The sequence below is a fragment of the Beta vulgaris genome, chromosome 7 (assembly GCF_026745355.1).
Source record: "Beta vulgaris subsp. vulgaris cultivar EL10 chromosome 7, EL10.2, whole genome shotgun sequence".
Lineage (NCBI taxonomy): Eukaryota > Viridiplantae > Streptophyta > Magnoliopsida > Caryophyllales > Amaranthaceae > Beta > Beta vulgaris.
Window position 1 is genome coordinate 18,848,144 of NC_079208.1, and position 72,089 is coordinate 18,920,232.

Here is a 72,089-nt window from a genome sequence, read left to right on the forward strand (position 1 = left end):
TGCTTCATCGTCTACATCGCTAGCGCACTCATGTAGCCAAAAGCACGGTTGAGTAAGGCCTTGCACCACCTCGATCTCCGTAATGAGTGGAGACTTTGCCGTAGAAACATTTACTTTCTCCACTTGGGCACGTCGGCCTTCCTGAGGTGAAGCTACCTTCTTTCCCTTCCTGTCGGCCTTCCCCGAACCCTAGTAATTAGTTAAATTAAAAGGTTATTACAAACAATCATATAAAGGAACTATAAAAGAAAACTATGTATATAACTTATGTTAATCATTGTACCTGATCTGATAACACCAATGCACGCGGCCATAAAACATAACTGCCAAGGGCATCAGTCATAGTGTACACCAACTTCTGCATTCGGCAGCGAAAGAGGTAAACCTTCGAAACCGGGCACGATGTCTGAAACGCTGACCACATAGTGAATATCAGCGACTGGCTGGTTGTGCAATCGTACTCGGTCCCTAGGGGGCTGTGCAGAGCCATAAGCAACGACAATGAATGACCATCTCCTTGAACTGATAGCTCACATGGTGTCTCTTCCTTTTAAAAAAAACTCTATTCATAGTTAGTCTATGAAACAACATATTTAAGAACAATAGTTGTGATATTAAATGATTACCGTGAACTCCGGATATGGATGAGGCTGCGTAGGAACACTACCCTGCAAGAAAGCACCAAAAGTCGGTAAGCCCATCTGCGCCAAAATGGCGTTGAAATTCTGAGTCATCTCCGCTATGAGCTCCTCTCGAATTTGGGCTTTCATAGCCTCCACATCTATGGAAGCTGCTGAATTGACACTGGAGGCACTGGATTTTGACGTAGAGGTGTATTGATCACCATACACCTTTCTCACCCCGAGGCGGACAACTCCTTTTCCTTCAAGCCAATCTGCATAAGGATAAGAGAGAAATACTCGTGAGCGCACAAGTTATATTATTATGTATACCTTATCAAAAAATTATAATATGTACTTACAATGGCATTAGCTATCTGTTTTGTTCCGGGATCAGGTATAACTCTATGTCCCTTTGCATCAACCCCATGCATGGAACACCACCAATCGAGCACTCTATCTGGTTGCCGAGGCTGTGCAACTGTCGTCGTAGAGCTAGTGCCCGATGCCGTGGTCGACGCAATCGTGGGGTAATGGCTATACATCCAAGATTCTCTCGCCTGACCATACGACTGAGAACCCAGATGGTGATAGTACTTCCTAGCTTTTGCATTCGCGCTATTTTTCTCACGAGATGCCTGAAACACACAAATATAAACAAAGGTTAGATATGGTGTTATACAATAATATTGGATCTAAAAGTATTAAATCTTAGCTAGTAAAATATTCTTACAACAGCTTCCGGGGTTGTTTTTTGTGCAACAAATGCCTGCCACTCCTCAGGTGTGATATGCCTCCATATCTGATATGGAAACTTGGAGGGCGCCTCAAATGATGTGTCCTGTGAAGCCTCAGAAGAAGAATGTGTTGCTCTCCCGTAGATTTTCTTCTTCTTTGTACCCCCGACTTTTCTCCGCTTCGTGATCCACCCCGACACTAGCTTGGCCTTGAAGTCTCGGAACCTCTGGGCAACCGCGGATAGAAACACATTCTTCTTGGCTTCATCATTTGCAATATGGAATTGGCTTCTTGACTTTTCTCCGTCGTTTCTTAGGATCCTCAAGTACATGTATCCCTTCCGTGTGATCTACACGCATATAGTTCTCCGACATATTCACATCATCTTCCACACTAATTTGAGGATAGGTAAAAGGGGGAGGTCCTCAAATGCATCATATTCTTCCTCATTATCAACATCACCAATACCGAGGATACTCCTTTTACCAGGTACAACAATTGACCACTTATGATCAGCAGGATCAGTTACAAAAAATACTTGCTTGACTTGTGATGCAATTACAAATGGCTCCTCAGTTTCACGTAGACGACTAAGGTCAAAAGAGTGAATCCGCAAAGGATCATCGTTTCTTACACAACGTCGATTATTGTCAACCCACTTGCAACACAAGAGGCAAATATTAAAAGTACAGTAGTCCAGCTCCCATATTTCTTGTATTCGCCCATAAAGTTGCTTTCAGCATGTACATGCGACTTATCTTTCGAGCTTGCATATTGTGTAGACGACGCCACAAGTGAAACACCACTATTTTGTTGCGATCTTGACTTCAGATCTTGACGTTCAGTCCAAAACGTATACCCATTAATATCATAACCCTCATAAGAGCGTACAATTCACGAGGACCAAATGCTAACCACTTGACTGTTTCAGGAACACTTTCATCCAAATCATTAGTACTCGTTTATGAAACCAATCAAGAAAGTCTTGTTATGCATTTGCGTCAATGCCCTCACTCCTTTTCCAGGATTGCTAACACGTAATTCCTCCATATGTTCACTTAAATAAGGATGGACATCTGGTACGTGATGCAATACAAATAAGTGAGCTTGTTTACGCTTTTCTACGGAAGGTGTGATCAATTTTGAACCAATTGTACCCTTGCCCTCAAGTCTGCCCTCGTGTCGGGATGTCGGAAGTCCAACAGGATCAACACTAGCAAAATACTCAGCCACAAAATTACTGATCTCTTCACCCACAATCCCTTGAATTATACTACCTTCTGGTTGTGCAGGATTCCGAACTTTATCCTTCAAAGTTCCCATATATCTCTCAAAAGGATAGCACCACCTCAAAAACACTGGACCACACAGCTTAATTTCTCGAACTAGATGGACAATGAGATGGACCATAATGTCAAAGAATGCGGGGGGGAAATACATCTCAAATTTGCATAGAGTTTCAACTACTCTGGCTGCAAGGAATCGAGGGTCGACGGGTCTAGGACTTTGCTGCAGATTGAATGAAAAAATGAACACAGTTCTGTAATGGTGTGCCTCACATGCTTTGGAAGTATCCCACGAATTGCAATCGGTAAGAATACTTGCATCATGACATGACAATCGTGCGATTTCATACTCGATAACTTCAACTCACCATTTAAGGTAACAAAGCGCTTCATATTCGATGAGTAGCCAGTAGGGACCTTAATGCCATACAATGACTCGCAAAAAATCCGTTTCTCTCGCACGCGACATCGTGTAGCAAGCTGGTGGCAAATAATTCTTCTCCGAATCCTCCACCTTTTTACTTTTCTGAGTTTCATCATCAACCCTTTCCTCCCTCCTTTTCTTCTTCCTTCCGTCCCTTTTCTGAGCCCACAACTCTGGTCGAATCCCCTCTTTTTCCAAGTAAAGTCGTGACGCCTTAACATCTTTTGTCTTGCCCGGAATATTCATAAGTGTCGCGATAATAGCTTCACAAACATTCTTCTCTATGTGCATGACATCCAAACAATGTCTGACCTTTAGATCTTTCCAATATGGGAGTTTCCAAAAAATGGACTGTTTTTTCCATAATCCTGTAGGTCATCAACCTCACTAGCAGGTTTACCAAAGACTGTTTCAATGCCCTTCACCTGATTATAAACTTCAGTACCAGTTAATGGTCTATGAGCAACTTCTTCTTCAACCGTCCCATCGAATGCCTTCTTCTTAAACCGATAGGGATGGTCGCGGCTGAGGAGCCTTCGTGTGCGCATATACACATGTTTGCAGCCCTTAAGGTGTGTAGATTTCATGTCATCTAAACAAATCGGGCAAGGTTGTTTTCCTTTAGTCTTATACCCAGATAAGTTCCCATAAGCTGGATAATCGTTCATAGTACAAAAAAGCATGGCACGCAGAGTGAACATCTCATTAGCATACGCATCAAATACTAACACTCCTTCGTTCCACATCTTCTGTAAATCTTCAACAAGCGGCTGAAGGTATACATCTATGTCATTTCCAGGTTGTTTGGGCCCCGATATAAGAAGCGACAACATCATGTACTTGCGTTTCATGCACAACCAAGGAGGCAAGTTGTAAACCACTAAAACTACTGGCCATGTACTATGCTGCGAGCTGAGATTGCCAAAAGGGTTCATGCCATCCGTACATAATCCAAGCCTCAGATTCCTATCCTCATTACCAAATGACTTATGCACCCTGTTGATAGTTTTCCACTCAGGCGAATCAGCCGGATGCTTGAGCAGACCGTCTTTCTTCCTACGATCTGCATGCCACCTCAAAAGGGTTCATGCCATCCGTACATAATCCAAGCCTCAGATTCTTATCCTCATTACCAAATGACTTATGCACCCTGTTGATAGTTTTCCACTCAGGCGCATCAACCGGATGCTTGAGCAGACCGTCTTTCTTCCTACGATCTGCATGCCACCTCAAAAGGGTTCATGCCATCCGTACATAATCCAAGCCTCAGATTCTTATCCTCATTACCAAATGACTTATGCACCCTATTGATAGTTTTCCACTCAGGGGAATTAGCCGGATGCTTGAGTAGACCGTCTTTCTTCCTACGATCTGCATGCCACCTCAAATTCTTCGCATCTCCTTTAATTAAGAACATGCGCTTAAATCTAGGTATTATGGGTAGATACCACAACACCTTGGCTGGTGGTCCTTCACTACGTCCAGCTCCTTCACGCTTGTACCTCGACAATCCACAACGTGGACACTCATGTAAATGGTCATACTCATTACGATAAAGCACACAATCGTTAGGACAAGCATGTATCCGCTCGTACTCTAAACCCAAAGGACACATCAGCTTCTTCGCATAATAGTACGACTTTGGCAGTTCATTTCCATCAGGGAGCATCTCAACTAAAACTTCCAACAACGATGTGAAATAGAGTCCGTCCAACCAGCGTTCGACTTAATGTTGAACAGTGTTACCACCGCGGAAAGTTTGGTGTACTTTGTACAACCTGGATACAACGACTTTTCAGCAGCCTGAGACATAGACTCAAAAAATACGAGGTCGTCTACATGACTGATCTTCAACCTCGAGTATCATCTCGTCTACCCGATCCCTATCGTCATCTCCAAATTCATCATCCAAATTCTCATTCCCTAACTCATCATCATCCTTCTTTTTTTCTTCACATACATCATTCTTTACTCCAGAGCTTCCCATATACCTCCCCTGCTCACCATGCCAAACCCATACGTGGTATTGAGGCCTAAACCCACGGCGAAAGACATGCTCCCTAACCACATGTATACTAATAACCTTGCTCACATTTCTACAATCCAAACAAGGATAATAAAAGTCGACTGCTCCAGAGAATGTTTGATATTCTAATGCACTTCTACAGAATTTCGAGACCCCATTCACAAACTCAATCGATTCACGACTACCATACATCCAAGTAAGATCCATCTCATTCAAGAAGACCACCTCTAATAATTAAACACAACATTCATTATAATGCATCAATCATTATTAAAGTACACACACTCACATATTCAAATCACACACGTATACAGCAAGCTAAGATAGTGACATGTTCAATTGTATGCATGCAATCAAAGGTCCTTATCACTCCAACCTAACCCATCCTTGGACGTCTAATCTCACTAGTGAATATATGCCAACTTTTCAATTCTAAGGAAAATCCGGCAGCATTTCCCTACAGTTCTCCAAGTACACAATGTAGATAATTGCTTATCTACATATGTACCTAGAGAACAATGTAGAGAAACGATAAGCCAAGATTTTCCTCATAATTGAAAAGAAGACACACATTCACCACCTAAGTGAGATCAAACGTCCAAGAACAGTCCCAAACCGAGGATATGAGTAAGTCTTGAATGGGTATCTAGGAATATATGATGATGATTCAAACAACTTGTAGATTTCATATATAGCTAAATCACATTGCGTTTTCATACAATCTCATATCAACAAATTATAATATACATTATAAAAAAATACATATATACATCAATAAATTATCAACTTTGTCTACATGTTAAACTATCTAGCTACCTCTTAACACCAACGACGATCAATGAAGAGAAAAGAGATACTTGGGACTTTATTTGCCTTCCTTAGCCTCTTCTTCCTACAATTGACAAAACCCACATTGCACATTAATCATTTAATTCATATAAGAAAAACAAAAATAACTTAAAAACAAAATTAATTCATACCTAATTAACCACTCAAATGGTGGAGAAGAAATGAGAAGAGAAGAGATGAGAAGAGAAGAGAAGGGTAGTGGTGATGGTGGAGAAGAGAAGAGAAGAGAAGGGTTGCACGGGGTGGGTGGCGCGCAAGGTGGTCGCGCAAACCCACTGTACTCGAAATTGTGGTGGGTGACAGTGGTGCAGTGGTGGTGCACTCGAAAAAAGTCGCGCAATGTTGTGGTGGTGGTAGTGGTGCACTCGAAAAAAGTCACCAATGTGGTAGTGGTGGTGGTGGTGGTGCACTAGAATGAGGTCGAAAAAAATGGTAGTGCACTCGAAATTTTTTCGCTCGTATAAACTCTAAGTGAAAGAAAGAGGGAACGTGTTGTGGATACTGTACATGCGCGCACTAAATTCACTCAAAAAAAAAAAATTAAACGAAGGGCTGCGCTAGTAAAAAAAAGCGCAGCCCTAAATTACAGAAGGGCTGCGCTTTTTTAAAAAGCACAGCCTTACTAAGTGAGGGGCTGTGCTTTTTTAAATAAGTGTAGCCCTTCTGTTGTGTAGGGTTGCACTTTTTTAAAAAGGCACATCCCTTCACTAGTTGGGCTGCGCTTTTCCTAAAAGCACAACCCTTCCTGTTATTTCCCCTAGTGTTAGTAGGAACTAATACTAATAATCAACAAGAAACATATACCAAAGTCAATTAAGGAGGTCACAAATCCCCTAATTGGTATATGAACCTAAAACCGATCTAGGTAAGGAGTTAAGATATACAAGGGTGTATAGGCATCATTGAAGGATTAATTGGAGAAGTATTTTATTTACTTGCGTCTTTAGAAAAATCAAGTGAACTGTCCACAGAACAAAACTATGCTTAGCCTGACAAACATAAGCAAATTCATCGATAGGACATGGCAAAGGTGCAGACGCCACTAAATCTTGAAGAACTTTGACTCGACGAAGATCATTCATGAAACGAACATTATGTACGTACTATCACAAATATTGCATGCGAAAAACTATCAATTTCAAAGTATAACCATCACCCCCTCCCGAAAAAATCAAAAGTATTACCACTTCCAGTAAACAACCGAAACCTGGAACAATAGCCATCCGTAATGGAGTACATTCCTAGTGGATAATTTCCCCATGATCTTGGATCTAGTCCTAGTGGTTGCATTGAAAAACCATTTTTATAAGTAAAGAGATCATGTGCCACACATAGCATTAATCTTGTCTCTATGATTCAATGAACCAACAATACAAGAATGTATCCGGAAATCTAGTATAATGAGAAAATTATATAGATATTAATTCTTTAATTGTATATAAATTGGAAAAACATAACCAATTTACGTCATTCAAACCCTAAAATTTCATCCAACCACCTATTTTCCTTGATTCGAATTCATGGATGTTAACAAATTTAACATACTACAAATTTTAAAGAAGACAAATATGCCTAAAGTAAGTCCGATTGCAGCTTCAATTGGTTCACAATAATCATGGCAAATAGTTCAATTACAATGAATATATACAAAAAAAACATGGAATCCAATAAAAGAAATATGGTAATTCAATTACCCTAACTAACAAGTAAAAGTTCGAGATGAATCAATACTTACCGGAATGATGTTCGATGGCGATGACATGGCGTGATAGTGATAGGCAATCGTGTGGTGGTGATAGAACAAAGTTGCTTGGAATAGGGACGAAATTGGCACAAAGATGAGAAAAATGGGGAAGGAAATGACCGGTGAATCCAAAGCACTGGTGAAGGTAGCCGGTGAATGAATTTTGGGTAGGTTTGCGCACAAAATTCAGGCGGTTCCTCATTGTTCTATCGAGACCTGGGACGAAGAAGGAGATCTAGAGATGTGAAGATAAGAAATGGAATCAGTGATTTTTAGAAGGATTTTTTAACTACAATAATACAAACTTTTGCCCGTTTTCTCGCAATAATACAAACTTTTGATTATTTTTTAATAATACAAACTTTACATTAAAATTCCTCCAGTAGGTCAAGTTGACTTGTAACCTGTAAAATAAGTCAAAAAAATTAACAAAACGATCTTTCTTATTTCTCCCTCCTCCCCCAACCCCCACCCACCTAAACCACATCAACTTCTTACCTCATACAACAAGTTAATAACCGGTATTGTCCTACTGGAGGAATTTCGATCAAAAAATTATATTATTAAAAAAAATCAAAAGTTTGTATTATTACGAGAGAACGAGCAAAAGTTTGTATTATTCTTGTTAAAAAGTCCTTTTTAGAATAAAGTATGAATGTTTTTTCTTTTACCTTTTTTTCTTCTTAATACAAAAGTTATTAATGCAGTTATTAATGACAACTAATATTATCATGGAAGGAATTATTTTTCCAAACAACACATAAAGTGAAAATAACCACTTAATATGGATAAGGGGTTTATTTGATATTGTAAATTTTTGAGAAAGTAGTGCAAAAGACCACCTTTCTAAAAAGCAGGTGTTTTTATCATATCATAAGAGATCTCTTTTCTAACATATTTGGTGTTTTTTACAACATAATCTATGTCATCAATGTTGTCTCTTATAAGTGATTCCTTTGCACATATTTGTAGCAGTGCAGGATACAGTATCGGGCTTTAGAAGCTGCAACCATACTTTTATCTCGAAGGTTGTTACAACAATTTTTAGTAGATGCTTCCACAATGGTTGAAGCTGAAAGGTTCTCTTTTCTTCGACAAAACCAACAGAGTCTTAAAGCCGCGAATGTGAAGAATTCAAGAGGGGTTGTCGAAAGAGGAGAAACAAAAGGATCTTTAACTGGAAGTCATAGATGGTATGGTTATTCGGATTTATTGATAACATTCACATGTAATCCTAAGTGGCCAGAGATCACTAGATCTGTAAAGAAGAGAGGCCTCGGGCCAGAGGATATGTTGGACATCGTGTCTGTCGAGTTTTTACGATGAAACTAGACCATCTGGTCAAATATTTGAAAGAGCGCAAAATAATTGGTAGTGTTAGGGATGGTATGTAACACATTGTCCTTACTTTTATTATTATTATTATTATTATTATTATTATTATTATTATTATTATTATTATTATTATTATTATTATTATTATTATTATTATTATTATTATTATTATTATTCTTATTATTATTATTATTATTATTATTATTATTATTATTATTATTATTATATCATCATCATCATCATCATCATCATCATCATCATCATCATCATCATCATCATCATCATCATCATCATCATCATCAAATTACCTTTGTGTTGTTATAGTTATGTATTGTCTATTTGTCTATAATATGATTATGAAAAACTAATATGTTGTATTTTGAATTTTCAGTGGCATATATAGTAGAATTCCAAAAGCGTGGTTTGTCACCTGCGCATATTTTGTTGTTCAAATATCAAGAAGACAAGTACCCCGTAGCCTCAAATATTGATAAGATTATTTCTGCCGAGTTGCCTGATGAACGTGAAGATCCAAAACTATATCAAGCCGTCAGTGACTTTAGGATGCATGGTCCATGTGGTGCAAACACAAATGCACCATGTATGATTGACAAACAATGCAGTAAGCATATTCCGAAGTGATTTATTGATTCGACTAAAGTGGATGATGAAGGATATCTAGTTTATAGGCGAAGAGATAATTGATCTAGAGTTGAGAAGAGTGGAGTTCGTCTTGACAATAGGTATGTTGTTCCATATAATGCTGAATTGCAACGTAAATATCGAGCACATATCAACTAAATACTTGTTCAAATATATAAACAAGGGGTATGATAGGGTTACTACTACGGCTTATCAAGATCAACATAAAGAAGGTGAAGGGAAAGAAATCGATGAGATAAAGATGTGCTACGATTGCCGATACATTTCGGCATGCGAAGTAACTTGAAGGATTTGGGGATTTAACATCCATTATCGAACTCCTGTTGTTGAGAGGCTAAGTTTCCATCTACCAGGAGATCAAACTGTTTTGTGTAATGACCATGCTGATGTAGAATCTATACTAGACAGGCGTCATATCGACGATACGAAATTCCTATCTTGGATGCAATATAATAAATAAAAAAAAGAAGCCAGAGCCCTTAGTTATGTGGAGTTTCCTACAAGATTTGTTCGGAAGCAGGCTCAAAGAGAGTGGACACCAAGAAATAAAGGTTTTGCAATAGATTGAATCTACCACGTCTCACTAGGATCTTGTGAGAAGTTCTATCTTAGAACGTTGCTCAATTTTGTAAAAGGCGTGACGTGCTCTAAAGACATTAGTGCAGTTGATGGTGTAGTTTATCCTACATTCAAGGAAGCTCAACTGCTATGCAAGGGGATTACTTGATGATGATAAGGAATATGTTGATGCAATAATGGAAGCAGGTTTTAGAGAATCATGACACTACCTAAGAAATTTGTTCTCCATGTTACTATTATCCAGGTTTACGTTGAAGCCTGAGGACGTTTGGCATAAGACATGGAGGTTACTACATGATGACATTATGTACAAGCATCGTGGTATTCAGAAAAATAAAGGTAAACAACTACGAACACATTATTAATAGTTACTATGATATTCTAAACCAATGTGCAAACTTAATATAAGTTACCGTTGTATAATTTGAATTTCTGTTTTCACAGATCTACAGTTAACAGACGATGAATTTAAAGCTTTTGCATTCGCTAAGATTGAAACCATGCTTCAAAGTAATGGTAGCAGCTTGTGTAGATTCAGTGAGATGCCTTTTCCATATGAACTAATCATTTTTGAAGTACAAAACAAGCTCATAGCAGATGAACTTTTATGACATATAGGAAATGCCCTTGGAACACGACAAATTGTATAAAGGTCTAACTAATGAGAAGTCCATGATTTATCAGAAGTAATGGATGTTGTGTCGAGTCAAGAAGGAGGTGTATTTTTCGTTTATGGCTACAGAAGGACCGGAAAAACATATGTTTGGAAACATTATGTGCTGCAATAAGGAAGATCGTCGAAAATTGTATTTCCTATAGCTTCGAGTGGAATTTCTTCTCTCCTCCTTCCACGAGGAAAAACAACGCATTCGAGATTTGGTATCATCCATTTCAATGTAACTGAGAATTCTACATGTGACGGCATTCGCCTAGGGTCGGATTTGGCTGATCTTCTTATTAAGATAAAACTTATTATATGGGATGAATCACCCATGATGTATAAGTATTATTTTGAAGCACTTGATAGAAGTTTGAGGGACATAGGTCTGTTGATAGGGATGACTTGCATCGACCTTTTGGAGGCAAAGTTATGGTATTTGGTGATGATCTCAGGCAGATATTACCAGTTGTACCAAAGGAAACTAGGCAAGGTATCGTGTTCACTACCGTTAATTTGTCTTACTTGTGCGATTCCTGTAAGGTCTTAACACTTGCTCGCAATATGAGACTACAATCAAGTTTTTCGAAATCCTATATTGATGACTACGAGAATTCTCAGAGTGGATATGAAGCGTAGGAGACGGAAAGGTTGGAGTTCCTAATGATGGTGAAGTCGTAATTGAGGTTACAAAAGATATCTTTATAGATCCTGGTATCGATCCAATTTCAGCAATTGTTGATAGTAGTTATCCAAACCTACATGAGCATATGTGCCAAGCTAAATACTTCAAGGAAAGAACTATTTTGGCACCAACAAATGAGATAGTGGAGATAGTCAATGATCATGTTCTATTTACCATCCCTGGAGAAGAGAAAGTGTATTTAAGTTTAGATGCTATAACCAAAGAAGAGGGTAACTTTGGAGTACATGAAATATACTCCACTGAATTCCTCAATACAAAAAGATGGTGTAGTCTCCCGAATCATAGCATACGATTAAAGGTTGATGCGCTAAGTTATGCTTCTAAGGAATATTGATCAAACATCTAGATTATGTAATGACATGAGGTTAGTTAGCCATCATTAGGAAATCATGTTTTTCAAGCTACTGTTCTTTCCGGAAGCAATGTTGGAGAAAAAGTATTTATCACAAGGATGATACTGACCCCGTCTAATTTCACCAAATTTCCTATCAGATTTCAGAGACGCCAGTTTCCTTTAATAGTTTGTTTTGCTATATGACTATAAATAAAAGTCAAGGACAATCTCTGTCCATGTAGGCATGTATCTCCCAAGACTTATATTCAGCCATGGACAATTTTATGTTGTTGTTTCCAGAGTTACAAGCAAAAAATGTCTTAAGATCCTTCCGTTTGATAAAGAACACGATATGAGTACAAGTAGAACAAATGTAGTTTATAAGGCAGTGTTTGCAAACATATAGATTAATTTATAAGCTTTTATTTGTACTTTGTGCTCTTTACCACTCTTACATTTAGATTTTATGAATCTGTTTAATTTGTTTCATTGTTATCATGTGACTCAATTGAATTATGTTATAAAACAATAAATACACCCGTGCATTATGCACGGGTCCTAAAACTAGTATTTGGTATAAAGCAATATCCTTTGTGTATGCACCGTTTGGAAAAGGAAAAAATAAAATGAAGGCAAACAGACAACAAAAGGAGGCCAATCCAAGAAGGGGGCGGGTAAAATAGAGGACATTTAGCTAGCATTAGTAGTGGCTCCAAGGAAAAGCTTTAGCCATAGGACTATCCTACCAGTTGACTCTAAAACTACTATTACGCTTTATTTATAAGTTGGAAGGTCACGATTGATTTTGTCTTCAATTGACTCATGGGAGCACTAAGGTTTGGTCCTTTGGTGTGGGAATGGGCGGTCATCCCAAACTATTATTGTCATATGCAACAAATTTTAAGAGCTCTGAATCACAACAAACTTTAAGAACTTTTAACGATTACCTAATTTATGCTGTCATCCATCATCATGAGCAGTTTGAAAAAACTCAACAAAAAGGTATATTTCTAAAGATCAAAAACAAATTATGTTACTTTGCAAAAGTATATGCTTCTCAGGGATGTGAATAGTACTCCATTATGATACTTGTATATTAAAGGTGATTATTCAGATCACTGTTTTGTACATTAGGGATAATTATAATACATCTGTATCTGGTATCTTGTTTGTATCTATAATATGGGATTGAATCTTACTTACAACTGGTTCTAGCAACATTAAATATAAACAAAGATGTGGCTTCTCATTATGCTGAAAAACCAAGTGGTTATGACTTCTGACTTGTGTGAGTCCATGAATCAGGTGACTACGTTTAAAAAAACCATGATATAATAGAAAAAACTTCCCTAGTTGTAATTTTCATTATTTTAGTAGTCTCGAGATTATCTGAGACCGATTCATCATTTTTCCGATGCAATTTTAACCAGCAGTATTGGTTCATTTTTCCGTTTTTGGAAATGACTTACTTTAAGCAATTTGGAAGATGATTCAAAAAAAAACTTAACCATGTATACATTATCGTTCATCCCTAGAGATTGATTCAAGTAGTACTGCAAGGTATTTCGATCTCTTCGTTTCAAAATAATTTGAACATTAGCTTGATACTATCATTTTTGACATGTTTCTTCTATTACAAAATTTTTTTAATGCTTCTTTGTCCCACACTTTACCTTTATTTAATAAAAAGGTTATTTAATTTTCTCTTTTTTCCAATAAAAAATACTCTATCAACTCCTATGACATCTATTTTTTTAATAAAATGACATTTAATAACCATGTTATAACTTATCACCTTAAACTACATATTCCATTAAGTATTCACAATTTTTTTTTTTAATGGAGGGAGTACATAGATATTAAAAGAAAACAGATTGGTGAAACTTTCACTATTCAAGGAGCAAATTCCTAACAATATCTATATATTAGCATCATTTTTTTTTGTTGCAAACAACTATTTGTTTCATGTACTCCCTCCGTTTTTTATTTAATTGCTACATTTTTGATATATTGGTGTTTTTTTAGTCCCTACATTGTTAAGCATTTCCTTATTTGGGGTATATGACCACCATAAAGTATTAATATTATATTTCTTTTTTTCTTTTTCCACCCAAAATTACTACTTTTTAGCTTTTTCCCATTATTTTACATTAAATTGGCCAAAGAGTACCCTTTCAAAAGTTTGAAAGTGACATTGTTTAAATTATTGTGCGTACATCAATGTAGCAATTAAATAAAAACGAAGGGAGTATAAAGGATGTTGTTCAACATCCTTGACACATCACTTCATGAACTACTCGGAGATTGTTGACATTACATATAACATATAAATCAGGATCTTTTAATTACTAGGTCCTTAACTTAATGAACTAATGAGGCTCTTTTTTTTTTTAGATACACCTTACAAATCTCGTCTGAACTATTTTTGGATTTTGCTATTTGACGCCCTAGTATATCTTACCAATGCCCGGAATACAATATTTTTATACTATATGCTTATACCTGTGTTTTTTTCTCTCTTCTTTCCTTCCCCTCCCCTTTTCCCTTCACCGCCATTGGAGCCGCCACGACCAACACCACACCAACACCGCTACCACCAACACTGTCGCCACCACCACCAGTTCATTGAAGATTCACATAATACAGCTTCATTTTCTTTCTCCCCTTCACTCACTTCCCATTCCCTTCTTCCACGCCACCACCGGCATACCAAAACATTTGTCTCCGCCGCCACCACCATCACTTATCACCACCACCGGTACACTAGAGGGAACTGATTTTTAATAAAAAGAATTATAGAGAGGTGTCCACCATGAACGCCCCACCACCGGTGGAGGCGTCCATGGCAGGCGCTCCACCATACGGTGAGGCGCCTGCCATGTACGCCTTTTTTTTTGAATTTTTTTTTTTAGAAAAAAAGGGAGGCATACATGGTGGACGCCTCCCTTCTTTTAAAAAAAAAAATTCACTGTAAATTAAGAAAACAAAGGAGAGAGAAGAAGATGGGTGTTGGTGTGGTTGGGGTATGGCGTTGGTGGTGACGCCAGTAGCAGTGTGGCGGTGGTGCGGCAGTGGTGGTGCATCAGTGGTGCGGCAGTGGTGAGGCAGTGGTGGTGCACCAGTGTCTAGTGGTTATATGGAAGAGATAGGACTTGGGATGGAAGGTGAATGAAAAAGGGGGGAAAAATCTGAAATTAGAAAATCTGAAAATACGGTATATTATGCGTATTAGGGCATTACTAGGAAATTTGAGGATGTAGTTTAGCAAATGAGCTATTTTTTGAACCAGCTCACTCACATACAGCTGCTATAAGACCAGCAATATAATAACTGATTATGACTTAAAGCTCTTGTAAACCGAAGAGTAAAGAGTCAAGTTCACACAAAAGGTGGAACAAACAAATAAATGTAAGACAATAATCAATTAAATAGTGCAACCTGCCATTTGAAAATGCATATAATTCCCTACCTCTGATTCCCGTTTGCATTCAAAGCAAATACCCTAACCAAAAACTTGAACGCATTTTGAAAGAATAAGGTTTAGGGTTTAATTTGTTTCTTGCCTTTCTCATTCATGCATTCACGTATTTTATACAACTTAAGCTAAAGCGGGCTATATACAAACCGGTTAATTACAAGGAATAATAAAAAAAGAATGGGCCTATATACATAATGTCTTACACCCCCCCCCCCAAGTGGAGCATGCGGATCACAAATGCCCAACTTGCCGAGTAAATACAGAAACTGACGTTTCCGGAAAGCCTTCGTAAACATAGTGACAATCAACCTCAATGTGCTTCGTACGCTCGTGAAAAACGGGGTTGTGAGCAATATGAAGAGCCGACTGGCTATCACAAAACAAGGGCATAGCACGAGGATGAGAGACACCAAGACTCGAAAGAAGACCCTTGAGCCATTTCAGCTCAGAAGTAGCAGCCGCCATAGAGCGATATTCGGCCTCAGCAGAAGAACGTGATACCGTATGTTATTTCTTTGTTTTCAGGAGATAGGGGAACAATCAAGGAACACCAGCCAGCCAGTGATAGAGCGTCGAGTCAAGGGACAACCAGCCCAATCAGAGTCGCACCAGGCTGAGAGCGAGAGATCACATTGGGAACTGAGAAGGCTGCCCTGGTCAGAAGAGCCCTTCAACTAGCGAAAAATACGCAACACGGCATCCCAATGATCATGGCGAGGAGAGTGCATGAACTGAGCAAGAATGTCCACGGCATAGGCAAGATCGTGCCGAGTAAAGGACAAGTAGATAAGGCGACCAACAAGACGCTGATAAGGCTCAGGATCGCCAAGCAAAGCACCGGTAGCAAGAGCCAGGGAATGATTTTGTTCCATAGGGACCACAGCAGGCTTGGCACCAAGGAGACCTACTTCAGCAATAATGTCAAGTGTATACTTGCGTTGGCAAAGGAACATGCCATCAGGACCCCGAGCAACTTCAATACCCAGAAAATATTTGAGAACCCCTAGATCCTTCATGTGAAAACACGAGCCAAGATATGCCTTAAAAGAGGTGAGAGCAGAAGAGTCGTTACCAGAGATGATAAGATCGTCAACGTAAACCAGAACGTTGAGCTGAGTACTACCCTTATGAAGAGTAAAGAGTGTGTAATCACAATAAGATTGAACAAAACCATATTGCTTCAGAGAGGCCGCCAGTTTAGTAAACCAACAACGCGGCGCTTGGCGCAAACCATACAAGGATTTTTGCAGTCGACAAACCTGACCAGGAGAGCTGGGAGTGAAACCGGGAGGGAGTTTCGTATATACCTCTTCATCCAAATCACCATGAATAAAAGCATTATGAACGTCCATTTGATGTAATTCCCAGTTTTTGGCAGCAGCCACAGCTAGAAATGCACGAACGATAACCATTTTTGGCGACGGGAGCAAAAGTCTCATTATTAGTCTAAACCAGCAACCTGATGATTACCCAAAGTGACAAGGCGGGCTTTCAACTGTTCAACACTACCATCAGAATTATACTTGATCTTGTAGACCCATTTACATTCAAGAGCCCGTTTGCCAGGAGGAAGATCAGTCATAACCCAAGTACCATTATCTTCCAAGGCACGAATTTCCTTGCCCATCGCCTTGCGCCACCCCTCGTGTGCAATAGCTTCTTTAAAAGAACGAGGTTCAACACCATCTAAAACACCCGCAAGAAACAAACGATGGCGCATAGAAAAATTATCACAATTCACAAAGTGTGCTAAGGGGTAAGGAGTACTTGAAGAACCGGAAGGAGGCGATGAGACGGAGACGGGACTCAAACTGTGAACTGCGTGCGTAACAAAATCACGTAACAAGACGGAGGATTTCTTAGTACGAAGCCCACGCCCCAAAGGTTGCGCAAGAGAGGGGGTAACACTCTCACGCGACTCAGTAGACTCAAACGGCCCAAAGGAGGCAGCCTAGGACGGGTCCTCCAGAGCAGCATTCTCACGCGGCCCAGTAGACGCGGATGGCCCAAAGGAAGCAACCTGGGATTCGTCCGCCACACGTAAACTAGGTAAAGCAGCAGCAGGCCCAGTAGGACTTAAAGAAGGAGAAGCGGCCCCCACTGGATCCGTGTTACCTGGTGGGTCAAAAGAATGGGCCTGCCAATCGTCCAACATTGAGCTAGATGGTACGCCAGTATCAAGTGAAGCAGACCAAACATCCAAGATATGAGTATATGATGTTGAGAAAAGGAATTCATTTTCATGGAAGACCACGTCACGTGAGACAAAGAACTCCTCTGTTTCGAAGTCAAATAATTTCCATCCTTTTTTTCCATTGGGGTACCCAACAAAAACGCACTTACGACCACGGGAAGAGAATTTATTCCCTTTTGTGCGTTAATTATGAGCAAAACACAAACATACAAGCACACGCATCATATCAAAATTAGGCATTTGACCACACAAAACTTCAAAAGGAGTTTTATTTTCTAACAAAACGGAGGGAGTCCGATCAATCAAATATACGGCACCAAGCACACATTCACCCCAAAACCGCAACGGCAAATTAGCCTGAAACATTAACGCACGTCTAACATTCAAGATATGCTGATGTTTGCGTTCCACACGTCCATTTTGTTGGGGAGTCCCAACACAAGAGGTCTGAAATATAATACCATGAGAGGCAAAATGATCTATCATACACTTGAATTCGGTACCATTGTCAGTGCGAACAATTTTTACTTTAGCATCAAATTGTCGTTCAACCATAGCCAAGAAAGAACAAAACACTTTATGAATTTCAGATTTATTACGCAACAAATAAACCCAAACAGCTCGGGAAAAATCATCCACTAATGTCAAAAAATAAACAGCACCACAAGAAGATGGAGTGCTATTAGGTCCCCAAAGATCACAATGAATGAGATCAAAAACACGACTAGCTTTATTGTCACTAAGAGGAAAACTAGCACGGTGTTGCTTAGCCAAGGGACAAGTCACACATGCTTTATTTAAACACTTCGGAGCACTACTAGAACGGATTGCAGGAACTAACTTGACGACTTTGTCTGAAGGATGACCCAACCGTCGATGCCACAACTCGAAATCACACAAGCCAGGAACTGTGAGCGTCTGAACGCTAGGAATGTTGCGGAAGTAATAGAGTCCATCCCGTCTCTCACCGACTCCAATCAGGTTCCCCGAAGGTCGGTCATGTATAGCACACAAATCATAAGTGAAATGGATAACACACTTAGAGTCATCAATTAAATGAGACACAGAGATCAAATTACAAAACAACTGAGGCACGCATAAAACATGTTGAAGAGTAAGAGTGGGAGATAAAATCACATCGCCAATTAAATTGGCAATCACTCGTTGGCCATTAGGTACCCCAACTGGCCAATCGGGAATGGCTCGCGCATTGCTTAGGCAGGCTGCATGTCGTGTAAAGTGATGGGAAGCGCCTGTATCGATAATCCAAGGCAAAGAAGAAGACATACCACTCATGCGATCAACATTTTTTGAGTCACCATTAAGCATATTAAAAAGAGTTGGACCTGTCCGGGATTCAAATCCTTCAATGGCGTCCCACTACCCACTACTGGTTGCGTATCAACCACGGCATGGGATGTGGCAGTAGGACGGGCCGAAGTGGAAGCACGTACAGTAGGATTGCTCCTTTTTCCAGCCTTGTTTTTTGTCCGGCCACCAATCAGGGTACCCATGGAGTTTAAAACACGACCCCATCTCATGGCCTCGTTGTTTGCAATGGCTGCAATGGAGCTTGGATTTATCCACACGATTCCCGCGTTCAGTAGGACGATCAGCACGCAAGGCAAAAGCATGAGCCTCCTCTTGAATCGTTTTCCCGTGCGTAATATCACGGGACTGCTCTTCTTGAACAAGGGTCTGGTAGGCACGATCAAGAGTAATAGGAGGCGATTGGGACTACAAGTTCGAACCTACAACCCCATAAAGATCATTGTCGATGCCAATCAAAAACTGATGCATCATTTCTTCCTCTTTATCAGCAACAAGTTTGGCCCCAATATGACAAGTACAAGCCCCACAAAGACAGCTACAGAGAGGTTTTAAGCGGGTCAATTCATCGTACAAACCCATAAGCCGAGTGTAGTACGCATCCATAGTCATCCCTTTCGTTTGGAAACAACTCACAATATCCCCGCAAAGTTGTTGCAACCTTGGGCCATTTGCAACACAGAAGTGTTCTTCAAGGTAATCCCACAATGATTTGGCATCAACATGATATGGAATAAAACCGGCTAGTTTAGGATCAATGCTTCGAAGTATCCATGACACAATCATAGAATTAACGGTCTCCCAATTCAGAAGTTTTCGTGTTTCGGTTAGTTTGTTGATCGTTCGGTCAACAAAAACAAATTTTCGTCGCGCCTTCAGAGATATGGTAATCGCTCTAACCCACGCGACATAATTATCACCCTTAAGAGTGATATGGGTAATCAAATTTCCGGGTGGATCTCCGGACCCGAGAAAATAAGGTGAAGCGGAGTCTATTTTTTCCTCACATGTCATGATCGAAAGAGAAAGAAAATAGCCACGAACGGAGCTCCGGCAACCTTGCCGACGATGCTACTGTACGAACCGAAGAAATACAGTGAAGTGAACTGCTTGTGGCAGTTGCTCTGATACCATGAAAGAATAAGGTTTAGGGTTTAATTTGTTTCCTGCCTTTCTCATTCATGCATTCAGGTATTTTATACAACTTAAGCTAAAGCGGGCATAAGTGGAGTTTAGCCCAACTAACAAAAAGCCTAAATACAAACCGGTTAATTACAAGGAATAATGATAAAAGAATGCGCCTATATACATAATATTATGGGCCTATATACATAATGTCTAACACATTTTCTTATATTCACACACACCTAGTCATCATCTACAATTTGAAATCTAAGTTCATAACAAAGGTGGGTTTCACCAGCTTCAAACGAAGTGAAATTATTGAACTTTTTCTATTTGGAATTGTCTTAGGTCTAGAAATCAATGCATGTGTCGGGCTTGTTCACGGGCTAGTCCCGCGGGCTACGGGAAATGCCGGGACGGGACGGGTCCGAGCCCGTGAGTGGCGGGCCGTGTTGGTTCGGGGAGGAAATTTCCAATTTATGTTGTTTTTTTGGATTTTTGGCAGTTTTAGGCTAAAAAACAAAGGAAAGGAGCGTTCGGGCCGTGGACCGTCTCATGGGCCATCTACGTGGGCTCGTGCCGTTGCAGGATTGAAAGAAAGTTTATTGACCGCGACAGGCCTGCAGCCCACGTAGCGGAGAAGGGGTCGGGCCGGACCTCGAGCGGGCTCGGGTCGGTCCGGGTCCAAGTCGTGTCGGGCCGGCCCGTTTGCCCGCCCCATGCCCACCTCTAGTTACTACTATGCCTCCCTAGCTATGCTTACTGGAACCAGCAATAATAGAAGAGGTGCAAAAATTACCAAAACAAACTCCACAAAAGTGATATGACTACTAAACCAATAAGTCTAATAATTAAGTATGAATATGAATCTTGAAGAAAAGACTTCAAGAACTCGAACAAACAAGTATAAAAGTCGAACCAAAGGGATATTTCTTCACTCAAGATCACTCTTGAAACTTGAATAAAAGAATCTAAGCACTCTTAAAATCACTCTTGAATTGAAGATATTCAACACTAAGAACTTAACAATCGTGAAAAGTTATTAATGGTTTGATTAAGCTAATAATCACAAGCAAGTTTAACTCAAAATAATCTATGTATTATTATTGAAAGCCATGCCCTTTATATAGGGTACAACCTATGATAATCCAACTAGGAAACATAAACTAACAAGATGAGAATTAAGCTAATTCTATCCTAAATCACACGCCTAAAGATAACCATGTACAAGCACATGTTTATCCTATATAACTATAAAATCGATCTACTAGATATATATAATAACATAGCAATCCTAACAAAACTAGGATTTTATGTAGCAAGCAAGAAGTAATCCTAACAGAACTAGGACTCCTCTTCACTCCATCCCACGCCATCCTCCATGCTCCATGTCACCACACAAGCCAAGACTTCATTCTTACTCTTGATTTCAAACCCTAGAGTGTCCATGATCAAGTCAACAGGTTCATGGATAACAAGTGTCTTTGTATCCATATCATCTCCCTTCACAAAAGAATTTGCCTCAAATTCTCATCATATAGTATGGAGATAGATCACCCACATTGAAAGTAGCATTCACATTCAACTCATCTGGCAAGTCTATCTTGTAAGCATAATTCCAATGACTCCAATTACCTCAAATGGACCATCTGCTCGAGGCATGAGCTTATTATTCCTCTTGCTAGGGAACATTTCCTTCCTGAAATGTATCCATACAAGATCACCAACCTTGAACCTATGTTGTTTGCGCCCTTTATTAGCCCTTGTCTTGTATTGGATGTTCATCTTCTCAATCTTAGCCTTTACTTGCTCACGAGTCTTGTGAAAATCTTCCAACCTCTTCTTTGCATCCGTATGTATGTCATGTTTAGGCATAGCAACAAAATTAATAGGAAGCAATGGATTAACACCATACACTACCTCAAATGGAGAATGAGATGTAGTAGATGAATGTGCCCTATTATATGCAAACTCTACATGAGCAAGTTTGATGTCCCAATCATTTTGTGTCTTACTCACCAAACCTCTTAGTAAAGATCCCAAAGTACGATGACCTCAGTTTGGCCATCTGTCTGGGGTGATGACTAGTACTAAAGAGTAGCTTAGTACCTACCATGCGCCACAAACACCTCCAAAAATGACTTACGAATTTCGAATCCCTATCAAATAGAATGCTCCATGGTATTCCATGTAGCTTAATGATCTCTCTAAAGCATAAATCAACTACATGTGTTGCATCATCAGTCTTGTGCATAGGAACAAAGTGAGCCATCTTAGGGAAACGATCCACAACTACCATTATGACATTCTCCCCCCTTTGAGTTCGAGGCAACCCTACAATGAAATCTATGCTCACACTATCCCAAGGTTGATGAGGGTACTCTTAGCCTTTTGACAAGTAGCACAATGTGTAACTACCAAGTGAACATCTTTTATCATGCGTGGCCAGTAGAAATTCTCTTGAAGAGTGTCAAGAGTCTTTTGCACTCCAAATGACCAGCCACACCATCCTATGGACTCCCTTACTAGGAGACTCTCACGCCACACTTAGGCACACATAACTTGTTTCCCTTGAAGAGGAACCCTTCATGAACCACATATAGACCCTATGGATGAGCCATCTTCTCCCCAAAATCAGCATCTTCTTTGTATTGTTCCTTCAAGTGTTCGAACCTAACACTTGTGCATCCACAGTTGTCAACAAGTAGGAACGTCTAGATAGTGCATCTGTCACCACATTTTCCTTACCTTCCTATGTGAAAGATTGGAGAAACTCCACCCACTTAGCGCGTCTATGATTCTTTTGTTGTCCATGGACGTGCTTCAAAGCTTCATGGTCGGAATGAAGTATAAATGGTTTTGGCCTTAAACAGTGTGACCAATGATCCAAGGCACGCACAATAGCATAGAATTCTCGATCATATATAGTTAGAATAATTGAGCTTAGCACTACTCAATTTCTCACTAAGATACGAAATTGGAAGCTTCTCTTGCAATAGAACAACCCCAATCCCTACTCCACTTGCATCACATTCCACCTCAAACAACTTGTGGAAATCTGGAAGTGCTAAAACAGGAGCACAACATAACTTACCCTTGACATCTTCAAATGCTTGTTGTGCTAAAGAAGTCCAAGTAAACTCTCCTTTCTTCAATAGCTCAGTGATAGGTGGCATGATAGAAGAGAAGTTTCGAATGAACTCATAAATGATGCCAATCCATGAAAGCTTCGACATTCAGACACATTCTTAGGGCTAACTAAGATGAAATGGCCTTTACTTTCTCAGGATCAACATGAACTCCTTCTCGTGATACAAAAACAATGTATCCCAAAAACGCCACTCTAGGTACTAGAAACTCACATTTATCCATCTTACCATAGAGTTGTTGTTCTCTTAGTTTCATGAAGAGGCTACGCAAATGTAAGAAGTGCTCTTCCACATTGTGGCTATAGATTAGTATATCATCTAAATAAACAATCAGAAACTTCACTAGTAGAATAAATGCTTATTGCTACGGTCAAAAAGTGGCCTATTGCTGCGGTTTTAGGCGCGCAGCAATTAAGGGGGCAACAATAGGTAATAATTATATTGCTGCGATTTTTAACCGCAGCAATATTTGAACATATTGCTGCGGTTTTTAGGTAAAACCGCAACAATATATTTATTTTATATCAAATTTATAAAGCATATTGCTGCGGTTTCTGGAGAAAACCGCAGCAATATGCTGAATTTAATAATTAAAAATAGGCATATTGCTGCGGTTTTTCCGAAAAACCGCAGCAATTAGGTCCAGTAGTAAATTTTTTGTTTTTTTTTTTTTTTGGCATTTTGTCATTAAATTTGAAAGACAAAAAGGCTAAAAGAAAATATAACACTACTGATTGAAACTAATGACAAAATTCAAAAATTCAAAACATAAAAAATATAAATTGAAATATATTATTACATTATATTTAACCCAGAGTATAAAAACCAAAATTATAGTACAAAGACATAAGCAAAAAAAAAAAAAAAAACATCTGTTACAATTGGAAACTGATTAAAAAAATTAAAAAATTTAAAAAATCCTAAAACAAAAATTACATACACATCTAAAAACGAAACAACTCAAAAAAAATTCCTAAAACAAAACATCTACATACAAATCTTAAAAAACGGAAAAAAAAAAATGAAAAAAGAAACCAAAAAATTTACAAAACAGATCTGGAGAGATAATCAATGGTGAGATGACGATTCAAATTTCGACGAAGGGATATGGAGAGATAATCAATGGCCAACGAGAATATTGAATGACCAAGAATTTGTGCCCGATTTGTTTCTTTCTTGTCGAAACCTTCGATCAGAACGAAGCACGAAGGACCGCACCAAACTCCTCTCAATAAACCGCACCAATGACGAAGGCTTCATATATATAGAAAGAACTCGTAGACTCTGATACCTTAGTCTGATTTCTTGAAGTCGACAAGCAGAGGAGTATATAAGCATTCTCCAAACATTCTGGGAGGAAGAAACTATCAGCTCCTTCGCCTTTTAACCCAACATCTATTCGAAAGACGAAGGCTTCAGATTCGAAGGACGAAGGATGAACGAGTTGAGAGGAGTTGTATAAGATTCGAAGGACGAAAGAGTTGAGACGAGTTTGTGCAGCGAAAAGGAAGATGAAAGGACGAACGAGTTGAGAGAAATAAGAGAGATGGAAGAGGGAGCGAGATTTGAGAGGGAGGGAGGAGGCGCGACATGGGGCGGTTTCTTATAAATAGGTTATATTTAGGGTTTCATTTTTTTGGTAGATATATTGCTACAGTTTCTGAAAAAAACCGCAGCAATATATTAATATATTAATTTTTTAATGTATTGTTGCGGTTTTTATCACAAGCCGCAGCAATATGTCTGGTGAAATGTCAACTTTTTTTCAAATTTTTTTCCGTTGAAATCATATTGCTGCGGTTTTTGTCTGGAACCGCAACAATATGTTTGTTATATATTTAATCTTTTCTTTTAACGTGATATATTGCTGCGTAAGGGTAAAACCACAGCAATATCAGCACAGCAATAAGCAGTAATTCAACTAGTGCTTGTTAAGGAAAGGACGAAGTACCGCATTCATTAACCTCACAAATGAACTTGGCGCATTGCATAAGCCAAATGGCATGACCATCCACTCATAAAATCCTTGCTTGGTCTTGAATGCTATCTTTCACTCATCCCCCTCTCTTATTCTCACTTGGTGATAGCCACTTCGAAGATCAATCTTAGAAAAGATGGATACACCATGTAACTCATCCAACATATCCTCCAATCTAGGCACAGAAAACTAATACTTGACCGTAATGTTATTGACTGCCCTACTATCTATGCACTTCCTCCATGTACAATCCTTTTTAGGGACTAATAAAGTTGGCATAACACATGGTCTCATGCTCTCCTTCACATAACCCTTCTCAATGAGGTCTTCAATTTGGCGTTGCAACTCCCCAGAAGCCACTGAATCACATCTATAAGCAGGCTTGTTAGGCAAAGGGGCGCCAGGTATAAGATCAATATCATGTTCTATACCTCTCAAGGGTGGAAGTCCTTGTGGTAACTCCTCAGGAAAGACATCCGCAAATTCTTTCAACAATCCTTCAAGCTTCTCATTGTTAGGAGTCTTGATACTTGTGGTAGCAGTTGTAATAACCAAGGCATAAGAACAACCTTCTTCCTCCACTTCTTGCTCGAACTCCCTTGAATTTAGAAAGAAACTTGGTGTCTTAGGTGGTTGTTTTGGCACCAATGAATGAGTAGCTAGGGATGGCAATCGAACCCTCTTAGAGCCAACTAACACTGAGTACACATTAGAAGCTCCTTCATGGATGACCTTTCTATCAAACTGCCATGGTCTACCAATTAAAAGATAGAACATCACCCCACAGTTCATCCTTATAACCCCCTATAGAGAATGCAATTAGGGCTTGCTTCTTCACTCTCATGCGTGTTATCATCAAGCATAATATGTAGAGTTAGGGTGTGCCCTTGTAGTTAGATGTAATTTTGACACAACTTCAGATGCAACCACATTAGTGCAAGAACCACTATCTATGATAACATTACATGTATAATCTCCTACTTTGCATCTAGTATGGAAGAGATTCTCCCTTTGCTCCATGTTAGATGGATGATCTACATGTAAGGTGCGTCTCATCACCCCTATTAGCCTTGTATCATCCTCTGCAAAAGCATCCTCCTCCTCTTCTTCTTCTCCCCCTATGTGTTGCTCTTCTTCAGGGATGAAGTCATAGACGACCTCCTCTTCTTGTAAAGCCAAGTATTGCTTCATGGTGAGGTTTTTGGCAGAGATGATTATGATATATCCCTTCCTTGACACTTGAAACACTTTCTCATCTCTTAGTTGGGGTGATGTTCTTAGGGCCTTCATACCACTTTGAATACGGCACTGCAGCCTTGCCTTTAGCATTAGGATCATACCTAGGTGTGTAACTACTCTTAGGCCTCTCGTCCTTTTCATGCTCTTCAAATTTTCTAGCCAATTTTGTCACATCCTCAAAGGAGTGATAAGTCGATTCAAGCCTTTGATGTATCTTGCAATCTTGTATTGTTCTTTCTCTTCTATATCACATATAAGCCCTAGCTTGTCGAACTCCATGGTGTACTCATGTACACTAAGTGTAGTTTGGCTTATGGTAGTGAGTCTTATGAACTATTTTTGTTCATAATCATTAGGCAAGAACTTTTCTTTAAGCTTTCCTTTTAATTTTGCCCAACTACACAGCTTTGTTTTACCTTTCTTGGCCCTTTGTGCATTCAAACTTTCGAGCCATATACCAGCATATTTCGCGAGCCTAATGGAGGCAACCTTGAATATTTTCTTGTCATCAAAGCCTCTATAGTCACATACATTTTCTAGTTGTCGAATCCACTCCAACAAATCTTCTGGACTACTATCCCCAGTGTAGTCATCTAGCTTCAAGCCACGATCATCATTGTATGTGTTCTTTGATGAGTTTTCTTCACGCTCATTTGTAGCTTCCTCTGAATTGACGCCTATATAGCTTGCACTATTAGGATCAAGTTTCTTGGTCATGATGGTTGCAAGAGTATCCATGCATGCCTCCAACCTACTCATGTTGGTACCAATACTATTGATGGTATTGGTGCTCTCAGTGAGTCGAACTTGTGACTCAGTTTGTGATTGTGCCAATGCACTCATAGCCTTTGCAAGCTTATCCATCTCAGATTCCATGGTTAAGTGTTCTTGATGGTTTTTACTCCTTTGTTGAACTTAAAGAATGGATCTTGGACGTGAAAGATGCAATCTTGGATGTAGGAACCCTTCTTAACCCTTCTTCTAACAATCTTGAGGCGTCAAGATTGAGTGTTGATAGTAAAAGATCGAGTGTAACAGTCGCTAAATAATAAAGGATTATTATATGATTAAGTAACTTAAATTGTGAAATTTTAATGTGATCGTACGTAGGAAATACGTATGATAAGTTGCGTGTAAAAATGATGTGTGCTTGTATGTAACTAGTACTTAGAAGGAGTTATATAAAAATAACAATATTATTTCGTTACATGGGAACATTTAGTATCGATATATTATTTTAAAAGTTGAGTTATGGAAATTGAGAACTAGTGGGAGATAGATTCATGTTTCAACTATTAGGCAATTTGTGGTTGTGCTTAATAGAATGGATTTTGGAATTCTTGAATATATATGGGTTAAGTTAAATCAAGGAAGTATATGTTATGGATGTTTTGAGGTAAAATAATCATCTTGGGAAAGTTAGATCAATAGTATGCAATATAATATAAATTAGTATTAAGCTAGCACAAAAAGAAGAGCAGAAATTCCAGCAAAGGAGCAATGGAACAAGATTCATTTGACTTATTAAGGGTTGATTCATGAGATATAAAGACCTTAACATAATACACAGGTACCAAACACAAAAAATTTCATCACAAACCAACAAGAGAACCTGCTGCCCATAACAGGATTCCCACCTGCTCGATACATACTCGCGAGAACAGCAGGGATTGGTTTCTTCCTTCGTTTTCTTCAATTTTTCTCTATAAAAACTTGCATGCAAAACTTGATTCATCTTCTAAACACATAGGTTCATACTGGGAAGGTGAAAGTTCGAGCTTTAAGAGTCGGAAGTTCAAGAAGCAAGGCTATTTCTTCATCAAGGAAACAGTAAGTATAGTGAATGTTTAGGTTGAATTAAGGTACTTCCTTGAGGTATTTTCTTATGAAATTTGGTGTGAATTTTCCTTTTTGTCTTAGGATTAAAAAGAATCAAGAATCAAGTCTTGAGGAGAAGTAGGAGTCGAGTTACACCATTTACAAGTTAAGGTATGCAGATTCGATTCCTTTTTGGAGATTAAAAATGATGGAAGTTGTTAGATTTGTTTTAGAACGAAATTAAGGTTGAATTTTTGTTGTGAATGACTATTGGATTCTGTATTTTGATGTTATACAAGTATAACCCTTTGCATGTTGGTACAACAAATGAAAAAGAGTTCTTTTTCTTACATTATGAAGAACAGTATGTGGATTTTAGTCGGTTTGGCTAAGAATTGTGGATTTTGGTATTTTGGATGGATTTTTGGTAGATAGGCAGTAGTTGGAATTATTTTAGGTTCTCATATATATGTTTGTTAAAAGCTAAGAACATCTTTTAGGGTGAAGGTAGAATTTTTACATTAAAAGTGTTGTTTGAGGCATGTTTTACTATGTGATTTCACTTGGAAATGTTACCAATGTTGGAAAAGGATTTTATTGGACTTTTTATTAGTTACTATTAATAAAGAACACTTGGTTTCCATGATATACTTTGATAATAATTTTCTACATCATTTCAAGTTACATTAGAGGGTTCGAAAATTGTTTTAAACTCGTTTTAAGAATGAACTATATCGGGTTTTCCTATAATCTTTTAAGGGAAACCTTTTCATTGATATATGAGTACTCACAGTAGCTTAAACATCAAATTTTCACTTATATTACTCAATCAAAAATCGATGATTAAATTCTATCCAAAGTATTCTTTGTTATGGGGTCCGAAATCACTTTTTTTTTCGCACGTCAAACCTAGATTATTCTTATGTTTGGTTAGATCAATTGTGTGGGTTCTTAAAAATTATTTTTGGCATTCCTTAGATCATTTAGCTACTGTCCTAAGTCCATTGATCCATCCTTAACCAAACTTTAAATCATTTTTATAACTTAAGTTTTAGTATAATTTCTTACAAACCGTTTTAGTAAGTGTGTTTGTTATTAAAGAATATGAGTTTGTTTTTTTTGCGTAGTGAAGAGGAATGTGTGTAATGTGTGAAAGGACATGTCCTATAAAAGCTTGCAAGCGAGAAAATAGTAGGAGTTTAAACTCCAATTGTGTGGAGGTTGTATTCTAATACACCTCATTGTGATATCTTCTTCCTACGCCTCAACTAAACGTTTTCAAATTGTGTTGGTATGTGGACGTTTGCTATAAACTTGTGAACATTTCGAATGTGTATTCTTACGAGAAGGTTTATTCCTTACATATTGATTTGTAAATTACTTGGAGTGTGATCACTCCTTGTTTTCATGCCACCATAAATCTATTTCGGATTGATTTGCATACCAGTGTAAACTGATTTTTATTTGTTCTATGAACCTGTCCTGGTGGGGGCAGACTCTTGTGAGGGAAAACAAGCTAAGGTAGTCACGGATGAGCTGTAGTGAAGTCATGTCTCAACTGTCATAGTGGATGCAAGCTTGAACATGATCATATTTTGCAACTTACTTCTGCTTATGAACACTGTTTAACTTTATTTTATAACTTTCTTTTGGGTCTGTAATAACTAACTTAATTCATATGTGATGAATGTTTATTTAAGATTAGCTCGTAGAGTCAATTCAACCATATTAATGGGTTGACTCCAGCAGGTGACAGCCTCCGTAACGTTTGATTATGATTTTGCTTCCGCTATTGCTAGAAGTATAGTTTTTAATTAATATTTAACATAAGCTAGGACGGGGGCTGTTACAAGTGGTATCCGAGCCAAGGTTTTCTTAATTTTAAAGAAAAAGGAACGTGATTTTGATACTTATCTTCATATAGGTATTCAATTGTTTTAAACATAAATGTTTTAAATGATTGATTGATCATGTTCAAGGAAGCTAAGAAATGCTATGATGGTAAGAGTAACATGCTCAGTAGGGCAAATAATGTGTGTAGATTATGTGTGTGATACTTATGTGTTTATCTAAGTTATGTGTTATGTATGTGCAATTAGATGTCTCAAGTGGAAGTGGTAATGGTAATGGGTCAAGAGTAATATGGAGAAACAACGCATATTGGGTGATTGGTAGTGATGGAAATCGAAGGTACCAGAGGAACCAGATGTTAAGAGGAATGAAGGAGAGGATCCTCTGGTATTTGCTAGAGAGAAACTCAATGTCATAGAAGAGTATAACCAGTTATATGGGAGTGGAAACCATAACCCTTTCACTCGACCTGCTATTCAGGCATACACCTCATCAAGACCTTACCGATTTCATCCTGGGTGTGTTCCGTTGGACCTATGGAAATTGCTACTTTGTTTATGGCAACACCATCTTTGTGAATTTGAATGATAGTATGTTATGATAATATTGATAAGAATCTGATCAGGTGGGAAGGAACACCGGAGGAGGTGTTAGAGGAGATGGAACGGGCTAAGCAAGCAGCGGGTTTGCAAGATATGGGTCGGGAATGCTCAGTACTGGATAGATATGTTACAGAATAGCCACAGTAGAATACCAAAGAAGAAGAGGGGGAAGAGTTCCTACACCCCTAACTCTGCTGCTAGTATGGCACCACCTCAACCTCAAAGATCTGGAGATTCTGCTACGAGTATGGCTCCTCCCAGTCACGTAATTCGAGAGGATCAAGTGATGATTCAGGAGTGCCCTCGGGGGTGCCAGGAGTAGTATTTCGAGGAAGTAACTCATGGATGAGTGACCCCGACTACATTCCCGAAACCCCATCCTCCAGTAGCGATGACAGTGGATACGCATATGATCCGTAACATTCTTTAGGAGGAATAGCATAGTGATGATGTGGAAGGAAGTGGTGGTAGCCTTAGTTTTTATTGTATGTGTAAAAGAATTGTCAGGATGAGATGATGACTCTGGGCAATGGAACTATTGTATTGTATTTGAAGTTAAGATTTTCAAGTTATAATATATTTTGAATGATCTTGATATGAATTATGTGTGCTTATATGTGTAAAGTGGGAAATTGCAATCCTTTTGGGAATAAGTGTTTAGTAGCTTATATGTAATGATTTGAAATTTTGGGGACTTAAGAATATTCAGTTATCATTTTATAGGTTATGGCACATATCAACGTGACCAATGAGATCCAGCAGAATGTGGAAAAATGAACCACAGGAACAACTGGAAAATTCTCAAGCCGAACAGATACGTCAGCTAAGGGAAATGAATACCCGATTGCTGGCAATCCTGGAAAAGCAGGAACAAAATAGGGATAATGAGGAAGGGAAGTTCTATAAGAGGCTTGCTGCTCATAAGCCACGGGGCTATGACGGCGAAGCGGATCCGTAAAATTTGAAGACTGGATTGCATATATGGAAAAGCTTGGATGTGGTAAACTGTCTGAGAACTTGAAGGTAAAGCTGGCATCCTTTTACCTGGAAGGCCCTGCGGATATGTGGTGGGGTACAGTTAAGAAAACCTCCACCCAAGCCATTTCCACCTGGGAAATGTTCGTGGAAAAGTTGAGGAATAAGTTCTTTCCTCCAGCATTAGAAGGAAAAAGAGAATGAATTCTTGTTCTTAGGCAAGGGCAGATGACGGTAGTAGAATATGCTGCCAAATTTATGGAACTCTCGCGGTTCGCTCCAGACTTTACTAGCAACGAAAGGGTAAAATCCATGCGATTTTTTGAAGGGTTAAATCTGAAGTACCAGAAAAGAATAGGGGTTTATAGCAGTTTGAGGATTTGTATGATCGAGCCTTAGAACATGAACGGATTGAGCAAAAGGATGAAAGCTCGAAAAGAAAGAGAAGGGGAACGAAAAATCTGGAGCAGGGAGTAGCAAGAAATTAAGACGGATCCAGCCGGAACGTCCATGGCCTTAGTCCCTACTAAAGAGGGGAAGGGGGAAAGAAGGAGTGGAAGTGTCGCGTTGTGGAAAAGATCACTATGGGAAAAACTGTGAGGGGCAAAGCATTTGTTTAAATGCATGAAGACGGGGCATAGAATCAAGGAGTGTCCCTTTTAAACAATCTGGAAATGCTAAGGTAATCAGCGCCTGGTGAGGTGTTCTCTGAAAGCGGCTGGTGAATCAAGCTCGGGTCGTAACCAAAAGGAGTATCGAAAGCCTGGAGAGCATTTGCCCTTAAGTCTGACCATCTGAGGAGCCAGAGATTATAGAGCAGAAAGGTAATGTAATTACCGGGACCTTTGATGTGTGTAATTTACCTGCATTTGTATTATTTGATTCTGGAGCATCCCACTCTTTTATTTCAAATTATTTGCATTCCGCATAGAGCAAAAACCCAAAGTGACTTCATGTGATTTGAATGTAACTTTGCCTGATAAAACTACCTTCCGATGTAAGTATATGCTGAAAGAATGTGTATTAGAATTGCGGAGGTGGATTTGAAGGCAGATTTGATAATGTTTGATTTAGGTGTGTATGATGTGATTCTGGGTATGGATTGGTTGAGTAAAAATCGAGCTATAATAGAATGTTATACTCGAGTGGTGAAACTTCGACCCTTCTTAGAGCGGACCATTACCATCAGGGCTGGGATGGTGCTATGGAAGCACATATTTGTCAGGTAACGGAACGAGGAGAAACTGAATCAAAATTGATGAATATACCGGTAATTCAAGAATTTCCCGATGTATTTCCGGAGGATTTACCAGGGTTGCCTCCACATCGAGTTGTGGATTTTCATATAGATTTGATTCCGGGAGCTACCCCGATCTCAAGAGCTCCGTATAGGATGGCGCCAGCTGAGATGGTAGAATTAAAGAAGCAATTAGATGAGTTGTTGCAGAAGGGTATATCAGACCTAGTGTGTCTCCATGGGGAGCACCAGTGTTGTTCGTCAAGAAAAAGGATGGCTCCATGAGATTATGTATAGATTATCGGGATCAATAAGATCACGGTGCGGAATAGGTATCCTTTACCAAGAATTGATGATCTATTTGATCAGCTGAGGGGAGCGAGTGTATTCTCCAAGATTGATTTGAGGTCTGGTTATCACCAGATGAGGATTGTAGAGGAGGATATACCAAAGACAGCTTTCCGCACTCGATACGGGCATTACGAGTTTTTGTTATGCCATTTGGATTGACTAATGCGCCTGCGGCTTTTATGGATTTAATGCAACGCTATTTTAAGCCGTTCTTGGATCGATTTGTGGTTATCTTTATAGATGATATCTTGATATACTCAAGGAATCGTGAGGAACATGAAGGTCATCTGAGAACTGTCCTGGCTACACTCCAGAAGGAAAAGTTGTATGCCAAGCTTAGTAAATGTGATTTCTGGTTAGAGGAGGTGAAGTTTCTCGGACATGTGGTGTCTAAGGAAGGCATCTCTGTAGATCCGGACAAGATTAAGGCAGTAGAAGAGTGGCCAGCACCGAAGAATGTGTCAGAAGTTAGGAGTTTTCTGGGTTTAGCAGGTTATTATCGGCGATTTGTGAAGAATTTCTCTAAAATAGCATTACCCATCACAAGTTTAATCAGGAAAACTCCCGTTTCCAATGGAATGAAAAATGTGAAGCCGCCTTCTTAGAGTTAAAGCGGAGGTTACAGTGCTCCTATTCTGACCCTTCCCTCCGGAACTGAGGGGTTTGAAATTTATAGTGATGCTTCTCAGGAAGGTTGGGATGTGTGTTGATGCAGCATGGGAAAGTGATAGCCTACGCGTCTCGACAGTTGCGACCTCATGAGAAAAATTATCCAGTGCATGATTTAGAATTAGCTGCAGTTGTCTTTGCTCTGAAGTTATGGCGACATTATTTGTACGGAGTTTCATGTAAGGTGTTCACGGATCATAAAAGTTTGAAGTATATCTTCACTCCAAAAAAGATATGAACATGAGGCAAAGAAGATGGTTAGAGTTGCTCAAAGATTACGACATCGACATTCAATATCATCCCGGAAAAGCAAATAAGGTGGCAGATGCACTTAGTAGAAGGCCAAGGAGTGAATTAAGCTTTTTATCAGCAATGCCAGATGAACTGAGTAAAGAGATAGAGTTATTTGAACTCGTTTTAGTACGTTCAGGGGAAATTGGAGGAACCATTAATGCTTTAACTGTCCAACCTGACCTATACTCAGAGATTCAGGAAAAGCAAAGCAAAGATGCGTTCCTGCAGGGTGTCAAAGAAAAGATTAAGAATGGCGAAACTCAGGAATTTGCTCAATATGAAGACGGAAGTATTAGACTGAGGGGACGATGGTGTGTTCCCGAGGATCAGGATTTAAGACAGAGGATTTTGAAGGAAGCGCATAGTAGTCTGTATTCAGTGCATCCTGGTAGGGACAAAATGGTGCGAGATCTTAAGAAATATTTCTGGTGGAGAGGCCTCAAGAAGGATGTAGCGAGATATGTGGCGAGATGTTTAACATGTCAAAAAGTGAAGTTTGAGCGCCAGAAGGCACCTGGGTTATTGCAACCATTACCTATTCCAGAGTGGAAATGGGATTCTGTCTCAATGGATTTCGTGTCAGGGTTACCAAGGTCTAGAAAAGGAAATGACTCGATTTGGGTGATAGTGGATCGTCTCACCAAAACAGCGAGATTTCTTGCAATAAAGGGAACTTGGAATCAGTCGCAGATGGCTGATGCCTACATTCGGAATATTGTTCGTCTTCATGGGGTACCAGTAAGCATCGTTTCGGATAGAGACTCCCGATTTCTGGCTCAATTCTGGGAGAAACTTCAGGAAGCTTTTGGAACAACATTGAAATTTAGTACAGCATTTCATCCTGCTACCGATGGTCAAACTGAACGTACAATTCAGGTATTGGAAGATATGTTGCGAGCTTGTGTTTTGGAATTCCAAGGGTCTTGGGAAGATCACTTAGCTTTGATAGAATTCTCTTATAACAACAATCATCAAGCCACAATAGGAATGGCTCCATATGAAGCCCTGTATGGTCGGAAGTGCCGAACGCCGATTTGTTGGGAAGATTTGAGAATAGAGTACCTGTAGGACCAGAGTTGGTTCAAGAGACTATGGATCAAATTCGAATAATCCGGGAAAAGATGAAAATCGCTCAGGATCGTCAGAAGGAATATGCAGACGTAAGAAGGAGGAAACTGGAATTTGAAGTCGGAGATAAAGTTTTCTTTAAAGTTTCCCCTACCAAAGGCGTAAAGAGATTCGGGATTCGAGGCAAACTTAGCCCGAAATTCATTGGACCTTATGAAATCTTGAAAAGAGTTGGTGATGTAGCTTATGAAATTGCGTTGCCAACGGAACTGTCTCGCATCCATAATGTGTTCCATGTATCACAACTTCGGAAATATGTGCACGATCCTTCCCATGTGTTATCTCATGAACCATTGCAACTTGATGAGACTCTTAGTTATGAAGAGAGACCGATCAGAATACTGGACCGACGCGAAGAAGTTCTACAGAATCAAGTCATACCATTGGTCAAGGTATTATGGTCCAGTCGAAATTCGGAGGAGGCTACTTGGGAAAAAGAGACTGATATGAAGCACCGCTATCCGCAACTTTTCTAAGGTACGGGTTAAGTTTCGGGACGAAACTTCTTAAGGGGGGAAGCGTGTAACAGTCAATAAATAATAAAGGATTATTATGTGGTTAAGTAACTTAAATTGTGAAATTTTAATGTGATCGTACGTAGGAAATACGTATGATAAGTTGCGTGTAAAAATGATGTGTGCTTGTATGTAACTAGTACTTAGAAGGAGTTATATAAAAATAACAATATTATTTCGTTACATGGGAACATTTAGTATCGATATATTATTTTAATAAGTTGAGTTATGGAAATTGAGAACTAGTGGGAGATAGATTCATGTTTCAACTATTAGGCAATTTGTGGTTGTGCTTAATATAATGGATTTTGGAATTCTTGAATATATATGGGTTAAGTTAAATCAAGGAATTATATGTTATGGATGTTTTGAGGTAAAATAATCATCTTGGGAAAGTTAGATCAATAGTATGCAATATAATATAAATTAGTATTAAGCTAGCACAAAAAGAAGAGCAGAAATTCCAGCAAAGGAGCAAGTGGAAACAAAGATCTCATTTGACTTATTAAGGGTTGATTCACGAGATATAAAGACACCTTAACATAATACACAGGTACCCAAACACCTCACAAAAATTTCATCACAAACCAACAAGAGAACCCTGCTGCCCATAACAGGATTCTCCCACCTCCCCTGCTCGCCATACCTGCGAGAACAGCAGGGATTGGTTTCTTCCTTTGTTTTCTTCAATTTTTCTCTATAAAAACTTGCATGCAAAGCTTGATTCATCTTCTAAACACATAGGTTCATACTGGGAAGGTAAAAGTTCGAGCTTTAAGAGTCAGGAAGTTCAAGAAGCAAGGCCATCTTCTTCAATCAAGGAAACAGTAAGTATAGTGAATGTTTAGGTTGAATTAGGATACTTCCTTGAGGTATTTTCTTATGAAATTTGGTGTGAATTTTCCTTTGTGTCTTAGGATTAAAAAGAATCAAGAATCAAGTCTTGAGGAGAAGTAGGAGTCGAGTTACACCATTTACAAGTTAAGGTATGCAGATTCGATTCCTTTTTGGAGATTAAAAATGATGGAAGTTGTTAGATTTGTTTTAGAACGAAATTAAGGTTGAATTTTTGTTGTGAATGACTATTGGATTCTGGATTTTGATGTTATACAAGTATAACCCTTTGCATGTTGGTACAACAAATGAAAAAGAGTTATTTTTCTTACATTAGGAAGAACAGTATGTGGATTTTAGTCGGTTTGGCTAAGAATTGTGGATTTTGGTATTTTGGAGGATTTTTGGTAAATAGGCAGTAGGTGGAATGATTTTAGGTTGTCATATATATGTGTGTTAAAAGCTAAGAACATCTTTTAGGGTGAAGGTAGAATTTTTACATTAAAAGTGTTGTTTGAGGCATGTTTTACTATGTGATTTCACTTGGAAATGTTACCAATGTTGGAAAAGGATTTCATTGGACTTGTTATTAGTTACTATTGGTAAAGAACACTTGGTTTCCATGATATACTTTGATAATAATTTTCTACATCATTTCAAGTTACATTAGAGGGTTCGAAAATTGTTTATAAACTACGTTTTAAGAATGAACTATATTGGGTTTTCCTATAATCTTTTAAGGGAAACATTTTCATTGATATATGAGTACTCACAGTAGCTTAAACATCAAATTTTCACTTATATTACTCAATCAAAAATCGATGATTAAATTCTATCCAAAGTATTCTTTGTTATGGGGTCCGAAATCACTTTTTTTTCGCACGTCAAACCTAGATTATTCTTATGTTTGGTTAGATCAATTGTGTGGATTCTTAAAAATTATTTTTGGCATTCCTTAGATCATTTAGCTACTGTCCTAAGTCCATTGATCCATCCTTAACCAAACTTTAAATCATTTTATAACTTAAGTTTTAGTATAATTTCTTACAAACCGTTTTAGTAAGTGTGTTTGTTATTAAAGAGTATGAATTTGTTTTTTTTGCGTAGTGAAGAGGAATGTGTGTAATGTGTGAAAGGACATGTCCTATAAAAGCTTGCAAGCGAGAAAATAGTAGGAGTTTAAACTCCGAATTGTGTGGAGGTTGTATTCTAATACACCTCATTGTGATATCTTCTTCCTACGCTCTCAAACTAAACGTTTTCAAATTTGTGTTGGTATGTGGACGTTTGCTATAAACTTGTGAACATTTCGAATGTGTATTCTTACGATGAAGGTTTATTCCCTTAACAATATTGATTTGTAAATTATCTTGGATGTGATCACTCCTTGTTTTCTGCCACCATAAATCTATTTCCGGATTGATTTGCATACCAGTGTAAACTGATTTTTATTTGTTCTATGAACCTATCCTGGTGGGGGCAGACTCTTGTGCAGGGAAAAGCAAGCTAAGGTAGTCCGATGGATGAGCTGTAGTGAAGTCATGTCTCAACTGTCATAGTGGATGCAAGCTTGAACATGATCATATTTTGCAACTTACTTCTGCTTTATGAACACTGTTTAACTCTATTTTATAACTTTCTTTTGGGTCTGTAATAACTAACTTAACTTCATATGTGATGAATGTTTATTTTAAGATTAGCTCGTAGAGTCAATTCAGCCATATTAATGGGTTGACTCCAGCAGGTGACAGCCTCCGTAACGTTTGATTATGATTTTGCTTCCGCTATTGCTAGAAGTATAGTTTTTAATTAATATTTAACATTAGCTAAGACGGGGGCTATTACATCGAGTCTCGAAGTTGTTGTAGCACTCGACACAATTGCAAGTTTCGAACCTTATTGATGCCCTTGGATCTTGATTGATCAAAGAGAATCCTTTCTATCTTCTCCTCCCTGGAAAACTGATACCTCTTGATTTCAAACCCTAGAGTGTCCATGATCAAGTCAACAAGATCATGGATAACAAGTGCATTTGCATCCATATCAAAAAGCAACGCAAGCTGAATGATGATAATCTTCAAGGAAGAACTATTTTTGTTGATGCATATGGATTAAGACACCAAGAGCATTCAAGTTAAGAAAGAACAAAGATAAAGAACATGTATCAAACCGGTTCGAATTGTTCGAACAACCACCAACTTTCCACAACCAAAGTACCACCAATCAAGACCAAACTATAACATTGAGCTTCTAGTTTGAGTCTACTTTGTGATTCAATCAGCAAATCAACGTTTAGATGAAGGAATTAGCAAATGTTTGATAAATGGTCAAAACTGACCGAGAGAAACACTTAGCACACAGCTTAGTATTTTGGATATAAAAGTTTCACTTTTCATTCAATTGATCTAATTCCAAAAGGATTACAAAGTCAACATATATGTTTACAACATGTCCAAAAATCAGCTCATTTGGACGACTATTGCTATGCTAACTAGGACAATAAAATAAGTGACACAAAAATTACAACTGTTACAGCACACCTCCTACAAAATAGCTAAGCTACCCTATTGGAAGTTGAAAAACAGAAAAACTATCAATGGGATATTAAAATACATTTCTTAAACTAAATACCCCTAAAAGCTTAAAGCATTTGCAGAAGAAATGATTGTTGCCCAAAAGCTTCAAAGAGAAAGCATGCTGGACGCAAGAAGCTGGGCAGCTAGCATACCTTGCCATGAAGTCTTCTATTCTCATTTTTTATGGCTTCTTTTGCCCATGTGAACTTCACATGGTATTCTACACTCCCCTAAGTCTTTCCATAAGCTGGAGGTGGCTTGAAATGGCAGCAAAAACATCTCCTAAGCTTGATCATTTTCGGATTACATAGAAGATAAGCTAGCTTAGCTTTAAAACATGATTAGCTTAACTTAAACATGTAATTAGGCTAGTTGATCACCTACTAAACTTGATTATCAATACTTAATGAAGATTAAGGTATCATTAGTACTAATTAATCTTGCTTAAGAAGAGATTAACAAAAGATTAACCTAATTAAGATGCTTAAGTAGAGTTTTAGGACAAACCGAGCTAGTTAAGCTTAGAAATTGTACTTCCTTCACCATCTTCTCCTTGTGATCATGTAAAAGAAGAAGACCTTGGTTTAAGCTAGATGCTCCTGCATCATTCTCCTCAGGTTCGAAAAGGTCTTCTTGTAACTCAGAATTCATCTGCAAGATATGGAGCTAAATCACCAACATTGAATGTATGAGATGTTTCCCATTTCATCTGGCAATTCTATCTTGTATGCATTGTTGTTGATCTTTCTAGCACTTTGAAAGGCCATCACTTCGTGGCATTAGCTTGTTCTTCCTCCTTGTAGGAAATCTTTCCTTCCTTAGATGTAACCACACTAGATCACCTGGCTTGTAAAGAACTTCTTCCTGTGCTTGTTTGCTCGAACCTTGTATGCTTCATTCACCTTCTCTATTCTGGTTCGAATTTGCTGATGAAGTTGCTTCATTCCTTTGCTTTCACTTCAGCTTCTTTGCTACTATGTGCTTCAATAGGAAATGGAAGTAAATCAATAGGACTTAAAGGATTAATCCCATAATTTACCTCAAATGGTGAGTGTTTAGTAGCATAAGTTGGTGATCTATTGTAAGCAAACTCAGCATGAGCTAGCTTTAGATCCCAATCCCTTTGAGACTTGTTCACAAGTGTCCTTAGCAGCATAGTTAATGTCCTGTTGGTCACCTCAGTCTGGCCATCAGTTTGAGGATGAGCAGTAGTACTAAACAGCAACTTAGTACCTAAAAGCTTCCACAAGTTCTTCCAGAAATAGCTAAGAAACTTTACATCTTTATCAGAAACAATAGACTTAGGAACTCCATGAAGTCTAATTATTTCTTTAAAGAACAAATCAGCAACATGAATAGCATCATCAGTTTTATTACAAGGAATGAAATGAGCCATTTTAGAGAATCTATCTACCACCACATGATTGCATCTTTTGCCTTTGAGTTCTAGGTAGAGCAACAATGAAATCCATGCTCACATCTTCCCATGGTTGAACTGGAACAGGTAGAGGCGTGTAAAGCCTTGATGAAAGGACTTTTAGCCTTCTGACATATAGAACATCGAGCTAGAATGCATGAACATCTCCTGCAAGTTTCGGCCAATAGAAGTGTTCCTGCAATACATCAACAGTTTTGTTAATGCCAAAGTGTCCTGCTAGTCCTCCTCCATGAACCTCCTTGATTAGCAAATCCCTTAATGAGCATTTAGGGTACAAGCTTGTTGTTTCGAAAAAGAAAGCCATCTTGCAATGAATAAGCTCCATGAGATCCTTCTTTGCATGCTTCTAACAATAAAGAGAAATCAGGATCTTCATAATACAAGTCTTTAAGATGACTAAAGCCAAGTACACGAGCCTCCATAAGAGAAAGCATAGAATGCCTCCTTGATAAAGCATCTGCAACAATGTTAGAAACTCCAGTTTTATATTTTGAAACAAAATCAAAGGACTGAAGGAATTCCACCCATTTTGCATGTCTTGGACTGAGCTTATGTTGTCCATTTATGTACTTCAAAGCTTGATGGTCTGAAGTAACACAAATTGAGCTGGTCTGAGATAATGAGTCCAATGAGTCAAGGCACGAACAATAGCATAGAACTCCTTATCATAAGTGCTGTAGTTGAGTCTAGATTGATTGAGCTTCTCACTGAAATAGGCTATGGGCGCCCTCCTTGTTGCAAAACAGCTCCAATGCCCACGCCACTTGCATCACACTCCACTTCAAACACTTTCTTGAAATCAGGTAAGGCTAGAACAGGAGCCTTACTAAGCATGTTCTTCAATTGATCAAATGCTTCTTGTGCTGCAGGAGTCCAAATAAAGGACCCTTTCTTGATACATCAGTCAATGGCGCCAATATGGTGCTAAAGTTCTTGATAAATCTCCTGTAAAAAGAAGCTAAACCATGGAAACTTCGAACCTCAGTGATAGATTTAGGAACTGGCCATGACTTGATTGCTTCCACCTTAGATTCATCCATAGAAATGCCATTAGATGACACTATGAATCCAAGAAAGTCACACTTGAAGTAAAGAACTCACACTTCTCCATCTTTGCATACAGCTTCTTTTCCCTTAGTTTAAGGAAAACCTTCTTGAGATGCACTAGATGTTCCTGTTCACTTTGACTATACACAAGAATATCATCAAAATAAACAACAACAAAGATACCAATGAAGGGCTGAGTACCTCGTGCATAAGTCTCATGAAAGTACTAGGAGCATTTGTCAAACCAAATGGCATCACACGCCACTCATACAAACCACTCTTAGTTTTAAAAGCTGTTTTCCATTCATCACCCTCTTTGATTCTAATCTGATGATAACCACTTCTCAAATCAATCTTCGAAAATATAGTGGAACCATGTAACTCATCAAGCAAATCATCAAGCCTAGGTATTGGATACCTATACTTCACTGTTATGTTGTTAATAGCACGACAATCCACACACATCCTCATAGAACCATCCTTCTTAGGAACCAAAATGACAGGACACACATGGACTAAGACTTTCTTGCACAAATCCTTTAGCTAACAATCACTAACTTGTTTTTTGCAACTCCTTAGCTTCTTCAGGATTACATCTATAAGCTGGTTTATTAGGTAAAGGGGCGCCATGAATCAAGTCAATTTGGTGTTCAATTCCTCTACTAGGGGGTAAACCAATGGAAGATCAATAGGAAAAACATCACCAAACTCCTTCACTAAAGGCTTAACCATTTCGTGCACTTCATTAAGGTTTTCATCATTTTCATCCAATAACAACAACAAATACATAACCTTCCCCTTTTCTACAACTTTATCTAATTGAGGTTTAGAAAGGATTAAGGTTTTTTTGTTTTGTGTTTTAGGTGGTGTTGTTTTGGTTTAAGATGATTCGGCCATGGCTACTAGGACTAAGCACAATTTTCTTCGTATTATGCATGAAAGTGTAAGTATTAGTCCTACCATTATGCAAGGTTTCTTTATCAGATTGCCAAGGTCTACCTAAGAGTACATGACATGCATCCATAGGTAATACATCACATAAAACTTCATCTTTATAAGAATCACCAAAAGAAAAGCTAATTAAAGCTTGTTTTGTTACCTCCACACAATTGCCATCATTAAGCCAATGAAGCTTATATGGTTTTGGATGTGAGAAAGTAGCATGATTGAGCTTGTCCACCATAGAAGATGAGGCGACATTGGTGCAGCTCCTCCATCAATGATCATCGAACATATCTTCCCTCCAATCAAGCATTTGTTTGAAAGATTTGATCCCTTTGAGATGGAACCAATTCAGCTTCTTTGGCATGAAGAACTCTTCTTAAAACAAGGCTTAAATGTCACCTTGAGTCACCTCTCCAACCTCCAAACTTCTCCTTTCGGCCTCCTCTTCTGACTCCTCTTCTTTGTCTCCTTATGTTCAAGTGATTCTTCAATGTTTTTAATGTCAATTAAAGTCATTACCTTTTTTGGCATTGAGCTTGATAATGACCATAACCATGACACTTAAAGCACTTCACATCAGATTTTTTTGAGGTTTCTTCCACTACTTTCTTCCCTTTATCTAACACCTTCGAACCATCACCTTTTGGAGTGTAAGGAGATGTGTATGGTGTTTTAACATTCGAACCTCCCTTAGGATAGGAAGTTCCTCTCACAAAAGCTTTCTTCTTCTTCTCCTTTAAGTGTTTCTCAACTTTTAAAGCAAACTTAAAGAGTTCATCTAAGGTAGAATAAGGTTGCAACTCCACCTTCCTCCTAATGTCCTTATCTAACCCTCCTAGAAAACGTGACATGGTTTGATCCTCCCTCTCTTGAACATCAAGCTTTATCATCAATTTCTCAAATTCATGAATGTAATGTTCAACTCCCTTATGATCTTGAGACAAATCAGCTAGTTGGTTATATAAATCAAGAGTATAAGTGGAAGGTAAAAACTTCTCTTTCATTTTCTTCTTAAGTTTTAACCAACTCTTGATTTTAGGCTTATGTTTTCTAGTCCTAGCTAATACAACATTCTCCCACCAAAGGGATGCATACCCCTTTAACTTAGCTACAGCAACTTTAAAGGCCTTAGCATCATCATACTCCTTAATTTTAAAGATCCTATCACACCTTGAAACCCACTCCAAATAAACATCTGGATTAAGGTTTCCATCAAACTCGGAACTTCTAACTTAATGTCTCTAAATCATCTTTTTGTGGCTTTCTCCTAGTCTTGAAGACTCAGAGAAAACCTCCTCACTACTATCATAGCTACACCTTCATCCTCCACATTTTCTCTCCTTAAGGTCCTCTAAATCCCTCTCTCAAACTGCATCAAATTAGCCATTTGTTCACAAAGTGGCTACTTGATTCTCCACTCCAACCAACCTTGATTCATTCATATTCATACCCCTTCTAAACTAATTTTCTTCACCTCCACTCATGTTTGATTCAACCTCAATGAAAGTTAGGCTAGAAAGAAAGAAAAGAAGTGTGTTTGGGCTTAGAATTGGTTCGGTTTTGGGGGGGATTGTGTTTGGGTTTAAGGAGTGTTTTGAGTGTGTTTATGGGATAAATTGAATGCTCTTAATCAACCTTAAGCTCTGATACCAAATGATGCATATGGATTAAGACACCAAGATCATTCAAGTTAAGAAAGAACAAAGATAAAGAACATGTATCAAACCGGTTCGAATTGTTCGAACAACCACCAACTTTCCACAACCAAAGTACCACCAATCAAGACCAAACTATAACAATGAGCTTCTAGTTTGAGTCTACTTTGTGATTCAATCACCAAATCAACGTTTAGATGAAGGACTTAGCAAAGGTTTGATAAATTGTCAAAACTGACCGAGAGAAACACTTAGCACACAGCTGAGTATTTTGGGCATAAAAGTTTCACTTTTCATTCAATTGATCTAATTCCAAAAGGATTACAAAGTTAACATATATGTTTACAACATGACCAAAAATCAGCTCATTTGGACGACTATTGCTATGCCAACTAGGACAATAAAATAAGTGAAACAAAAATTACAACTGTTACAGCACACCTCCTACAAAATAGCTAAGCTACCCTATTGGAAGTCGAAAAACAGAAAAACTACCAATGGGATATTAAAATACATTTCTTAAACTAAATATCCCCAAAAGCTTAAAGCATTTGAATAAGAAATGATTGTTGCCCAAAAGGTTCAAAGAGAAAGCATGCTGGACGCAGGAAGCTGGGCAGCTAGCATACCTTGCCATGAAGTCTTCTATTCTCATTTGTTATGGCTTCTTTTGCCCATGTGAACTTCACATGGTCTTCTACACTCCCCTAAGTCTTTCCATAAGCTGGAGGTGGCTTGAAATGGCAGCAAAAACATCTCCCTAAGCTTGATCAATTTCGGATTACATAGAAGATAAGCTAGCTTAGCTTTAAAACATGATTAGCTTAACTTAAACATGTAATTAGGCTAGTTAATCACCTACTAAACTTGATTATCAATACTTAATGATGATTAAGGTATCATTAGTACAAATTAATCTTGCTTAAGAAGAGATTAACAAAAGATTAACCTAATTAAGATGCTTAAGTAGAGTTTTAGGACAAACCGAGCTAGTTAAGCTTAGAAATTGTACTTCCTTCACCATCTTCTCCTTGTGATCATGTTGTAGAAGAAGACCTTGGTTCAAGCTAGATGCTCCTGCATCAGTTGTACTAGAACACGAAGAACTTTGGCAGTTGTATCATAGGAGCAGCATCAATCACTGTAGCTTGACAATGGCGACCGTGCAGCAGCACGAAAAACCACCACGTCACAAAGACAAAGAACAGTGGCAACAACAAATGAGTAAGGCGAACACTAAACCAAAGAAGAGCCACAGTGGCGGGACCAGAAATTTAAATCTAAGTGGAGTTACTGACGTACCACAAACACAAAAATAGTACAAAAAAGTTCATAGAAGTTGTTCAATACATAAGTCTTACAACCAAAATATCCAAAATACATAAGATTAAACTTCACACTAAAATTACAATTGCATCCTACGAGCCTTCGTATTAATCGATATCTTCATCGGGAACTTGTAGGAACACATCCCTTTCTATGAAAGTAACCAAAGAATCATTTAATAGTTGCTCACCCATGCTATATCGCAACTTACTTTTAACATATGTCATTTTTACTCTTTCTACACTTGCGATAGCAACAGGAAGAATCAAAATCAACTTGATAAGCCAAAATATTAGTGGATAAGTCTTATGCCTATTCGTTTCAACAAGCTTCATAAAAAGGGAATTAAGATCATTGAAATCCCGAAATTTATTATCACTTCGAATATTTGCAATGAATATGTCAAGTTGCAATTCAAGATACATCAAACCAAGACTCGAAAATGTGGAAAGTTTAAAAAGAAGAGCAGTTATCTTTAGGAAACAAGCCATGCATGTAAGTAGCTCCACGTTTCTCTCATTAAACTAGTTCTCAAATTCTTGAAAGTGCAAATCAATCGCTCCTAAAAAATGTTAACTCGAAAATGTGGAAGTTTTATTCTTTGTTTGTTCCACCAAACGTCATGATCTTCGTTGGGAAACATAAGAAGCATCCATAATGGGAACAACAATATCATGTTTCATGCAAACTGAATTGATCTTGTTCGAAAGAGCCTCCCAACCTTGCTCTCTCAATTTTTGCAACACAATTTTAGTGTAAGAAATAATTTCCATGGCATTTACAATATCTTGCTCTTTTCTTTGCAAAGCAACACACAAATCATTAGTGTAGCAAAAATAGTCAGCATTAAGTGTGCCATAAAAACAAAATCAAAATGTTTCTAGTGAGCCCAAAATAATTTGGGCTTTGAACTTATTTTTCGATGAACCATGTTTTCCAATTTGCACAAGTACCTCAACAACGGTAGGAAACAAGTAGATTATATTTATAAGAATTTTGTAATAAGAATCCCAATGAGTATCCTCAGGACTTTTCAAACCAAGTTCTTGATTCAATCTCGACCCACTCTCGAGTTCCAAATTCAAGGCTTGAGCAACTTTTTTAGCTTGAATTTCTCGAGTCATTTCTCTCCTTTTACAAGAAACTCCAACTATATTCAACAAGTTTGCAAGTATCTCAAAGAGCCAACCACGACTATCATTCTTTTTAGCAACGACTACTAGAGTTAATTGAAGTTGATGAGCAAAATAATGTACGTAGTAGGCTTTAGGAGTATCATTCATAATCAAAGTTTTAAGACCAATTATTTCACCCTTCATATTAGTAGCCCCATTATACCCTGGCCCTCGCGTCATAGATGGACTCAATGAATGATCCATAAGCAAAGTCATAATTGCTTCTTTAAGTGACAAAATCGTGGTTCACGACAATGAATAATTCCCAAAAATCTCTCCACCACCTTCCCCAATTTTCTATAAACATATCGCAAAACAAGAACTAATTGTTCCTTTTGAGACACATCACTTGACTCATCGGCTAATATACCAAAGTAGTCATCACTAAGCTCTTCAATTATGGATTTAGTTGTTTCTTTTGCACAACAATTAATAATGTCTTTTTGAATATTGTGAAAAGTGATTTGATTATTTTTTGGTGCATTTTCAAAAGTGATTTTTTTAACATCTTCACATTTTCCCCCTAGCCACATCAAAAGTTCAAGAAAGTTTCCCCTATTATAAGATTCAATACTTTCATCATGCTAACGAAATGCCAAGCCTTGAAGCAAAAGAAATTTTAAACAAGTTAAAGGTGCTTTCAATCGAAGTTCATATTCACTTTTAACCACATCACTTGCATTTTCCATAGCAACACATATTGATTTCTCTTTGGCATATTTTAAGTTCACATATTTTTCATAAGCAATGTGCACTTTTAATTCCACCAACATGTTTCTCAAATCTATTCAGTTTATTCCATGACCTAAATCCTCCATTAACAAATGCATCACCCCCGCACAAATTTCAAAATCATTCTTGAAGAAGAAACCATCAAAGCAAAATGACGCATCCTTTTAAACATTATATTCAAGCCGATCCCATTTCTTAAACCAATTGATGTTTAAACGACGTAAACCTCCACACTCTATTTGAAGGAAGTTATGAGTTTTACGTTGACAAGGTTTTTTAAGAATATATGCTCTTCTCACCGCATTACTTTGTTTTGGAGGATAATCTATGATGTTAATTCTCTTCCCCGGATCATGAGGAAGAAAACATCATATAACCATTCTTCGTCCTCTAATGATACATTATTATTATTTGAACCACCCCTTTCCATATCATTTTCTTGACTTTGAGGGACACTTGTTGATGGGAATGAAGGGGAATCATTACTTTCATTCGATATATATTCATTATGAGGTGCGGGTAAAGAGAAACAATTACCTTCCGATGATCTTTTTTTTTTTTTAGAATGAATTGTCGAAGATCGGGTCACTTAACTTGCTTTCCCTTGGATTTACTTGACTTGGGTGTATCATTTGTCATTTTCTAATTCAAAATTCATAAAGTTAATTGTCAATTTCAATAAACAAACCCTAACTAATCAATGTACACATTCAACAATTTACATCTAATATTCAATTAGTCTAAGAATTTAACATATATAAATTTATGAAAGTTAGAAAATATGAAACTAAACAACAAAATAAAAACTTAACAACTTAGTGGTTCAAATCAATGGAGGAAAACTGAACTGGGTCGGCGAAGTGCCGAAGTCGAACTTCGAAGTTCAAATTGAAGGCTTTGGTGGTCGGCGTCTCGAGTTCGGTCGGCAGTCGGCGGTGGTTCGAGACTGTTCAGTGGTCGACTTCTTCGAGTCACTGGAGATCTGAGAGGAGAGAGAATTAGAGGAGCAAAGAGCACAGAGGAGAGAGGAGAGACGAGAGAGGAGCATGAGAGTCTCAGAGAGAGGAATGAATGCGTGCCTCAGCCCCTTCGCAAAATTCCAACGTGCTTTTTTTAGGTGATATTATTTTTTAATTTGGGGATACAATTGTACCCCTATGTACCCCTCTAGGTCCACCACATAGAAGAGGGAAACTAAAGCATGCAAAGACAACGACACCACCATCAATGATCACTACAAAAAAAACTACATATAGAGGCAATCCAAAATTGCATCTAAATATATATTTGTAGCCTCTAATGGTGTTTAGAAGCAATTTTCTCGCTGCCTCTAATTAGTCCGTCGCTAATTATAGGTTGCCCCTAATGCCACCTTTTAGAGACAGGCAAGTTATGGTGTTGCTAATTGTTGGTTGCCCCTAATGCCATCTTTTAGAGACAGACAAGTTATGGTGTTGCTAACTGTTGGTTGCCCCTAATCCCACCTTTTTGAGGCACAAAACTTGAATTGTTGCTAAAGCCACTTACATTTAGAGGCGACCATCAGGCACTCGCTAATTATAGGTTGCCTCTAATGCCATATATTTGGGGCAGACATGTTACGTTGGTGATAAGACCATTTTATTTAGAGGCACCCATAAGTTTGTCTCTAATTTTAAGTTGCATCTAATGCAACCATAAGTCTGTCGCTAAAGGATGTTTTTAGATGCAACAACAACTAGAATTTCCACATTTTCGACAATTTTTTTGGGATTTTTTGACGTTTATAAGCATCGAAATAAAAAATTATCGACTCCCTAAAGGAGCAGCGAACATTTAGCCACCGATAATTAACGACACTCATAGGCTTCGAAAATGTTGAGGCTTTTTAGCATCATTGCAATTGAATATGTCGCAATTTGAAGCTACTATATAGACACTTGTAAGCGTCAACATTGTGTTATTAGTAAAGTAACAATTACAAGCACATTCTTACATCAACAAAAAAAAAGGTTATAAATTAATAAAGGAAACTAGAAGTATAATCTTATTACTAACAATTTTGACGAATTGATACAAACATTCATAAGAGGAAATAAAAAAAAATAAAAAATATGTAGAAATTCCATCCTCAACCGACATTCAACCTTCAGTGAATCTTCAACATAAAACTTCAACTTGAACGCAATTTAATCTGCAAATCCAACCCAAAAAAAAGATCAATAATTGCAAAATGAAAAAGAACATTAATCTGGAAATTGCAAAAACTATACCAAAAATCTATACATGTTAGTTAGCAAGTACTCCTAGGATCTCTGCAAATTGACAATGGTTTCTAAACTTCAATGGTAGGGTAATTTCATAGACCCACGCACCTTCGTTGTCGAGGTTACTCTAACAGCACTCTGGCTGCATGTCCACACATGGAGAAATCAGTTTAGAAAATTCAATACCATTCCTTACGAATAGATCCAATCAAATACCTGTGCATTTGAAATTGGAACATCAATTTTTTGTTGATCTGAAGTTATTCCCCTCCCAGTTGATAGCTCAAGAAGACCAACTGACACATTGTTTCTAGTAGAATCAGTCTCAAAAGTAAGTTTGCACGTTTCCTAGTCATTCTCATGGGTGATTCAGTAAATTTCCCTCGGGATACAGATGGGCTACGAGTAATGTTTACAATTTTCTCCTCATGTTGGTCATTTCTGTTGCTAGAGTGGGGTTTCTCTTGCTGTAGCTGGCACAGTTGCTCAACCTCAGCAGAAAGCTCTCGACCTGCATATATGTGACGCAAGAGGACAGCCGTAAGTCATAACTCATGATGTACCAAAAGTATCACCCCACCACGAGGGCGTCCAGTCAAGGTATATCCAACCTTGCCCAAAAGGCCAAAACCAATTTAGACTATTAGTAGTCACAATTAAAAGTTAAGAGTACTTGTATATTGAGCTGAAATTCAAAACAATAGAAGAAACAACAAAGTAGACAAGGCATTAATATTACGAAAGGGGGCATAAATAGTCTTAAAGCTAATATTCACGTCATACAGTTGTAACTCCCATATCTAAGTAGCTGCAAATTAACCTTGCTGCTCGCTCACATTCTGACTCTTTGTGTCGAGTTCCATTTTTCCAGATACCAATGAGCTGAGATGCACCTAGGCATGCCTCTATAGCACGACTAACATCTGAATTTTGTAGTCACAATGATGATCCAAAGGGTATAACAAATATGATACTGTTTCATCTACTTCAAGTAATCAACCATCACCCCTACATTCCAGATTTCATATCAGATTCCCATGACATAAAAACAGTTATCACCAAAACCAGCTAGGCACAACCTTCTTGGCATGAATAACATCCCTAATCACAATGATGGTACAAAGGGTATAACAAATATGATACTGAATCTTGAAAATCATCATGATGGAAGCATACATCCCACATTGATTGAAGCCTGCTAGTTTATAGCAATGTCTATTTAAAGGAAAAGCTACAGCAAAACGGTAAATTATTAGACTTACTCTTCTGTTTTTCCCCTCCATTAAACGTTGCTGAAAATCATCATATTGTTGGTCTTTACCAGTTCTATAACTAAACCAAACAGTGATTACAATAGGCTTGAAAAATTAGGCACACTGAATCTTGAAAAGTTATATACCTCGACGACACAACTTCTTTCCGTAATTCATCAATATCATCACACAACCTCTTGTTTTTTGTCGTCAAATACTTTATAAGAGTCTCTGCCGCTGAAATGACAATCAAAGTGGACATAATATGAGGAAATAACCACCTTGATCCAAGACATGCAATAGCATTTATATCTAGCACTTCTTTCCACAAACAATCAAGTAAACCTTAAAGAAGAGTGAAAATCAAGCAAAATAAACACTAATCTAAAAAAAACTCATCGAAAAACAAAAAGTTTGAATACCAGACATAAACTCCATGAATTTTACTTCTTGTTCTTGATTAACTTGATCTAACTCATGATCCTTTGCTACCTAAATTGCACACAAACACACACACACACAGAAAAACATTATTTAGGCACAAATTCGATAAAAATTTGTAGAGATCATAGGAGTACTTGCTAACTAACATGTATATTTGTTCTGCATTATCATTGTAACAAGCATCATATTAAGAACAACACTCATAAGTTTAGCTTCTTTTTACCACGCATGATATCACAGCTGCACTAGATTTAAGATACTTTACCTGTCATTAGCCAGAGTACTCCATCTTTTAACTCCCACAACCACAAGTGGACCAATTGGTCGTTTCTGCTCCATCGGGAAGCGAGTAACCGCAACAGAGCAAACTCCTTGTGAATTTGTTGATCCCTCTACAAGAAAGTCCAACACCAAAGTAATCAATCAAACACTAACATCAAACAGTTCAAAATAGTCATAATTTGGGGTAAGATAATAATTTCCATGGGAATTAACTTCCCTAAACATAGTTTGATGGCACAGAAATCCTTAAGGAAGCAAACACAAATGTACTTGAATGTTCAAAGCTCCAACCATTTAGCATACCCAACCAAGATAAATACAATTGAGAGCAGAATTCATACTGAGAATTTTGATTCATCGATCAACTCGCCATGCATGCAACACAATTATAGTATCATAACAGCGTAAAACCAGAAGCCATTCTCAGGTTTCACACTAGCAGGGGCTTCACATTAAGGCAAGACAACAAATACTGCATATCTTGCCATCAGGTATATATCTTGTGTCCGGTTACAAAGTGAAGTATATTAGGATGCTCTTATAAAAGTTGATCTTGCTTGTAAGTTGTAACAGTCTTTCTTGACATGGATATACATACATTAAGTGGAATCTTACTTGTATAGCAATGGCACTTTTACTTGATTTGCCATGTCATTTCCTGTTAACATGTCATTATTCGATTTTGCATCATTTTTGAAGAGTGATGAATATCATGCGAGTCCAGCTAAATGGCAAAGTTTTCGCCAACTATTATCTTCCCCCACCCTTTTAAGTTGTAATGGTAATAAGAGAGCCGCTAACTTCTTTATTTTAACTTCCCATATGTGTAATTGATTCGTCTTGAAATGTTGAGAAAATTGGAATACGGAAAACTCTCTCCACCTAAATTTTAGAGGTAAATGTTTACAAATGGACGGAAAACTCTCTCCACCTTAATTTTCCTTTCTAAATCCCTTGTCCAACCAAACAATGGAAAATAGTTTTCGTGAAAATCATACTCTCAGATTGTAACTATATGGGCAACATTGCTCCATCAGCCAAAAACAGTAAGTACTAGCTATACATACTACTCAACAGCAAGCAATCGCTACAGTGAGTGATTACTAAATTAAAAACTAAGGCATCAACATCTCATATTCCAGGTCCCATGAAACCAAAGCATCTACCACAATTCACAACTACTTTATAAACACGATAATTACGAGCTCTGATGGAAACACCAAGTATCATTCACTAGCCAACTACCCTTTCTTTTCTTCTTCTTCCATTTTTCTTTCCTTATAAGAGGCAATTCATATATAATCCATCAATTCATAGCTATACAAAAGAAAACTCAAAGTAACAGGAAGCAACCCTAAGTTCAATTAAAGACTAATAAATAAATCAAATCTACACTATAGAAAAACAAAAAACAAGAATGAGAAAGAAGTAGAAGCATACTGATGCCAGCACTTCCAGCGGAGGACGGAGTTCCGGTGGCAGCAGAATTGCCTTCAAGAGCAATAGCACCACCAAAAAGGATCAACCTAGGCCCAATATAACCTGGACTACCTTCTTCCTCGACCGCCGGAATCGCTGTCAAAGTATGGCCGCACCTCGGCCCAGCTCCATCCTCTTTCTTATCTATTATTGCATTTACCATCGAATAACTTGGCGCACATCGAGGCCCAACTATCTGTCCTTGCAGCTCCTGTTGCTGTTGCTGCTGTTGTTATTGCTGTCGTTGCTGTTGCTCTCCATCTTTCTCCATCGGAGAAGAAGAAGACGACAATGATGTCGTTTGAGAAGATGAAGATTGCGAAGATGAACCTTGGTCATTTCTGAATATCGAACATCCTCGCCCTTCTCTTCCTCTTGATTTTACTATTGCCAAAAATCCTCCCTAATTTTTGATTTCAAAGCGGAGCGACAAGGATTAGGGAATTAGGGTTTGAGATCTGAAAAAGGAGAGAGAAAACAAGAATAGAAAGAGGAGTTAAAAATCTAGAATCGTGGCTAAGCGACCGCGCATTTCTTGTTTTTTCGGATCCAAATAAATTCAAATCACTTTAATAGCGTACATCAGTATTGCTGCACGCGAGAGTCGAAGTGCTCGGGTTGACTAACCGGAGCACTTATTCATATTTTTATTTTTATATATTAAGAAAAAAAATAGAGTCAAGGTATATATATATATGTGAATAGTAGCTAGCAAAATCAAAGTATTACATTTAAAAAGAAACAAATGTGGTAGTTATCACTTGCAGAAATGGTAGTTATCACTGTTGGTGTAGAAAAGGATAGTGTTTTTATTCCTAGCTAGTAAACATGCACACCCTCGTATATAAGAGCCTAAGAGGAAATGCAATAGCCAACAAGTACTTGCTTTAATGGTTGAAAAGGCATATCTATCTCTGTACAAGTACTCCGTTGATCAACCTATAACGTAAAGATCTCTTTTATATTGATGTAGATATGGCCATATGGGTACAAGTCTAACTCTAAAAAGAAAAAGAAAAATTGAAAGAGGAAAACAATTGTTGCATTGCTTAAGCTTTTTTTAATCATCGACCACCTTTAAATTAAATCTAAGTTGAGGTCATTAAGCTTTATGCATTTGAAAATTGAAAATATATTATCGACGTAAAATAAGTTAATAGTAGATTGGTTCAAGGTATATATCTATGTGAATCGATAAGTTAAATCAAGACAACAATACTCCACTTAAGCTAATCGTTAACAAGTTATATTCAATTTGAAACTCATGTATCTTAGTCAAATTGAAAGAAATTGATGTTACATTAGATGTATCAACATGTAAGGTGATAAACTATTTCAAGATAATAACAGCAGTTTTCTACTTAAGTTAATCATCTTTAAGTTGCATTCATTTCAGAACAAAAGCATCTAATTCAATTGCAACAAATTTGGAACAATGTAACTTAGCAGATCGGTTCAATATAACAATACTCCGTTTAAGTTAGTCGTCTCTAAGTTGAATTTATATTGAAACTCAAAACAACTACCTTGACAGTACCCTAAGTGTAATTCAAGATAATAACAATACCATACTTAAGTTAATCACTTTAAGTTAAATTCATCATGGAACCAAAAACATCCAATTGAGTTGCAACAGATATAGAACATTGTAACTCAATAGATTAGTTCAACATAACAATGCTCCATTTAAGTTAATCATAACATATAAGGAGGTTTGTTAAATTCCTGTTTCATTTTGCACATTAACAATATCTTAATTGATTAAATCTTATTGCTTATTAATAAGATCTTGATATGAAGCCTATAAGTATCGATCAAGAAAACCTATGGCTTAAACCTCATTGATACAATAATACATCAATATAAGTATACTGTTATACTACATTTCACGTAAATGACTCGATTATTTGCTATATAAGTAAATCTCACTACTACAAAAAAAGCTAAGGAGACCATTTATAGGAGACCTGTGAAGGTTACCAACACATTTCTTAAACATAGCAAACCACTTATTATTCAAAATCAGTCTCTTATGTTTTACTATTTGAGTTATTGTGAAAGCTTTTGTGAGATAGGAGACTGCTTCTCAGTAAAACCGGTTTCCTTGACATGTTTCAGTTTTTTTTTGTTACAATTTCTTCAACATAATACTAGTGTACATGCTATACACTCTGCTTATTGTGAGATAAGAGACTATTTCTAACTAAAACTGATTTCCTTGGACTAATTTAATTCATTTTTTGTAACAAAATACTATATACTATATCTATACGTGCTATTTTATTTTTTTTAGAATTGTTTTCCCTCCTTGCAGCAACAACTAAGAAGCATACCTTTTAAAAAAAACAATACCAGTTGTTTTCCCTCTCTTTAACTTCAATCTCTCCCGTCAAAAAAAAAAAACTTCATTCTCGCTACCTCTCTCTCTCTCTCTCTCTTGTTTTTGCCAAATTCTAGGGTTTGCTGAGCTTCCAAGATTCTCTCATGGCATCAAACCGTATCCTCAAGGAACTAAAGGATCTCATAATGATCCTCCGACTTCATGCAGTGCTAGTAAATTCTCTATTTCTCCTCCATTTTTCGTCTTTCCTTCATCTTCAAAGTTTTTCGCTTTTATAAATTACATCTCAAATTCGATGAAATTCGTTCCCAATTTTAGGAGAATTAGTTAAATTCATTATTTAAACTTTGTTGTCGCTGCATTATCACTTCTAGTTATATGCGAAAAACAGGTTAAATTCATTATTGAAACTATGTTGTTGCTGCATTATCACTTCTAGTTAAATTGATTATATCTGTTTCAATGCAACAGATTTTGTTAATAAACGGTTGTCTTTGCATTGATTAGTGAAAGTGATAATCTCTTCACAATTTGTCGTACTTTTTATGCGAAACGTTCGACATTTTCACAGTGCATCTATACTTGATCTTTCTGCCTTATTACTTACTAGAAGAAAAATAAATAGGACACTCTATATGATTGTCTTGTATGTGAAAAAGAATGTGTTGAATGGCGTCGAGAAAATATAAAAAGAAATAGTTGAAGGAGAATGTAGAGGAGTTGACATTGGTTATGCCGCTCTGCGTTGCTTGTGCTGCATAGTTTAGTTTGAGGAAGAGTTCGTTGTCGAATTTTCTGGGTAAACCTTTTTAATCCATGTGGTCTCCTATGTCACACTAGCAATATATGTTCAGATTACTGAGCTTGGCGTGCATGTGTATCTTTGTGCTTGTGCTTGCTCTATTGCGTGATTTACTCCTTATCTGAAAAGGTTTGCTTCTGCCTGCTTATACAGTCGACTGAGTGTGTCTTTTCCTTTTCACAGTGCTGGAGCATCTGTTGTCTAATTGAATTAGGAACACATTTTTGAGACAATGTATTCAATTTCATATTGCTTCACAGGTAACTATATTCAAGCAGCGTGCTAGTAGATTGGCATCCCTCAATGCAAAGCTGATTGGTAGAGTTTGGTGACTTCTGGTATATATATATATTGGGGTTGTTTTTCTCTCTTGAATCTACTTTAATATGTTTGTTTTTAGGTAATGATACTTATATTTAACCTTTTAGCTATGTCCAATAAGGGCTTCAGCTTGGGTAGCTTTTTGGCAATAGATTCAAAATAACTCTTAGGTAAGATGTCATTTATGGACTCCTTGTGTTATCTCGAAACTTGATTTTCAAAAATGTCCTGACATTCATGTCATGAAATGGTTTTTCAGGGTCTATGACCAGCCCTGATGGGTTATATCTATGGGAAGTTGTGTAAATGGAGGTGGATATCTGTCCCTGGCTGCCCACCAATAGTTGAGGCCTTGCTTTATGGACTTCTGCAGCTACAGATAGAAGAAAATTAACAAGCGCAAGGATTTACTTTACTTGTGGACCAAGTGAGCACATTCTGCTTATATTCCTTTAACATGGCTACATTTTGGCAAGATACTAATCAGTGTAGTATATGCCGCATGTTATTGCCAAGGGTCATTCATGATATCTGAAGAAAGCCCCTTGAAATTACTCTAAAATGTGATGCCCAGTTACGGTTTTTTATTGTATCTAATGAGAGGTTTATATGTTCTTTTAGTTTTCTCAGTTCCAGATTTTTAAAAAAAATTGAAACTCTATATGTTATTTTTCTTTCTGGCTAAAGTGAAGCTATCCTTTGGTTTTGTGTCTGGGTTAAGGATGAAGAGAACCTTTGATAAAAATTCAGTCTTCTAATAAGCTTCTGAAACTTTGTATGTTCAGTAGTATATTTTTAGGATACATTCGCTTGATCTCCTGTATTCAGTAGTTTTTTCCCCTTCCTTTTCAAGGACTTAAATTTTTGAACTTTGGTAGTTTGAAGAGAGTATTAGATTGACAACAGTAATTTCAACTATGGCCGGTATCCTTAAGGTATCCTCTACCTTTGTGCTAGTTAATAATCTCTCCTGTATGTTCCTTTTGTTTTTTTAGGAGTTCTTTCAGAATTTTTTGTTTTGGTTTTTAGATTGTTTTGTTTTTGGTTTTCAGATTTGTGAGGAGTTGTTTCAGATTGTTATTTGTCATTTCTTTTAAGTTTGTTGTATTTTTTGGTAATTATTGTAAGACTATGATGTTTATTGAATATATGAATTTAATGGATAGTTTATTGGAGTTATTTTTGTGTTGTAATTTTTGTTGAGAATTACTATAATATTTAAATTTCAAAAAAAAAAACTTAAGTAGTTCATCAAATGTTTGAAAAATTATATTTGAACTCAAATTAAAGTATGTGTAAGCAACAAAATTGAAATTTATAAACTTATAGTAGTGAAATTAGTCATTACCTAACCTTGAATTTTTATGGAAGATTCAACTTTCTTCAATTTCTTTTCTCTGACTTTTGTAGTAGTGAAATTGTAAAAATTGTCTTTTATGAAAATTCAGTTTATCAGTTCTCATTTTTCTGTTCTCATAAACAATTATTTTCAACTCAATTTAGTTCAGTTCAATTTAATTCAGTTTAGATATTTTAATCTGAAACCAATCTGATTCAACTTGATATAATTCGAATAGTACCTACACCTGACATCTGATATATTCCGAATCCGCCACAATCCGATATTGAAAGCCCCGAAATCCGAGTTGCCAGAAAAAAGACTATCCGAAATCAAAATAATATCAACCCGTAACAGTCGTCTATACAATAAGATCCGTCAATGTAAATGGGTGAATTTAACATTTTTTTTTTTAACCTTACATTATTAAATTTTTAATAAAAAAAACAGTAGATTATTATTGGAATTTTAATATCTAGAATAAACTATTGTTTATTTGTGGAACTTGTGAGTGTGTCTCTATGAAATATTATATGACACTAAATACATTGCTTTAGAGACAACTAACTAAATTTGATGCTAAAAAAATTGGCTTTAGAGACAACTAAATTCATGTGACGTTAAATACATCGCTTTAGAGACAACTAACTACAGTTGATGCTGAAAAAATAGCTTTAGAGACAACTAAATTCATGTGACACTAAATACATGGCTTTAAAGACAACTAACTACAGTTGATCCTGAAAAGAAATGGCTTTAGAGACAACTAAAGTCATGTGACGCTAAATACATGGCTTTAGAGACAACTAACTACAGTGGATGCTAAAAAAAATGGCTTTAGAGACAACTAAATTCATGTGATGTTAAAAATATGGATTTAGAGACAACCAATATTCATGTGATGCTAAAAACATGATTTTAGAGGCAACCAACATTCATCTGATGCTGAAATGTATCTTTAGAGGCACCAGAATATACTTGACACTAAAAACCATATACTTTAGAGGCAACCATTTTTATGTGATGGTAAAAGGTGGTTTTAGAGGCAAGTCGGCCAAATGATGTGCCTCTATAGCCATTTTTTTTTTGAAGTGGATAATGGTTGACAAAGCGGAGACTGGCGATGATCAGAAAAGAATCAACAAACAACAACTGGGGATTAAAGAAGAGGGGAAGATTTGTGGGTTTGAAGAAAGAATAAATAAGGGTTTTAGTTCGATCATTTGTGAACATAAATCAGAGAAGTAAATAAAGAACTAAGCTTCAACATTCATCAAAGTCTAGTTAGTCAATGAAAATAACAATTACACTACTATAACACAATTACAAAGGAGAAAATCATACAAGTGAGTAAAGTCAGAGTATCAAGAGCACACAACATGTAAAGCAAGATGAAGAGCTAAAATATGAACTTGTACTCATCAAATATCTTGCATCAGAAAGTAGATAATCCTACACTTTTGCTAGTATTAGAAAAAGATAATATAAGAGCATATTGCACTGAAAAATTTGAGATATAAATCGAATTCTAAGAGGTTTTCAAATCCAAGAAAATGTATGAATTTGTTTCATAGCAAGAGAGGAAGGATATATAGATACACAAACATACTAAGCCAAACTAAGGTGACAAAGCATGCAAGGTGTCATCAAGAACAGTAACACAACTACCATCATAATCTCATTTACATCAATAGGCCACTAAGAGAGATCAGGTTACATTCAAATAAAACAACATCTGATTCATAAGACCAACTAATCAACCACAAGCACCTAAACAATGAGTAGATTTTACGTCGAACTAAAATATGCTCCCTGTAAAAGCACAATTAGTTGAAAAAGATGTTCAAACTAGGCAATTGTAACTTTGAGAGCGATAATTCTTGAATTAGGGATCATCAAACCAAAATCAGTTTTGATTGAAAGTTTGAAATGCTGATTTGGCATGCTGTTTATATTGATTTTGTACCAAGTACGCAAAAGGAAAAGGGAACCAACAACGAGATCTATATATTATGGCAATCAATAAGCGAATAAATGAAATACGTAAAGGAAATAAAATAATAAAAAGACAAACCAATTATTGACGCGTAAAACCTGAATGACGGTGTCGATCAATTTCTGAACCTCGTCATTAATGATTTGGTTTCGCTCGGGGGCGAATTTACGTCTTTGTTGCTTGACGGATTTGTAGTTGGGGTCGACGTTGAGTTTGTCTGTGATCACGTCGGGATCTATTCCTGTGATATCTTCATGTGACCATGCAGAATAGTCAGCATTAGCCATTAGAAACTCAATTACCTGTTGTCGGACGTCGGGAGATAATGTTGCCCCTATCTTGACGGTTTAATCGGGCTTGCTATGATCTAGTATGACTTCATCTACTTGTTGTTCGTCGAAGTTTTGCTCTCCCAACATCTGCATCTGTAATTGCTATGCCTCCGCTTTCCTTGGTTTGAGAGAAGTTTTGTAGCATTCCGTGGCAATTCATCTGTCCCCTTTGATCTCTTGTACTCCCCACTTTGTGGAAAATTTCAATGATTGATGGTATGACGACGGGACAACCTTCATACTATGGATTCATGGCCTGCCTAAAATGACGTTATAAGAAGAAGGAGAGTCAATGACATAAAATTTAGTTGGCATGTTGACTCCCTTGGCGAAAGTGGGTAGCGTCACTTCTCCCATGGTATGCTTGGATTCTCCAATGAATCCAACAAGGACAGTGGATTTTCCGATGACGTCCCGTTCGTCGATGCCCATATCTTCTAGAGCATCTCTCATGAGGATATTGGTTGAACTGCCATTATCAACTAACACGGGTTTAAGTAAACAATTACTAACAATTAATGATATTACTAGCCCGTCATGATGTATGTCTCTGTCATCACCGAGATCGATCGAAAGTGATAGGCATAGCTTCTAGTTCGACGTCACGCGGATGACGGAGTTCTTTTGGGACGACATTCTGATTTGGGTCGTCTTTAGCATGTCGTTTAGCTATAGAGTAGGTTAGTCCATAGATATCTGATCCACCACTAATAGCATTAATTACTTTTACATGTGCTGGTGAGGAAGGTGGTTGTCGTCGGTCCTCGCCTTTCGACGCTGTCTCTTTTCCTCTCTCCGTTAACAGGTCTTTCAGGTAACCTTGCTTCAGGAGGTGGGCTACTTCTTGCCTCAAGGTGACACATTCGTGATGCTCGTGATCTCCATGAAATTCGCACCATTTGGATTTATCGCGACGGGACGTCACTTTTTCATTCCTGTAAACAGCGTTACCTAAAGAGTATAATGTATTGATAATACCTCCAATAGTGATGTTGAAGCCGTATTCAGCGAGCCTAGGGGGAAAGCTAGGATCACTCATCCAGTCATTAGTGGATCCGATCAGACGGACGCTATGAACTGTTGCGGCCGCTCATATGGCTTTTGACGCCACGACACTTGTTTGCCGGTCGTGGACTTCCTGTTGTTGGCGCCGGCGTAGGCTTTCGTGGGCCAGTGCTTTGGCTTGGGCGTCCTCGAATGTCGGACAAAGATACTTGGTCAACTCCTAGTAGAGATCTGATTCTTCATCTAATCCCCATTTGAAGGCTTCAATAACCGTCCTGGCATCACAGTTTGGAATGGACACCTTTTTCCTGTTAAACCTGTTCACAAACTCCTTAAGAGATTCATCAGATTTCTGCACAATCCTATGCAAGTCACTAGCTTGTTTTTCCATTCTACGACTACTAGCAAACTGCATATTAAAGGTATTAACTAATTGAGCAAAAGAAGAGATAATCTCATTATTGAGATTAACAAACCACTGTAATGCTGGTCCGGTCAATGTTGAGCCGAAGCGTTTGCACATGCATGCTTCTCGCATGTTTTTCGGGATGGAAATGGTGATCATCCTTTACTTATATTGAGTGACATGGTCGTTGGGATCTGTGGTGCCGTCGTAGAGCTTTATGGATGGGACAAAGAATCGCTTGGGCACCTCGATCAGCGCAATGGGGTCAGCGAAGGGCGAATCTGCATAGCTATTTGGCGTCGCCTTCTCCATTGGTCGAGGGACATCGGGGATACGAGCGATCATGTCTTCCAATTGCTGGAGACGCTACTGGACGGGATCATCAAGACGACAGCAGGGTTGAACCTGAGACGGCTGCTTCGGGGGATTGATATCACCGCCGTCATCGTCATCGCCATCTTCCTTTTCTGATTCATCACCGCCTTCATTGTCGACATGGTTCAGAGGAGTCTCGAATCCTTGAGCGTCCAAATTGGGCAGAGACGCCACTGGTGTTGCGATGCTTTGGCCCTTTTGAGGACTTTTGGGCGGATTTCAAACTTTGATTCTCCATGCAGGATGCGACGTAGCTCTCTTTCAACGTTGCCATTTCCGCTTTGACGCGGTTGAGCTCGTCGATGACCTCTTGAGTAGTGACCCATTGTCCTGCCATTGAAAACACAAAAGAAGGGGAGAGTACGGAAAACTAGCGTATGTAAAGTAAAGGAAAAGAAGATTGCGAGTAGATGTATAGAGATCTTGTTGTGGCCCCACGGTGGGCGCCAAATTGTTTATGCCGATTTTGTACAAGTACACAAAAGGAAAAGGGAACCAACAACGAGATCTATATACTATGGCAATCAATATTAGCGAATAAATGAAATACGTAAAGGAAATAAAACAATAAAAGACAAACCAATTGTTGACGCGGAAAACCCGAATGACGGGAAAAACCGCAGGTGGACACTCTTGATCACCAATCCACTAGTAGGCCAACGCCGTCAATATAATGATGAATTACAATGGTGGTGTTCACTCTCCTTTGTAACAATGGATACTAATGCAAAAATAATGGCTTAGAGAGTAAGAGAGTTAATGTCAGCTAGAGAAGAGAGAGAAACTAGGTTTACATCATATTATATATACTACCTCTGTTTTTATTTAATTGTAATAATTTCTACTTATAGGTCTTTTTATTAGTTGCAACCTTTCCCTTTTAGGAAAGCTTTTGGGATAATTTGACTATTTTGCCCTTAAATCTCTCTCTCTCCTCCATTTAATTACAGTAATAGTAGCAGGGGCAAGTGGGTCAATTATACTCTCTTTTCTCATTTCTTAATGTTTGTGCAAAAATGTGAATGTTGCAACTAAATAAAAATAGAGGTAGTATATTATACAAAATATTCTCAGCTGCCACTTTCTTTATTCCTTTGTATTGGGCCACGTTAGTCGAATCCCTAACGAATTTCCATCTCTTTCTCAACCGCCAAAACGCCAGTATGAATTTTACCTTGACTTGGTCATGCCTCTCACCAGCCCAACTGCTCTATTCTTCGAATTCAAAACAAGCCCGCAATGCCGCCAAAACCGCAAAACTCTGGGCCCAACACATGCCCATATATATTCATGACACTATTCGAGGAGAATTCTCTCTCACACAAATATACTTATCCGATTCCACGGTTACACATGCCCATTATGAATCGAGGATTGCTCCTTATGCTTAGCAGTCTATTATGGCTGAATTTTTTGACATGATGACATTGACGCAAAGACGCGATGACTCGATGACATGATATCATCTGACATAGCGACGAAGTAATTATGACTCGAAGACGCAGCAGAGGATGTGAGATTAGAGCTGGGGCATTAAAGAGTAACGGTCCGGCTAAATAAGGAAGGAGTATAACAAGCCATAAATTCAGCCGTTGAGGAGCATGAATCAAGACGTTGGAGCATAAGTGAAGGAGATCACCGTGATTGAATCAAAAAAATTAATGTAATAATTAGTAGATTTATTTCTGTATTCGTTGGAAAAGCCAAGGAAAAGAAGAAGGCATATAAAAGAGAGAGAGAGATCCTAGACAAGTTTTTTACGCAACATTATTGGAAAAACGCTAGAGAGAACTTAGCATTCTTGTAATGACAGTCAAGTCACAAAGAAAGTAAGTAAACTATATTAGTTTGGTGGATCTCCAACCACCCGCGGTTTTTTGCCCATCTTTATTGGGGTTTTCCGCGTCACCATTTTCGTGCGTTCATCCCCTTTGATCCCCTTTACAATCTTTTGTCGCATTGTCTTTAACATAATCTGGTTAACACGTCCCACAACTTTAATTTCGTCGTAAGCGATAAATTTTAGCATAAACAATTTGGCGCCCACGTTGGGGCCTAACCAGACCATCTAATGTTCAAAATCCATCAAATGGGAGAAACACCTAACCTGAGGAAATGCAGACAATATGAGCAAATGAGAGCAGAAATGCTCGAAATGAAGCAAGCTAACGAGCGTCTAGCTACTGACTTTACGACATCGCAAGAGAGGATCCAGAAATTGCAAGAGGAGTTAGCATCGTCCAAGGCTTCGAAGGTCCGGCATCGAGAAAATCTGAATGACATCCCTTTGATGGGGAATCTTTCTGAGTCGGATGATGAAGAGCCTGAAAACCACGAAGAGCCCGAAGATGAAGAGCCCTTGAACAATGAAGAGAACGACCAAGGCGAAGGAGAAGCGAATCTTATAACAAAGCGCATGGCTCAAATCGAAAAGCAAAACAAGCGCTTGATGAAGCTCATGTCCCAGCTCCCTGGAGCCCCAACACCAGGCATCGTGGAGCATCTAGACGGCTATGCAGAATCGCCTTTCGTCGATAGGATCTCAAGGGTTGTGCTCCCCAAGAAGCTCAACCTGCCTACCCTAGATGCTATTTATGATGGTTCAACCGATCCAGGCGAGCACGTCGCGCAATACAAGCAACGGATATGGCAAGCGTCAATCCCCTGACATTTGGTAGAAGCCTGCATGTGCAAGTCTTTTGGAGCCACGCTCACCGGTCCCGCTCTTAAGTGGCTTGGATCTCTCAGGCCAGGAAGCATTGGCAATTTTTCCACCCTAGTCAATAAGTTCTATGAGAAGTTCGAAGGCAGTCGCAGCTTGGAAAAGCAGACAAGCGATCTATATGGCGTCGTTCAAGGACCCAAAGAATTCGTTCGCGATTATTATAATCGCTTTAACAAAGAGATGATTAGCATTAAACATCTTGATACTAAGACTGCTATCGAATGTTCAAGGAAAGGATTAATCTTGCGATCAAAGCTGTACAACCGTCTGATGAAGTATCCGTGCCAGACAATTGAGGAAGTCAAGTCGCGAGCGTTAGCACATATGAGGTTGGAGGAAGACGATGCCATCCTCAACACCATATCCACCCGACGCGTACCAGAGACCCCTGCCGATCGGAAGGCTTTCGTCCCTAAGAAGAACAATTGGCGAAGCCATCCTTATAGTCGTTCAAACCAAGTAAACAATGTTTCTGACGTTGTCGAAAATGCAGGTAACAGCGCGATGACGGAGTCGCCAACCTTCCCTGCTCTAGACTCCTACGAGGTGTCGTGAATGCTTTATTCAAAATCGGAGCACCAGTTCATTGGCCAACAAAGAGCGACCGACCGGAAGCGCAAAAAGATCAAACAAAGTGGTGCTAGTTCCATCACGACCATGGCCATAAGACGGAGGAGTGCATTGCGTTGCGACTAGAGTTCGCGTTCATGCTTAATAAGGGGCATCGTAAAGACCTCTTGAGCGACAAAGGTAAAGCGTCCTTCGGTAGGAATACCGCGCAGTCCGACCCTCCTGCGTCGCCCACACAAGTAAAGGTAATCAACGTTATTTCTGGTGGATCTGATGTATGTGGACTAACGTATTCCGCAGCCAAGAGGCTACCAAGAGAGGGTACCCCTCGTCGCCGTTTAAAATCTTGCAGGTCAGCCGAGGAACGCAAGCTCGAAGCAATGGCAATAACCTTTGACGACGACGACGTCTGTGACGTGGAGCATCACTATGGATTAGTCATATCCCTGACTGTCAGCAACTGCTTGTTAAAGCGAGTGTTAGTCGATGGGGGCTGCTCAGCCAACATCATATTCAAAAGCGCCCTCGAAGGTATGGGTTTGTGCGATAAAGATATTACTAAAAAATCAACTGTTTTGGTAGGTTTCAGTGGAGAGGCTCAACATACTGTCGGAGACGCTAGCCAAAGGCGTCAACTTGCCAACTAGATTCAACGTTGTGGACAGCCCGTTAGCGTATAATGTCATTCTCGGCACCCCATTGATACACAAGATGAAGGCCGTCCCTTCAACCTATCATCAATCGCTGAAGTTTCCTACCAAGTGGGGCGTCCAAGAAATAAAGGGTGAACAGAAATCTGCAAGAGAATGCTATAGTTCGTCGCTCAAACCCCCGAAAGCGTCTATCTAGCAATTAAAGGATGGGTCAGCGCCCGACGCGCCCAGCGAGCAGGACGTGGATGAAGTCGATCCATCCATCCCCGGTCGCGTCGTTCGAATCGGAGTGACATTGTCGCAGAAATACAGGTCAGTTAGTTGATTTTTTGAAAGCTAACCAAGATTGTTTTGCTTGGTCCCATGAAGATATGACAGGAATCAGCCTACGTCATTACGCATAAGCTCAACGTCGACCCCGTTCACAAGCCTGTAAAGCAGAAAAGACGCAAATTCGCGCCTGAAAGGAATCAAGTCATCAACGACGTGGTTCAAAAGTTGATCGACACCGGAAAGATCCGCGAGGTAAATATCCAGATTGGTTAGCCAATGTCGTGGTGGTCAGCAAAAAGAACGGGAAGTAGAGTCTGCATCGACTTCACAGATTTGAACAAAGCATGTCCCAAGGATCCATTCCCACTCCCTCATATAGATGCAATGGTCGACGCGACGGCAGGTCACGAGCTTTTAACGTTCATGGATGCATATTCCGGATACAACCAAATATTGATGCATCCGGACGACCAGGAAAAGACGCGTTTGTTACTGATAAAGGTATATATTGTTATAAGGTTATGCCTTTTGGTTTGAAAAATGCAGGTGAACATATCAGCGACTAGTTAACCAAATGTTTAAAGATCAACTGGGAGACACTATGGAAGTGTACATAGACGATATGCTCGTCAAGTCTAAGCGAGCAGAGATCACATTCAGCACTGTCGGAGGCTTTTGATCCTATGAAGGTATGGCATGAAATTAATCCTACTAAGTGCACATTTGGAGTGTCTGCAGGAAAGTTCTTAGGTACGTCGTTACGCAACGAGGAATTGAAGCCACCGGACAAATAAAGGCCATCACCAATATTCAATCTCCACGAAGCGTCAAGGAAGTGCAAAAAGTTGACTGGTCGTGTGGCCGCGTTGAATCGTTTCATATCCCGGTCATCTGAGAAATGTCACCTATTTTATGACAACCTGAGAAAGAATAAGGGCTTCGAGTGGACGCACACACGAAGACGCACTGCAAAACTTAAAAGCTACTTAGCGTCGCCGCCATTATTGTCAAAACCAAATATCGGGGAAACGTTGCAGCTCTATCTCGCGGTAAGTAACGTGTCCGTCAGCGCTGTTCTGACGCGGGAAGCGGAGAGCCAGCAGCTACCAATCTACTATGTCAGTAAGTCTCTGCTAGACGCGGAGACCAGGTATTCTTCATTAGAAAAGCTCATTTTAGCCATAGTCGTAGCTGTTAAAAAGCTTAGGCACTATTTTGAAACACATACTGTTGTCGTTATGACTAATTATCCTATCAAGTCTGTCTTGCGACACCCAGAATTGACAGGTCGCATGAGCAAGTGGGCAATAGCACTCAGCGCGTACGATATCCAGTTTCATCCAAGAATCGCTATCAAGTCACAAGCTTTGGCAGATTTTGTTGCAGATTTTAGCCCGAGCTAGAAAAGCTTGCGACGACGAAGTCGCAAGGATTAATCAAGTGAACGACGACTCTGGATATTGTTTGTTGATGGATCTTCTAATTTTCGTGGTGCAGGTCTAGGCATTGTGCTAAAGTCACCACAAGGGGGGAAGATAGTACGAGCCATTTGATTTGAATTTAGAGCGACGAATAACAAGCCGATACGAGGCGCTCATAGCGGAATGACGTTAGCAGAGGACATGGGAGCAAAAGCATTGAAAGTCTTCAGCGATTCACTGTTGATAGTCAGCCAAGTCAAAGGCGAATTCGCAGCAAAAGACTCTAAAATGGCCATGTATTTAGAAATAGCTCAGAGTAAAAGTAAAGTGTTTAATTCATTTGACATTTTGCAGATACCTAGGGACCAGAATACGCAAGCAGATGCATTGGCCAATCTCGGATCTTCTTTAAGGGACGTTTCGTTTACGTCCGTCCCTATTGTTCATTTGACAAGCCCTGCTATCGCTAGGAGCATCGGGGACGCTGTCGCAGCGACGGTCGAACAGCTTCGAGACAATCATGGGTCGTCAGTAACATCGATAATCTCGCACCTGAGAGCGACCCTGACGCCGAGGAAGTAAGTGTCAGTTGGACAAAACCATTTTATGATTTCCTTGCTAACGATGTACTCCCAACAAATAAGGCGGAAGCACGCAGAATTCGATTCAAGGAGTACTGTTCAAAAGGTCCGCCGCGGACCCCTACTTGCGCTGTTTGGAGAAGGATCAGTGGGGGCAAGTCCTGAAGGACATGCATGAAGGCACTTGTGGAAATCACTCAGGAGGACGCAGCTTATCCAATAGGGTATTGCGCATGGGTTATTATTGGCCAACAATGAGGAACGACGCAATAAGGTATGTCGCCAAAGTGCGATAGTTGTCAACGACATGCAGGTATGACGCACAAACCCTGTGAACCTTTGCATCCTACTCTAACACCTTGGCCTTTCATGAAATGGGGCATGGACATAGTTGGCAAATTACCTCCAGCCCCAGGTCAGAAGGTCTTTATGTTGGCACTAACTAACTACTTTTCTAAGTGGATTGAAGCAGGTTCATTTCAACAAGTTCGCGATAAGGAAGTGATTTCTTTTTTATAAACTAACATCATTTGCAGGTTTGGTGTTCCGTCCGAGATAGTATGCGACAATGGGTCGCAGTTCATTAGTAACGAGACAAAACGTTTCTGCGATGAATGGGACATAGCATTGTTAACGTCAACACCAAGATACCCGCAAGCCAATGGACAGGTTGAGTCCAGCAACAAGACGATCATTGACTCCTTGAAGAAGCGACTCACGGCCAAGAAAGGTAAATTGGCGCAGGCGTTGCCTTCCATCTTATGGGCAAATCGTACGACACCACGCACTGCGACTGGACAAACACCGTTCTCACTAGTCTATGGTTGTGAGGTTGTCCTGCCTTCGGAGGTGAGCGTCCCAACTGCGAGGTGCAGCCTAACGACAGAGCGACGAAGCCGCGATGAATTGATAAACGATCTAGATACCATTGAGGAGTTGCGCGACGCAGCGTTGGTACGCATGGCAGCCCAACATCAAATAGTCGCGAGGAGCTTTAACAAAAACGTCCAAGCCAAATCCTTCATCGAAAGAGACTAGGTCTTAAGGAAAGTATTCCAGAACACACAAGAGGCTAACACTGGTAAGCTAGGACAGAAGTGGGAAGGACCGTATCAAATTAGTAATGTGATATGCAACGGGGCCTACCAATTGGTCCGACGTGACGGAAGCTCCGTGCCACGTAGCTGGAATGCCACGCACCTCAAGCGATACTACTTTTAAACTAAGTAGCAAGCTTTGTTTTCCCAGTCAAAGAAAAAAATTATAAAAATATATATAATATATATATATATATATATATATATATATATATATATATATATATATATATATATATATGGTTCGGTTCTAATGAGAACCCTTTTATGGTGAGAACGGTGAGAACCGCTTAAAATAATCAATAAAAAGTGGCATAAACATAAAATGGGCGAACGTTTGGCCTCAACGTTCGCTCCATGGGGCGAACGTACGGCCTGGACGTTCGGTCCATGGGGCGAACGTATGGCCTAGACGTTCGCTCTATAGGGTGAACGTCTAGGCCAGACGTTCGCCATATGGAGCGAACGTCCAGACCAGACGTTTGCTCCATGGAGCGAACGTCTGGCCTGGACATTTGCTCCATGGAGTAAACATCTAGGCCAGACTTTTGCCCTATGGAGCAAACGTCCAGGCCAGACGTTCGCTCCATAGGGCGAACGTCCAGGCCAGACGTTTGCGCCATAGGAGAGAGAAAGAGGAATGAGAAAATGGAAAGAAATTAGTGTTAGGAGTCGTGGTGATCTAACGGTTGTGAGTTAGTTCATCTCATTAATCTAATGGTTGATTAGGTGGTTCTCACCATAAGGTAGCTCTCACCATAAGGGTGGTTCTCATATGAACCCAATTCTATATCTATTATATCTGTGTCGCTAGTTTCTAGCGACCGTAGTGTTCTCTCACTGGGTGTTGTTGAATAGGTTCATCACAGTCGCGTCCTAGGGGGAGCTTGGATGGTCAGGCGCTAGCTGAGATGCTGCGCAAACGTAAGAGGGAGTCCTCTACTGACGCGGCGTCCCTGTCGTCTGCATCGGCAAAGAAGGACACAGCAGTCATCGTCCATTTGGACGATGAACATGACGTCGCGTCTAAGGCGCGCAAGACTGACTTCCTGGCCCCTACAGACAAGAGCGGGCCTTCCTACTCTGTGACCGTCTCTAACGACTTCATGTCGTTGGAGAGGTCCATATGGCCTGAGGCTGACAGGTTCCTTTTTCCCAGCGCAATGGAGAGGATCAAGGACCATACTCTTCCTCGCATGATGTCAGACGGGCTAGAACTTCTATTTCAGGTATGTTCTCTCACTGGGTGTTGTTGAATTGCAGGGAAGCTGCTCCCGTCCATCTTGATTACGTTGCGACGATTTTTTGCTACCCTGTAAAGTCTTTTGGTCCACTATTGCCTCAGCTGATGTTATGACAGGGGCATAGTCATTTTAAGGCTACAACTGCTGACGACCTCTCGTCTATCTCTTTGACAAACACATGTAAGTTTTTATGTATTTCCTATATGTATTGTAAAGTCATCTAGTCCAAACGATACGTCTGAACGACCAATAATGGCTTTGACTAAATCTAAACGATACGTATGAACGACCAACGATGGCTTTTACTAAGTTTAAAGCATTACGTCTGAACGACTAACGATGGCTTACTGTGCGCCCGACCATCCTCTAGGAACGTCAGAATAACAACCGAGACACATACATGCGATATAAAACAAAGACATAAGAACAATTTTGCCAAAGTTCAAAAGCATCAACGTAATGGTCACCCCCGTAGGTGACCCAAAAAAAAAAAGTTTAAAACGACAAATAGTTATGGCCACCCCCGTGGGTGACCCAAAAGTACAGTACTAACGTTCACTCTTTCAAGTGACCTACAACAAAAGCTTGATTAATGTTTAGATAGGAGGGGGGATGATGTAAAAGGCCTAAAAACTAAACGGTAGGGACCTCTTCAGCTTCCTTCTCCTTGGACACTTCAGCTGGTAAGACAGAAGTTGGAGCCTCCTTCTCGGTTTCGGGGTCAGGGGGCACATCAGACGCTATGAACCCGGCACAAGACGGGGCTTTTTCATCAACTTTTGATGAGGAGTCCGCCGTCGCAGCCAAGTCCTCTTCGTCCATCAGATCCTTCATGGACCTCATGTACTTGATGAATAGGTCAATGTCCTTCTGTGGCGTGCACGACGCCTACCTCTTCATCAGAAACTGGTGCATCAGCTTAGCCCTAACCCTAGTTGTCACTTCATCCTCGAGCATGTCCAGCTCATTCTTCTGTGCGTCAACGGTCGCCTGGAGTGCCATGATCTTCTCACGCGAAGACTCTTCCAGCTTAGCCGCCTTCTGCCTGATCTCTTCCGGCTCCTCTCCATTCTTCTTCAGTGTGTCCCCCATGTCCTTCATAGTCTTCTTGCAAGACTCCACTTTAGCGTCTTTGGACTTTGCGTCCAGTTCAGCCTTCTCCATTCTCTGCTTCATGGTCAGATGACCCTTTAGCAGAGATGAAATTTCCCTCTTAGCCATCAGGAGATGTTGAGAAGACTGCAAAGAAAAGATACGATGCGTGTCGTTCGAACAGTCGTAA

At 38.8% G+C, this 72,089-nt stretch overlaps 4 protein-coding genes across 4 annotated transcripts; all 4 read right to left on the minus strand.

Moving 5' to 3' along the window:
* Positions 1 to 339: 339 nt before the first annotated feature.
* On the minus strand, positions 340 to 1,689 carry LOC130589484 (uncharacterized). The gene is made up of 3 exons (XM_057390754.1): positions 1,354 to 1,689; positions 1,025 to 1,258; positions 340 to 414 (listed from the first exon to the last, which is right to left on the minus strand). Exons 1-3 carry the CDS (start codon positions 1,687 to 1,689, stop codon positions 340 to 342), a joined length of 645 nt encoding a protein of 214 aa, XP_057246737.1.
* Positions 1,690 to 23,006: 21,317 nt separating this feature from the next.
* LOC130589485 (uncharacterized mitochondrial protein AtMg00860-like) lies at positions 23,007 to 23,324 on the minus strand. The gene has a single exon (XM_057390755.1). The coding sequence runs from the start codon at positions 23,322 to 23,324 to the stop codon at positions 23,007 to 23,009; it is 318 nt and encodes a 105-aa protein (XP_057246738.1).
* A 2,080-nt stretch (positions 23,325 to 25,404) lies between these two features.
* LOC130589486 (uncharacterized) lies at positions 25,405 to 26,007 on the minus strand. Its single transcript, XM_057390756.1, has one exon. The coding sequence runs from the start codon at positions 26,005 to 26,007 to the stop codon at positions 25,405 to 25,407; it is 603 nt and encodes a 200-aa protein (XP_057246739.1).
* A 19,815-nt stretch (positions 26,008 to 45,822) lies between these two features.
* On the minus strand, positions 45,823 to 47,106 carry LOC130589487 (uncharacterized). The gene is made up of 2 exons (XM_057390757.1): positions 46,669 to 47,106; positions 45,823 to 46,044 (listed from the first exon to the last, which is right to left on the minus strand). The coding sequence occupies exons 1-2, from the start codon at positions 47,104 to 47,106 to the stop codon at positions 45,823 to 45,825; spliced, it is 660 nt and encodes a 219-aa protein (XP_057246740.1).
* Between the last annotated feature and the right edge of the window lie 24,983 nt (positions 47,107 to 72,089).

Bases quoted from the DNA above. Each gene is read 5' to 3' on its own strand.
- LOC130589484 (XM_057390754.1), bottom strand. From the start codon at position 1,689: ATGTACTTGAGGATCCTAAGAAACGACGGAGAAAAGTCAAGAAGCCAA. The intron at 1,259-1,353 runs GTAAGAATATTT...TGTGTGTTTCAG, and splicing joins AAACAACCCCGGAAGCTGTT to GCATCTCGTGAGAAAAATAG. The intron at 415-1,024 runs GTTATACCTGAT...CTATGTGGTCAG, and splicing joins TTGATGCAAAGGGACATAGA to CGTTTCAGACATCGTGCCCG.
- LOC130589485 (XM_057390755.1), bottom strand. From the start codon at position 23,324: ATGTCGAAGCTTTCATGGATTGGCATCATTTATGAGTTCATTCGAAAC.
- LOC130589486 (XM_057390756.1), bottom strand. From the start codon at position 26,007: ATGAACTGTGGGGTGATGTTCTATCTTTTAATTGGTAGACCATGGCAG.
- LOC130589487 (XM_057390757.1), bottom strand. From the start codon at position 47,106: ATGACTTTGCTTATGGATCATTCATTGAGTCCATCTATGACGCGAGGG. The intron at 46,045-46,668 runs GTACTTGTGCAA...CTTTTTATGAAG, and splicing joins TGTTTCCTACCGTTGTTGAG to CTTGTTGAAACGAATAGGCA.